Source organism: Dipteris shenzhenensis, chromosome 31, assembly GCF_047967505.1.
Source record: "Dipteris shenzhenensis isolate YYH24624 ecotype China chromosome 31, Dip_SZ_1.0, whole genome shotgun sequence".
In the NCBI taxonomy this organism is placed as follows: domain Eukaryota; kingdom Viridiplantae; phylum Streptophyta; class Polypodiopsida; order Gleicheniales; family Dipteridaceae; genus Dipteris; species Dipteris shenzhenensis.
The window spans coordinates 39,313,507-39,385,595 of NC_141626.1; the positions used below are offsets into that span (position 1 = coordinate 39,313,507).

At 46.0% G+C, this 72,089-nt stretch overlaps 1 protein-coding gene across 1 annotated transcript; it reads right to left on the bottom strand.

Moving 5' to 3' along the window:
• Positions 1-1,191: 1,191 nt before the first annotated feature.
• Positions 1,192-57,154, bottom strand: MAPR4 (membrane-associated progesterone binding protein 4). Its single transcript, XM_087369733.1, has 8 exons — positions 56,854-57,154; positions 56,692-56,768; positions 56,528-56,599; positions 15,148-15,185; positions 3,311-3,354; positions 3,134-3,180; positions 1,895-2,069; positions 1,192-1,741 (listed from the first exon to the last, which is right to left on the bottom strand). Exons 1-8 carry the CDS (start codon positions 57,076-57,078, stop codon positions 1,571-1,573), a joined length of 849 nt encoding a protein of 282 aa, XP_087225859.1. The 5' UTR covers positions 57,079-57,154; the 3' UTR covers positions 1,192-1,570.
• Between the last annotated feature and the right edge of the window lie 14,935 nt (positions 57,155-72,089).

The window sequence follows — 72,089 nt, forward strand, 5'->3', positions numbered from 1 at the left end:
ATATGATAGAAAATCCAAGGGGGGTGGTCTATAGTGCTACGACATCCCAAGTGTGTCAAATGAAAAAAAGAAAACAACCTTAGGTCCTCTCACGAATGAGATCAATCTCTCTTGCAATGTTGCGAAGGACCCAATAAATCTCTCCCATTGACTTCTAATGGTTAAAATAAGGTCCACCCAAATAGAACTCAGTATATTAGTTGAAGTGGATAGCTGGACGTTACCCCTTTAGATTTCAATTTCAAGTTCCATGTCAACTCTCAGATTTCCAACATTCAATCTTGGATTCTTCATCTCATTCCAAACGCCCATTCTTGAATCTTAAAACGCTAGTGGATCGAAATTCCAAGTGTGGCGCATCTTCCGATGCAATCTTCCACTCCAACACAGTTCACCTTCATAGTTTCCATTCTGATACAATTTCGTGTCTCCATGTGAATTCTTGCATAGTCTCGACATTCGGTAATCATTCAGCTTGCTCTCCCAACACAAACCTCGCGTATCGGCTTCCATCTTCAAGTCTGCCTCGAAATACATATGCAAACTTGTTTGCTTTAATCTCCAGACGCCTAGTTGACTCTCTCCTGTTTCCACATTAGCTTCAGTGTCGTAGAGCCTCATTGTTCTGAATAGACCACAGAGCCTGACATTTTAGGCAATCCAGCCTCTCTACTTCGACCAAATGTCATTTGTGCCTTGTTGCATTCCAGCTATCAACCTAGCCTTGAAGAGGTCAAATTTCCATGAACGTGTTGGAATCTTATACGATCAACTCTTTATTTGACAGATTACCTTTTACTTGGTAGTTTCGATGATGGCAAATATTAGTACTAAAATTTACCATGGTTAGTCAAATGTTTAATGTATATGTTCTGTTACCACTTTTTATTGGATTCCCAAAAAGCAAGTCCAATTTGATTCCAAATTTTTACGAAGATTTTACATGTGTTGCCTTTCAATAGATGCCACGATGGGGTCATTTGAGCATGCGGTTGAGCCTTTTAAGTTTTTTTAAATCCCCACAGTGTGAGAAGGTGAATTCTGTGATTGCTTTGTAAATACCCTCGCGTAAAACTTGATATAGGTACGTATGGAAACCTGGAAAAAATCTGGGAAACTACCAATTTTTCTGAAAGTTGCAAAGTAATCATGGGGCAAAAGGCCCCCTAATAACTGGTTCATATTTTCATGTATCTGTTGGCCCTAGCCAACTGTTTTCAACAGGTGGCCCACAAAATCTCAAGTCGTCATCTACTGCTCATGGCTACATGATTTTCACTAAGGAGAGCCTTCAAGATCAAAGCCTTCTGGCAATGTTCTCAGTGTTGATAAAAACAGGGATCCTACCCACCACAAGCATTGCAAGGAGTAAATTTTAGGAAATCGCTTAGAATCTGCTCGGTACAGGCCTGCTTCAAGAAATATCATGTAATTTTGGTATAAAATTGCTTACACAATTTGGCATACACACATAATAATTTACTTAAACTTTGCACATTGTGCAAGCCAACCCTATACTGTTTGGTTGAAGAAGTATAGACAAGGAATGTACAATTGTGATACTCTGTCATCATGATACTTTGCATGTCGAACGAAGAGGATCACACCCTTCATACACTTGAAGGCCAGACTTACCCAGCTCTTGGGTTGCAAAGCATGCACATCGCTTACTCTTCTTTCCAGTGAGTGGTAACTCTCCTACCTTTTCCACTAATCGTGGATAGCCAGAGTCACACCATACCTGAAATGATTATGCATGAGCTGATATCTTTCCTGCATTTAATAACATACATTCCAAAAGAAACAGGCTTCCTGTAAATTAATATTTGCATCGACATATTCCAACTTGGGCTTGCACATTCTCAAATAGAAATGTATGAAGGTATAACTTTACCTCCCCTCCATTTTGCTGGCTCCATCGTGAATTACAGACAGGATGCTGTTTTTCTTCTGCTTCCTGCTGCTTGAGGATCTTTTCCCCAAGCTTGGCCTTAGCTTCGGCCTTTCTCAGTTCCTTTGTTCCATTTCCATGGTTGTCATAGTATGTGCCTATTAGCTTGCCAGCATATCTAGAGAATTCATATGGACAATGAATCACAATGTGTATAAGGAAAGCAAACGTGCAAAAAAGAAAGAGCAGAAGATATCCTTAACACAAATCTTTCAGCTGGCAGATCGCAGAACATGAATTATACCTCCCACAATATGAAATGCTAGCAAAGAAGCAAGGTGGTCTGACTGGCCAAAGAGACAACTGGCTGGATGATCAAGTGAACAACAGATAATCACACACTACTTGACAAGAGTCCACTCACATTCCTGGCAAACATAAACCCCAAATTAAGACTTACACATGCTAAGCAACCCACTCCCACTGTAACTAGGAACAAGTATGACGAAGTCCCTGAAACCAAGCATGCAGCTCTGCAACAGCTTGCCTGACACTGTTTGAATGACTTTGCCAAAAAAATTAGTCCCTATGGATGTCAACAGAAGGCTTTCTCGAGGGCTTCTCTTCAGCTTTATCACTTCCTGCCATCAACAATTACAAATTGATACAATGTGTCCTCTCATGCTGCTACTGTCTTATCTATCAACTTTCCTGCAGCCTCTTCAGATACATTAGTGTCCTCTGAACCTGCTACTGTTTTATCTCTCAACATTCTTGCAGCCTCTTCGATTCTACCTGCCATGGTCTCAAGAGATTGATTTGGAACTACCTCTGGTCCTGCTGTGATGGCACAGCTAAGAAGAGAGCCAGTGTGCCAACAAACTATTGATTCTTGATTGGACAAATGCACAGAGAGAGAGAGAGAGAGAGAGAGAGAGAGAGAGAGAGAGAGAGCATGATGTCCTATCAGCCACTGAAAACCATATACAAGCACGAGTTACTTGCTGTAAGTCTAAACAACTGCTCTGCTTCAATGTATAATTCATGCCTTGAATATAAGTATACGTATAGACATAGTTTCTCTTGTTCTAGATCTTCCAGGATTTTTATTCACTGCTTGAAGCTCTCTCCACTACTTGCCCAACAGCAAAAGAGGCAGTTCATGTGGGCACGAGAGAGACAGACAGACACAGAGAGAGAGAGAGAGAGAGAGAGAGAGAGAGAGAGAGAGAGAGAGCTCACATATACGTCTTGTTATAAAAAGTTCTCCAATCTACGAGGCTCTTTATCTGCAGAAGAGCACAAGCAGGAGATTTTTTATGCACGGCAGAATTTTTTCTTTCAGAAAACAGACGACACAAAAAGGAGGACAGAAAGCTCTGCAAGCATAAAACCAGAAGATCTCAGAAGAAACTTCACCTCCAGTGTAGAAAGGCCAGTCACTGAATCTGTTAAGCCATCGCCTGAAGCAAACTTCACCTATGAGTATCAGAATTTACCTATGAAGGTACACATTTTTTGCATCTCAAAGTTGTCAAAATGTATCTATCCATGGAAGAACGCAATCATTTGCAAGCCATCCCTCCAAAGTCCGCACCAGTCAATCATACACTCCAGACTGGAAATGCTTCTCCAAAGTCCGCAGCACATCAATCATACACTTAAAGACTGGAAATGCCTTTCTTTTGGGTTTTTAAACAAAAATACAGCCCATCTTTCATTCACCAGATTACAAGTTCATTATTAATTAGGTCTATCTATGAAGGGAACACTAAATTTTTGTTTGGTTCCAAGTTGATGGGCATCCTCATCCACCTTTTCTTTATTTGTATTCAGGGCAAGGTATGCTTCAACCACTACATGTGCAATTATCACGTCCTCATATGAAAGAAAAAAACACAACACGTTTTAAAAGGAGGATTATAATGAACTTGTACAAGTAAGAGTGAAAACATTAAGTTCCATATACAGAGATGCACAAATCATAAGACTTGATGTACCAGAGAAATCCAACAAAAGCCTTAATGTTCCAGAGAAATCCAACAAAGGCAGATAACCAAGGTTTTGAATGCAACCACATTTCCACCAACAATAAGGCATAGCCATTGCAAAACATTAGATGATTGTATACTTTTGACAAAAACAGTTTATGTGCATACAGCGGTCATATTACTGTGAATATCTGTATGGGCATAAGCCTACATTGCCACATGTTGCTAAACAAATAATGTACTACTACATGTCTGATTCCTCTAGATATCCCTGACAGTATAGATTTCTTTGGGTAGACAAGCTATAAAGAACAAGAGGTATTTTTCCAAGCTCATCTAATATGGCATGCATCCTCCTCAATCTGAATTCCCCAATCCTAACAGCGTTTCAAAAAAGGAAGCATAGGATAAACTTGGCTAACTGAGCAACTCTGGCATCCGCAGTAGCCCCAACACCTAAAACGTGAGTGGCTTTGTTAGCTCTGCTATCATTACACTTGTGACTGATGCTCTAAAGCTCCTCGGAAGCAGCTTGAATACCAGCATGGTCATTTGATTCCCAAGGCATGCTTATTACATGATATGAGTCTTCAGATACAGGAATCTATAGAATGTTTATGAATAGGACAATGAAAGAAATGGGGCATGACCTAAAGCATATAGGCATTGGGAGGCGTGGGTATCATTGATCCGGAGATGCAGAGCAGAGCCCTTTTGGGCAAGTTGCTTGTGCGCGGCCTCACCCCTCGTGCAAAGCCTTGGAAGCTCCTCTTACAACCAGGGCTTCTCAGGAACACCCCATGCACTAGGGGGAGTGGCAGCACTCACACACATGGATCTTCTCAGAGGCCTCCCTTACGGGGAAGGGTTCCCCCATGATGAGAAGCCTCCATAGGGTCTGGCAAAGATTAGCACGGAGCCTAAGATCAGGGATCAAGATGGACGTATGCTCGGTCTGCGGACTCACATTGGATGGGCACAGTGGGACAATGCCCCGGCCTGCTCCTTTGGCAGATGGAGAAGATCAAGCAGAGGCGAGGCTTGGAGCCATAGCGCATATGTGAGGGGTAGGGCAGCGGGATGAGGGAGATTGACCTAGCCATCACTAAGTCTTGGTGGGAGGGACTCTGCATGTGGATGGACAGCATATGGTTGGGCTAGTTTTCTCGGACTGGGGTCCCTTAGGATGATGATTCAGAGGCCCCCCTTACGGGGAAGGGTTCCCCCATGATGAGGAGCCTCCATAGGGTCTGGCAAAGATTAGCATGGAGCCTAAGATCAAGGATCAAGATGGACGTATGCTCAGTCTGCGGACTCACATTGGATGCGCACAGTGGGACAATGCCCCGGCCTGGCTGCTCCTTTGGCAGATGGAGAAGATCAAGCAGAGGCGAGGCTTGGAGCCATAGCGCATATGCGAGGGGCAGGGCAGCGGGATGAGGGAGATTGACCTAGCCATCACTAAGTCCTGGTGGGAGGGACTCTGCATGTGGATAGACAGCATATGGTTGGGCCAGTTTTCTCGGACTGGGGTCCCCTTAGAATGATGATTCAGTGAGGCAGCAAGCAGCCTAGTTTCTTCTGGGTAGGGCCTAGAGGCCTACTTCAGGCACTCACTGAAAGAGACCCAAAGATGGATAGGAGTCTGGATGGGATTCATTGGCAGATGATCAGAGTTGTGGGACAATTGGGGAAGGAGTGGTGCATTGATCCTCCCAGCATCCCAGAGCAGGACGCCCCAGATGGCGCCTCTAGTTGTGGGAAGGTAGGCCCCTGAGGGAGGTACAGTGGGATCCGAGAGAGTGGTTTTGGCCTTCCAGGATTGGCCTCACCGAGCAGGTGGACGATGTGCCCTTCTTTTCCTATACCACTCAGATTGGTAAGAGGCTTTAAATGGACTCTTCGACATGGACCCCTTCGAGGGAGAGGCATTGGATGGCCCAAAGGGTGCGCCAGGAGGTCCGTTCCAGGTTTTGGACGCGCCTTGGTCCAGTTTGCGGCCAAGGAAGATCTCCTACTTCTGGCTGGCCGCCCACGGAGCCTTGCCCATAGGCTCGTGGTTGGAGCAGATGCAGGTGGAGAGGCAATGTCGCTGCTGCTCTGGTGGAGTTATGGAGACGATCTCTCACTGCGTTTGGAGCTGTCGTAGCGCAGTGAGGATCTGGATGGGAACCCTCAGGATTACGACCCACATGCAGAGTCTTCAAAGGGACTACACCTGGGTGGATGGTGGCCTAGTTGACTGAGGGAGGTCACGCGTTTCAGATTGATGAGGTCTCTCCAGCTTACTGGATACAAGGTCAAAGCATTCAGAGGATAGAGCCCATGAGGCGGTCCCTCCAAATAGCCCGGATCCTCATTCTATTCGCAGGTTTATTGCCTTTACTTTTGACCCCAGAAGGCCCAGGGGCATCCTTATTTTGCACTAGAGGAGGCATGGTATCCGAGGGCCTTTTATGCAGAACCAAAGGACATTACGAAGCCATATGTCCAAAAAATTTGCACTCAAAGCATGCCCCTACAAAAAGACCCCATTTCAAACTATATAAAGGCACTTCCCCATAGCCACAATATTAACTGTAACAGAATAAGAATCTGGAGTGGGCATATCCATATCCCACAGAATGCAGAATCTGTTAGAATTTCCATTCGATCTTGGTGGGCATACCACCTTTCCTAATCATGCTTGGGGTGATGAACCTGTCCCAAAGCTTCCGGTTTTTGTCCCAGGTCAGGTTTTGTATGCACCTGTCATAATCTTGGCTCAAAGAGCAGTAATAATATTATTTCCAAGACATATGCCTGATGCAGGAGATGTGGCACTATGATTGAAATCCCTACTTAAGGGATGTTTTGTTGAGGGCTGTTATAAGGCAGATACAGGATTCTCTGAGGCCATTTTCATGGATGCCCAATATATCCTCTCTTTTTGGGAATCAGTTGGTGCATGTCTATCCATGGATGTCTACCAAGGACTCTTAGTTGTCACAGATGCCCTGTATGGGTTGAGGTGGTAGACTTGCCTTTATTATTACAAGCATGCACTGCTTTACCTAGCTGAAGAAAGTGGTTTGTCCCCCACATGGGGAAATGTGAATCTCTTTTGTGTGTTGTGGGACACTGATAGACCCACTTCTCCACATGCCCGGGAGTCATTCTAGACACAAATGGGAGGTAGAGTCAATAGACACTTCTTCTTTACTCTTGACCCCAGACATAGTAGAAAGAGTGTTTCACAGCTCATGGACTCCGACGGGATTTTGCAGATAGGTCCAGATGCCGTCTTGCACATAGCATCAGATTTTTATGCCTCCCTTCTCACAGAAAATTCTGATACTAAGACTAGAGATGATTCTAGACATTATTTGGTAGACTATTCCCGTGTTGGTGAAACCGGATATGCGAGTCTCAATGGATGCACCCTTCAACAACACAGAGTTCAGGACTGCCCTTTTAGCCCTTCACAAGGGCAAGTACCCAGGTTCAAATGGACTTTCCCCCTCTTTCTTTATCGCTTTTTGAGATATGATTGGGAATCACATTACCTCAGCCTTGCAAGGCGTTTGGGACTCGGGTGAGATTCCTAGCTCACTTACGCTCGCTCACGGAGAGTCTCGTTCATTTCATCCCAAACTGAGGTTGCAGAAATTTAGTGTCCCAATGGAGGCCTATTACACTCCTGGGCACATGTTACAAGATTCTAGCCAAAGCAATAAGTCTGCGACTGCAGCCGTTACTTCCCAATTCATGGCACGCACACTGGCAGAAGCATCTTTGATAATATCTTCTCATTCTGGGAGGCTTTAAACTAGGCCATGCACAGTGGTCACAGGTTGGCTATTCTACTCCTGGACTTTGAGAAAGCCTATGACAGAGTAGATTGGGGCTTTCTGTAGGGCACCCATCTTCGTTTTGGCTTTTCGGATGCATGGATCAGAGGGGTTTCCTCCTTATACAGATATGCCCACAGCAAGGTGCTTATTGGTGGTGTGAGGGGAGAGAGCTTTGAGATCTCCAGATCAATCCGCCAAGGATGTCCCCTTGCTTCCTTTCTTTTTTATTTGTGGTTGAAGCTATGAGTATCTATATTAAATCTCAAGCTAATATTTTTGGACTAAGGCTACCTTTGAGACGGGAAGTTGAGCTTCTGGATAGTCGGTTGGCAAATGACACTGCTGTTTTTTTGGATGCCATGCCACAGACGCTCACTTCTTTCAGGACAACATTGGATTTTTTCTGCACTACTGCAAGGGTGCAAATTAATTTGCATAAATCCAATGGCTTTTGGATCAGTGCGAGGACATTCTGGTTTGGGGAAGTGATATTGGGTTTACTTGGACTGAGAGGGGTGTTTCTGTCACGTACTTGGGGAGCCAAGTTGGCTTGGGCATTTCTCCGACACAACAATTTGCTCCAGTGTTAGAGAGTATAGGAAGAAAGGTCCTATTTTGGGGCTCTGCAAAGCTTGACCTTGCCTCCAGAGTAGTCATGATCAACCAGGTCCTATTGGCCACGCCATGGTTTGTATGCTCTTGCTGGTGCCACTGAAGGGATTGCATCATGCAGCTTAAGAGGCCAATAAGAAATTTCATATGGAGTGGACTTGATGGCACAGAGGATGTTACAGCTAGAGTTGCTTAGGAGACTCTCATTCTCCCCACTTCAGAAGGGGATCTCAACATAATCGATCTAGATTTGCAGTGTAGGGCCTTGCTCTGCAAGATGGTTGTGCCTAGACGAAAACTTTAGGACTTTTTTATTCACAGCATACACTCATGCACACTGTCTTCGGGAGGAGACTGAATGGATAGTACCACGTAGATTTTTACTTCAGCCCGTCTCAGATCTCCCTCCTCGCCTCTCATGGTAGCTATCCTGAAAGCATGGGCCAGCTTTAGGAATACTCTTCAGAGGGTGCCCCTTCCTCTCCTAAAGAGATTGATAGGCAGCCACTCATGTGGAATGACAGCATTTTGGAGCCACTAGGTGCCCCCCATTACATGCAGTGGTCCAGTTAGGAGAGGGGACCTGCCTCCACTGTGGGTGCCTAGAAAGCTTTCAAAAACCTTCCAAAGGATAGGAAAGCTCAGATGATTAGTCATCTCAGAGGGAGTGAAGGCAGCATTCAGCAAATTGATGCAACCTTACCAATGGATTGGATGGAGACAGGTGACATGCCTATCACTTGCTCCACTTGGATGGCCGCATTCTCTAGCTAGGGCACTCAACTTCAAGTTATTGCAGTTCAAAATGCACAGGAGGATGCCTTAGTTTTTTATGTGCTTTCGGGAGGCAGGCTGTCCACATCTTGCTAGAGAGAGCATTTCAGCCAATCAAGATTGTAGGCTACATGGAGATTGGTTCATACTTCAGTGGTACCTGGATCCTTACCCTCTTCTAATTTCCCTAGGATCTTGGAGATTACGGCTTTATGGAGGTGTACCAATAAAATTCCTACAATGGGAGCCAGGAAAGTGGGAGTGGATTGATGAAGGGCACCGAGAGAGGAGCCTCCCCTTCTTTCGTTACGCAGTTCGTAATGCCAGGAGATTTCAGCTCAGTTGTAGAGATTTGGAGGACCTCCAAACAAATCTCTTTATTGGAATGCCTTTCATATTTCTGCTGATTTGCAGAACGTTTTTGCAAGAGACTCTGGAAATCCCACAGGAAAAGAAAGATCATTCTCTTTTTCTAGCTTTCTATTCATGGTGGGATTGCAGTGAACTTGGGGAGATTCACGTTCGGGGCTGATCCTATTTGCCCCCATTGCCATGCTGCTGTGGAGACTATTCATCATCGTTTATGGGATTGCAAATAGGAACGAGTTATATGGAAGGGGGTTGCCCTTCCCCCTTCTTCATGACTTGGGATCCAATTGCTTGGCTTTCCCTTTCGGGCCTCAGGTCTTCTTTGAGAGGCATGACTCATCATGGGCTATAGCTGTCAGACGACACTTGATTGAGGCATGTTCTCTGGAAGATGTTTCTACCTCACCCTTCAAGGTTGTGCATACCTCAATGGACTCTTATTGGGAGATACAGGCGAGTATATCGGCGTGGCACATATAGAGATCCAGGTGCACAGAGGCCTTGGATGGATCCCAGGTTCACCCCTCTCAAACCATGGCTAGTAGATGGAGAGGCACTATGCACACACCGATGGCCATTTGAACAAGCATGCAAGGATCTTCTCGAGAAGCTTCCACTACGAGGGCTGCTTTCCTCAGGGAATGGAGGGACTCTCCTTTATTCTTTGAGTCTTCCACTAGGTTAAGATGGCATTTTCAGACTCAACCTTGGTTATTTTGTACCTCTTTTTGAGGATTTTTTTCATGCACAACAGCTTGCTCCGCTCATACTTAACGGAAGTCTATCTTTTCCCCCAAAAAAAAAAATCATGCGACTCACAAAAAGACTATAGTGCATTTAAGTGCCTCTGGAGGACCGCTACTGAGGACGATAGGAGTACCACATCAACTGCACATAGTAAGATCTAAATCAAAGTGCCAGCAAGAGAGCAACCAGCCCCTCCTAGTGTCTGCATAACTATCTCAAGCTCATCGATGTAGAGGCTGAACAAGGTTGGTGATAGAGGACACCCTTGTTTGACCCCAATAGTACACAAAATCTCGTATGTCCATCCAGACCTTGTCCGAGCTCTGTCTGAGACTCTCTCATAAAGTGCCATGACAGCCCAAATAATCTCATGGTCATAACCCAAATCCTGCAAGCGCTTGATGAGCCGGGCTCTCCAAGCTGTATCAAAGGCTTTGTGAAAATCCACAAAGCAACAATAAACCCTATGTTTCCGTGCCCTCATCTCCTCAATAACACATCAAGTGTAAGAATGTGATCCATGGTCCCATGATCATGTCGGACTCCGGCCGTCCATATGCTCTAAGCCCCACATCTCTACAAATCGACTGACCTCAGAATCAAGCACTGATGCATAAATCTTAGACATGACATGCCCGATCATAATGGTCATGTAGTCCCCCTGGCTCATAGAATCCCTTGCCTTGAGGATGGGTGAGATAGTAGTAATAGTAAAGATGCGTGGGAAGCCAAGGCAAACAGCTTCATTAAAGAGCTTTGCTAGGATCGGTTAATCCCATACGCAATAAATTCACTGCATAGACCCTCATGATCTTTCACTTGGCCATTATGAAGCTCCATCACAGCATCCTTAACACCCCCCTTAGTGAAGAGTGTACAAGAAGTGGGACAAGGTGTATGTGAGAGGTCAGGAGCTGGTAGATTTGGGATGTCGTATAGTGTGCGTGCATAATCATACCAGCCCTTAGTATCAGTAAGAGGTGAAGCTTAGTGTAGGTGAGAGGTGAAGGGGACCACCACTCTAGAATTCTCCGCCAAAAGTCCTTGGAGGTTTTACTAAACAAGGTGTTCAGTTGCTCCTCCTTGTTTCAACGGATAAAAAAATGTTTCTTCCTACATACCAATCGACAATACTCACGTATCGGTTCAGGTTCGTTCGGAAGGTTGTGTTTCGTTTCAAATTTGAGCTGGCAGCGTAGAGCCTTACACTCATCATCAAACCAATTGTTGCAGGAGACGGTCCCAAGTGGCAGCGGTGAGCGAGTGGAGCCAGTAGTGTAAGGGAAGGCGTGAAGGGCAGCCTTGTGAAGGGAGCGGGTGATCAAAGCAGCACGATCCTCTAGTAAGGGTAGGAAATGAATATATGTGAGAAGTGTATAAAGGCGTGCTGAGTACCTAGGCGAGAGACTATGATCGAAATGTATGTCATGATAAGTGTTGTGAGTGATCGGTGGAGTGAAAGATATTGCAAGGCGAGGCGTGGAGATACGGAAGAAGAGGTATGTGTGGTCGGCCCTAGGGGGAAGTGGTGTGACATAAAGTCAGTGATACAAGAGGCAAAGGCAAGGGATCCCATGATGTAATCGATGACGCTAGTCCATGTGGGAAGCAAGTAAAGCCACCCAACGAAGGCCATCTGTCAAGACCATTATAAATAATGAGATCATGCAACCTTCCTAAATCTAACAATGCCTGCCCATAAGATGTGATTGAGGCCCACCTATCAGCTGAGACTCACAGCATACATGCGTCCTCTAGATCAATGTCGAGTAGCATAATAGAATCATCTCTGAAGTTAAGGAGTGCTACCTAACGTGCCCCTGTCCTCGCGTTGAAGTTCTCAACCAGGAGAACTTCCCCACGGCTCGAGAAATCGATGATGTCCTGATAGAGAGGTGCGTATGGTGATTGATGACCCACACGGCCTAACTAGACCTAGGCGCCTTAAGACACGATTTGACCAAAAAAGAGCAAAGATTTCATGGATTCCTCCAGCAAATGATTGGTCGAGGTAGATGTTGTAGCTCAGGACGTTGTTGGCAAAGCTAGTGAAGTTTAGAGTTTAGGGCAATCCCCAAGTTTAAAGCTTTCGTGTATTTTGAGAGAACAAGGGGCGTCCTTTTATCCGCCGAGACTTGCCTTTTGGAAGATCCTTCAAGTAGAGCCGATCTCATGATTTTGCCACGATATTTGAGGCATTGGAATCTTATACAGGTCGTGACATAGTCTTTTATACCAAAGACACATCAGAGGCCAGAGCATTCTCTACCAATAGTTAGTGGTCCGCTCCGGTTGAAACACTTATTGATGTCCTCGAGTTTTAATTGTACCTGTGTTTATCTTTGTCTTTGTCAATGTCTTTTTCTCTCCCCTTTCCCCATTGCAACTACTGACCCCTAGTTGTTTGCTCTCGGATGAGGAGGGGTACCTAAGTGGGCCAAACCAAATGAGGGAGCCCCCCTAGCAGCCTGAGAGTAGATGGCTCGAGAGAGGAGCTGTGAGGGGGGCTGAGGTGGGCTGAGAGGCAAAGGGCTAGCAAGGCTAGGCAGGTTGAGGAGGGTTGGCGAGGCTAGACGGGGGTAGGATGAGGGGGTTGCAAGAGGGGTTGGAGGGTGGCAAGGGAGGCAACGCACTAGCGGGAGGGCCTGCAAGGGGGGGGGTTTGCAGAGCCTGGCGGCAGACGGAGGGCTGCTGCGGATAGCAGAGGAGCTACAGTGGCGGAGGGTGATGCATCGGCCAAAGGAGCTACATTAGGAGGAAGGAGGTAGCAGGCAGGGGAGCTGCAACGGGAGGGAGGAAGCAGCACGGGAGGGAGTAAGCAGTGGGCAAGGAGCGGGCACGTAGTGGGGGGGGGAAGAGAGAGAGAGAGAGAGAGAGAGAGAGAGAGAGAGAGAGAGGTCCACAATCGTGACATTGGAGCATATTCGACTTTGTATGATCTGATGATGATGATGAGAGTGATGATGTAGAGGACTATTATTCTGATATGACTATGTAGCATTTAGCTTTTTGCTTTTTGCATGGGTGTTGATGCTCAGTTAGTAGCTCCACCCTTTAAGCTTGCTTGTATCAGATTTCTCACAATCTCATAGACCCATCGGTCTTCCAAAGAATTAAATAAGTGCTCTCTCTCTCTCTCTCTCTCTCTCTCTCTCTCTCTCTATTCATGAGGAGCAGGACGAGGCGCAGGACCATGAGCACAGAGATAGCCCATCTTGCCAGAGAGCACCGATGGTTCCACCCCGAGGATGTACATATGACATGATCCGGCAGCACCGCAGGATGATCTTACACAGAGGCCGTACCCGTCGCTTTATTTCTAGACGACAGAGGATGATGGCAGATTTTCGGAGGAGATTGCTCCATGGAGACTTGGCACCGCCAGCAGCCCATTTGACACTTGCCCAGATCTTCACACTCATGGCAGGAGGCATGGTCGATGGCCATGACTTCCATCATTTCTTTGGATCACAGACCCCTTAGGGAAGACGATGTTCCTCATATTTCATATTTTACATTTTGTATCTAGGCAATTTTGGTACTCTATTTCATTTCATTTTGTATCTAGGATTTTTGTAGCCATTTTTGGCATCTTAGCGGTATTACGATGAGGCCACCTAGTTGGCGCATCGTTGATGATGTATTTTCCTTTCGGATGATTTTGTGTCCCATAGTCTATGTATGGCCTTCCGTGGGACCTTTAATAAAATTTCTTTCTTTCTTTCTTCTCTCTCTCTCTCTCTCTCTCTCTCTCTCTCTCTCTCTCTCTCTCTCCAGGTTAATGCCATCTTTCAGACAGTGACATTCCTCCATAGAGTTTGGACCCTACCCCAAGGGAGACTACCGAGGTTAGCACTTGAGTCCCCTCCTACTAGCAGAGAGTGGTTTTGATATGGCATGGTACGCACGGATATCCCCATGGTTTGGTAGTCACAGCATTCAAATGGACAGACTTCCCCCCTTTCAGTACAACCTCGACGCACAACCCGAGATGATCCCATGAGATGAGATCCACCGTATCATACGGTTGGACCTCCTCCAGCTCCATACATCTAGGGCTTGGGGGGAAAGGATCTCTCCACCAAGCTCTAGTTCTACCATGATCATTTCTTGAGGGTCTCAGAGCACAGTCTTGTCATCAAACCTCAGTATCTTGAGGATAGGAGAGTATCACATGCAGTTGGTCAGGTACGAGTCTCATCACATCAGCTACGGATTGAGACAGGGAGAGCTCCAGGCATTAGAGAGCAGAGGACTTGCAAACTATGCCAGATGGGGGAGATCGAGACGGCGGAGCATTTCCTATGTGTCTATCCGATCTACTATGAGATCCGAGGACGTTATCACTGCCTCTTTCAGGAGGGGCATGGCTTTGGTCCACTCACGCGGTTGAAACATTTTCACGATCAGTGACGTGTTGGGCTCTACCTGCTTGAGATGTGCCAACAGAGAGACACACTGATGCGACAGGCCAGAGAGCAAAATGGACTGATGCCACAGGTCACCATCGACAAATCGCAGAATTTTGTCACAGACTTCTATGCATCAGAGTCAGCTGCCAGTGTAGCTGAGGGAGAGGAGCTTGATGAGATGAGAGCATCATGGATCAGTAGCAGGACTCAAAAGACAATCCATGAAACGTCAGGGCCAGCAGTTACAAGACCAGCCCCCAACAAAAAACCAGGTTGTGATAAGATAAACAATGAAGACGTTATCTTTCTCAAAGATAAACCTAAGAGTTCCAAAAAAAAAAAAAAAAACCAGGTTGTGAGAAGATAAACAATGTAGACATTATCTTTCTCAAAGATATACCTAAGAGTTCAAAAAACTAAGAATGTACAACAAAAGGGAGAGGCAAAGAAGCATCTCACTATCCTCACCTAGATCCATAAACAACCAATGAGGAGGCCATGAAGGTCCTAAAGATTACCTGTAAAATTCCCAGAAACGAAGGCACGAGTTGCATCCCTGCAAAACAAGCAACCAACCAGAGGTAAGAATATGCATGAGATCTCTTATATGACCATCCATCTAAAACTCCACCCAAAAAAGAAAATGCCAAGAGTAATGATATTTAAGTGTGTGTGGAAAAGCCAAACTCCCTCGTGCATAATATGGATAATTCCGTCTGAGAACCCAGCCAAACACATCAAGGACCAACTATGTATACAAGACACCTTTGACTTAAAAAGGAAAACTTGCTGCAGTAGAGGAAACTTTTGAGGGCCAAGGTAATAATATACAAACAAAAGTTCCTAGTCATAAATGCAATACCTGCTGTTGTATGTGCACTACAAGTCTCGGTGGCAGGCATTTTATACAAGCTTGTCAGAGAATACAAGATCACACATCCCCTGCCATGCAAGGCCCCCAAGATCAGACAACTTAAAAAGCCCCAGTCCATCCCCCTTCTTCTCTACCTATGTTGTATATCAACCTCTGTTACAACACCTTCACAAGCGCAGGCACCAGACTCAAATACTGCGTGTTAGGTCTCTCCACCCAGCCACAGAAGTTCTTCCTAACCCCCACAAGGGTAGCGATATTGTCTTGTAGCTGTGAGAATTACTGTTGCAGAAGTTGTTGAGTGTGTTGGGAAGGATCAAGAGAAGTATTGGCTCCACCCATATCACCTATGGGCGAAGAAGCCGGACATGTTGTAGGTGCTAGTGGTGAAGACATAACTAAAGGTTTCGAAGCAAAGGCGCGTAAACATTGTGCTCTAATGTGTACCATCATGCAATGACAATCTGGTCTGCTCTCTCAAATTTATCATCTTGGAGTTTGTTGTCCACCCTTCGCATGAGATATACCTAGTTCTGATATGACAAGAGAAATCACTAACTTGCACTTATTAGACATTAGAACATTATTACAATGATGTACTAATTTAATGGTGCAATATGTGTTTGTATTTATGATGGATGGACACCGACCAATATTGCTATGGCTGTGAATCATCTGAGTAGATAGGGCCTGTCAAGCTGAAGCCACTGCTTCAGACGGCATCAAATTTGGACATGTAACACTTATTTCAGTAATAAAGATGCATACCCATGTGTCTAGGTCCTAGGAGCAATAGGAAGGATTAGAGTGCATTGAATGGTAGATGCATGGGTCATAGGCTAGGGATAGGTCTAAATGGGAAGATGGAACTTGAGTGATCTCAAGGGACATTAATGAAGGGGTATCCCTCTTCATTGGGACTCTCACGTAGCATTCTCTACCACCTTGCATTCATCCACCATCTCTCTCCCACCTTGCATATAGGTCAAAATCAGAAACAAGTACTCTCACAAGGGCGCTCTTCCCCCACTGGAGGGCCAATCGGCATTCAAATTCTGCATGCACTGCACACATTTGCATTCTTGAAAAGTCTAGTTCTTCACATTTGGTATCAGAGCGACACGATCCAGCACAAGGACAAGAAGAGAAAAAGCAAAAAAGGCCAATGAGAAGTGAGGAGAAGAGGTGCAAAGGCAGGCGGACTATGTACGGCTGTGACGGCGCAGGAAAGAGGTGTACCGGCGGCGAGAACGCCGTACACGTAGAAGGGAGCCGCACGTGCGGTAGCAAGGTACCAGATGCATCAATAACTTTTAAAAGCCACACGCAGCAAATCAGGAAAGTCATGTAGTCTACTGCACAAAGAATCTGAGATCCGAATCTCTAAAAAAGAGCCTTCGATTCAAGTGTTTCAACCCTAAATTCGAAGTCGTTCTCCAGCTTGAATTTGAAGGGTCTGAGGCAAGGGCTTTCTTTGGAAATTCTGCTCTTTGGATGGGGAACAAGGCATCCTAACGAGGTGACCCCCGATCTGAATGAACCCTTAAAAACCTTAAACAATGAAGAAAAGGGACCCCCCCTTCTCCCCAACAGAAAGTTGGATTGGAATGAGGTTTTAAGGGGGTGATCCACCCACACCCCCTATAACGGTGTCTAGAGCTCCGATCCACTGAAAATAACCAACGCATATTGAGTGTACCAGTTTACAGCATAAGAGCAAGGAAGAAGAGCTCATTTCAGGCTGTTTTTCAAAACAAACGAAGCGAGAGTCGGATAAGTACCACCAACCTTAGCTGTAGAAAATGTCCAAAAAAGTCACTCATTTCAGGCTGTTTTTCAAAACAAACGAAGCGAGAGTCGGATAAGTACCACCAACCTTAGTTGTAGAAAATGTCCAAAAAAGTCACGAAACCCCATTTCCTAACATTTCCAAAATTGGGGCATTTCCGAAACTTGGAAACGCCTAATCTACAAGTGCACTAGAAGAAAAGCCAACAAGGGCAGGTATTGACAAGAGATGATGGCAGGCTCTTGCATTATCATGGTGGGTGCATAGCGAAGGCTTCAGAAGTAACAAGAGAATCGGCGTAGACAATCTACATGGGTGACGACTAATTCGTCAATGCACTATACGAATCGCATCTTCAAAGATCATCTACTCCATTCCCTCCAAGAATCCAATTGCTTGACCATTGATTGGTCAATGCTCTCCAATAATTGCATTTCTAATAGATAGCCATCTCAATCCACCAACAATGGAATGGTGTGTGCTTTCTACAATTGCTTGGTGACCCTGCATGCATGCACGCTCACCTTGCTCTCACGTCTAGCTTATACGGTGCATGTTTTGTTTCATTGTTGGCTTCAGTATGTGAGCAGAAATATACTTTATTCAGCCTATCCCTGCCATTTCATATTAATTCAAATGACGTTTCAAAACTAGCATGTTTCTTGCATGGAAACATTTTGTGCAACTTTGCCACCAACTCTATAAAACTTGGCTTTTGCTGTAAAATAAAGCTCTATTCTGAAATTACAGCAAGTCATTTCCTCAGCAAAAGGAAAGAATGGAAGGGGAAGGGACATTAAATAATGAACTTGTCCTTTTCCCTCCACTACTAGAAGGAGATAGGAATAGGAATGACGAGCATAGATTAGATGAGACTTATACACAATACCCCACGAATAGAATTACCATCCTCTTTCCTACAAGAACCTCTTGATAGAGAGTTCTTCTTCGGAAATGAGAGGAGAAATGAGTCCACAAAAGAGAAGCGTTATGAGTTTACACCCTTAGCTCAACTCACACATGGATTATAATCCAAATGAGAGGAGAGGAGACATAGAAACATGATTGAGCAGTCCATAATGACAAAATTAGGGACTAAGAGAGTGCTGAATTATGAAGATAAAGATTTAAAAGTATATGCTCTCACATATACATCTCCTATGAAATACTTTCCTCATTTTTGTCCCTTGCTCAGTACCAACTATAGGTGCTTTACCAACAACAAGCATTGACTATGTTTGGGATAATTCTAGTGTAAGGCCTCCAATTGATTACGCTTGGGATATGTTATAACAATACTGCTAAGATCTCTAGTTGTCATGGTGACATATCGCCTGAAATTCAGTAGTGTACCCATTTAAACCGGTTCTCAAGATTTCATCTCATCTTAGATTAAAGCTTGATGACAAGACTGCTGCTGCTCCTGCTGCCCTCCTTCCTGCTCCCCTCCTTGCTGCCCGCTCCCTCCCCTCCTTGCTTCTCCTCCCTCCCCTCCCCTCTACCTTCTGCTCCCCCCGCCCGACTCCCCTCCCTCGCTGCTGCAGCCCCCCCTGCGCACTGCCTCCTCCCCCCCCGCGTGCAGCCTCTTCCCTCCCCTCCCTCCTACCTGTTGCTCCCTCCGCCTCCTCCCCCGACTCCCCTCCCTCGCTGCAGCCGCCCCCCCGCACTGCCTCCTTCCCCCCGCGCGCAGCCTCTCCGCTACCCTCCCTCCTACCTGCTGCTCCCCCCGCCTCCTCCCTCCCGTCCTTGCTTCTCCTCCCTCCCCTCCCCCCTACCCCCCCGCCTCCCCCCTGCCTCCCCTCCCTCGCTGCTGCAGCCCCCCCCCGCGCTGCTGCAGCCTCCCCTTGCGCGCTGCCTCCTCCCTCCCCTCCCTCCTACCTGTTGCCCCCCCCACCCTCCCCCCCCCCCACCACCTTCTCTCCTCCACTCCTCTCCTCTTTCCCCCCTCCTCTCCTCTCCCTCCTCCTTGCTGCCCCCCCTATCCCCTTGCTGATTCCTCCTCTGCTCATCCTCTCTCTCCCTCCTTCCTTTCACCCTCTCCCCTCATCTAAGGTACCCTATTCTCCATTAGGGGTCTCCTGGGCTTCAGGAAAGCGGACGGAGTTCTTCCTTGCATTTGAATCAGCCTTTTCCACCTCGATTGACGAATGGGTTCCCACTCAGTCAATCCGTTACCGCCCACACCGGCCGCGAGAACCATCACTTTCTCAAAAGACGAGCTATAGCAGTTGCAAAAGGATTTGGAGCATGAGTAATCCACGACTCTCTTCGCACGCATTCATGGCTCCCACCCCTCCAGGTCACAAGCTAGAGATTGGATGCTTGCCGCACTTCCCCAGGAGCTCGCCCCCCACCTTAAGGATGTTCGTTTGTTGGGACGAGGTTTCTTTCAGGTGTGCCTAGATTCCCCGGACGTCACGAGAGAGAGGTTCCCTGGTCTCCCCTCAGTTTATCACAAGCTTCTTTTAGTTATTGGAGAGAGGTTTGGTGTGGTAGCAGAGATCCCCCCTCTTCCTGGCGAGCCCTCTTCGGCTGCTGAGGCGGTCAAGATGGATGGGGTACCCAAGGTTAGGGTCATTGTCCAGGACCATAATATTTCAGATGACCACATCATGCTACAGCGACCCGATGGGTCCTTCTTCCGCCAGAGATTTGAGGTTGCAGGTCGGCAGGACCAGTGCAGGATTTGCAGATCCTCGGGGCACTTCGCCAAAGATTGCCCAAAGAAGAAAAAGAGGCCTAGAAAGCAACCAGCTCGTACTAGCTTACGACAAAGAGCAGGAGCACGACTTACCGCTCCACAGGCACCGCCTCAAACACGGGCTCCCCCCCCTCCAAGAGCTACTCGAGTCCCTCCTGCGCCCCGCACCACCTCTGGCCCACAGTGGATTCCGATCGCGGTTAGGCCCTCTACTTCAAATTACACATCCACCGCTTCGGAGGCTACCCTCTTGGAGCCTCGAGAGGAGACTAGTGTTCAGGAGCCTTGTTCGACTCCACCCCAGGATCAGGTTGTACCTTCCTCAGCAGCCCAGGTTGTTGGCACCTCATCCGCAGCACTTCTTGATCAAGACTTAGTACAGGTGCCTTCTTCTGTGGATAGAGGGAAGGGGGTCTTACATTCTATCCCTGCTTCGGTAGAAATCCTTTGCACCCCCTCCCCAGGACTGGCTCAGCGGAACTCCTTTTCTGCTCTAGAGAACTTCTCTGACCTCCTAGATGATGATTTTGTACCTTCCACTTTCGGAGAGCCAGTTATCGGCATCCCTCTTGAGAGATCTTTCTCTCTCTCATCTCTGGACTTTCCTCCCCTTGGACCTCGTGTGTATGGCAGGAGGTCAGCTCCAGTGGACAATTCTTTTTTTGCCACCAGGTCGGGTAAGGTATTCCAACCCGCTTCCTCCCGCCGATGAGGATAGCCAGTTGGAATATATAGGGATTGGGCGGCATCCCTCATTGCCGTCGCAGACAACTAATCAGGAATCAGCTCTATCCTTTACAGATCAGCCCACAGCCAGGTTTTGATTGGAGGGGTAAGGGGTGACAGGTTTCAGATTTCCAGATCAGTTCATCAAGGATGCCCTTTAGCCCCCTTCCTCTTTCTCTTTGTGGCAGAAGCTATGAGTATCTTCCTTAGATCTCAGGCTGAGATTTATGGGTTGAGATTGCCCTTTCAGACAGGAGCAGGAGCTTCTTGACTATGAGTTGGCTGATGACACTGCTATTTTTACTGAGGCCTCTTCACAGTCACTTGATTCTTTTCGGACAGCCTTGGATATTTTTTGCTCAGTTGCAGGGCACACATCAATTGGCATAAATCCTTTGGCTTTTGGATCACTGATGAGGACACTCCAGGCTGAGGAGTTGACATTGGCTTTTCTTGGATTCAGAGGGATGTTCCTGTCAGGTATTCAGGATTGGGCATCTCTCCAGCACAGCAGTTTGCCCCAGTATTAGAAAGTATAAGGAAAAAGCTCCTTTTTTGGAGCTCAGCCAAAATCGACCTTGCCTCTAGAGTTGTGGTAGTGAACCAGGTTCTCTTGGCCACCGCCTGGTTTGCATGTTCTTGTTGGTGCCGGTCTAGGGATTGCATCACTCAGCTCATTAGACCAATCAGGAAATTTCTATGGAGTGGACTTGATGGCACGGCAGATGTTGCAGCGAGGGTGGCCTAGGAGACCATTATTGTAAACTACTCGGTGCTTTCTATCAATTCAGACAACGGATTTTGCAGAGGCGTTTGAATGAGATGATTGCGAGTTGCCAAACACATATACTTGAACTTAAGAGTTTGCAATTAAGCTGGAATTAAGACTTATACAGCTTAAACACAAAGTGACATCATTGGAAAATGCAAGATGATTGAGGGGCCAAGACGGCCCCCCCCCCTTATCCAAGCTCACTTTATTCTTGAAAATGGAGATACAAAACCAAGGTGTGATGCACCTTCCAAACTGATGAACTCAGTGAAAACCTAGGACCTAGATACAAGACTCAAGAGCATATGTGCAAGGTAGACAACAAAAAGGAGGACTTTAAGCTCAGGTTTCAACTCTTGGCTTGCCCAATCCACAAGGAAGAAGCCTGCAACAATCACCACTTACATCCAACATTAGAGACAAGCACTAGTTTCTAGAAAGATAGTAGAAACAACATGAAATAGTGCTGTAAATGAGATAAACTTGACAATACAGGCTCCCTTCATGACTTGACAATGAGAACAACTTAGAAAAACAGCCTATAGGCTAGAGAGAGAAAGCTTTTATGGAGTGATAGCTGTAGAGAGAGAGTGCCGATGCTGATCCCAAGGGAGGGGATGTAAGAGAGGAGCTGCTGCTGTTCCAGAGGTGCACAGAAAGGCAGATTTCTGCAAGGGAAATGGGCTGGAGCAGTAGAGAGAGAAATTCTGCAGTAGAGAGAGAAAGACTGCAGCAGGAGAGAGAAAGGGGCTGTGGCTGCTCCAGGCTAGGAGAAGGAGAGAGGATACTGCTGCTGTTCCAGAAGAGCTGAGAGGGAGCGGATTCTGGAGAGAAGGGGCTGGAACTGTAGAGAGAGAATGTGCTGTTGTAGAGAGAGAAAGTGCTGCTGAGGTAAGAGAATGGCCTGGGGAGAAGCTGGCTGCACCCAAGGAGCTGGAGAGATTCTGCTGCATCATCCAAAAGGAGGGAGAAGAAAAGTGACGAATTTTTCATGTGAGGAATGAAGGGGAGAGGCCTTCTTTTATAGGCTCAGCCCCCCAGAGTGGAAGGTGGACACTTGTCCCAGATTTTTGGTGGGCTGCAGTCCCAAAGAGGACAGCCCACAACCTGCCCCAAATCTACCAGATTTGGAGCCAAACACTTGGCCTGCATGCCCTTCCACTTGCCATGCATGCTGCCACATGTGTGGGACAGGTGGACTGACCTGCCAGCTCAGATTCCATGTGGCAGTCTGCCACGTCACTCCCAAAAACCCTAAAATTTCAAAGTTGTCAGAATTCAATTATGATCGCACTCACGGGTTCCTAACAGCTTAGACTATCTATTGACGTACTCTAAGGTGATAATTGAGCCATACTGAGCTCATTTGTTTGTCGTCTTATCTTGTATCTCCATTACTCTTGGCATGCTGCCAGGCCCACACCCAAAGCTCAGGGAACATTCTCTTGAATGGTTCCTAGGTCGGTATGCAATCTGTGCATTTGATTGGTCCCATGTTTGGGTACTCAGGTGGTTTCCAGATGTTCCTCTCAAAGAGAGGCCATCACTCTTGTGGGTCACTAATGCCCATAACCCCAAGCAAGGGGGTCCACCCTCAAATGCTAGACCTAGTCCCCATTGTCCGTAACTGAACAGTAGGAAAACATTTCATTTCTTAATAATATATATACCTTTGTAAGACTAGAATAAGTCCAATCATACAAATTTAGAAATTTTGTTGTTCTAAAGATCAAAAATCTACAAAGAAAATAAAAGAGAAAATGAAAGAGAAGAAAAAAGAGGTAAACAAAAACTTTTATGAAAAGCAAAAGGAAGACATACTTAGCAAGCAAAGCAACACTTATGTCGTCATTAGTGCCCAAGCATAAGCAGCTATACTGGGTTTCTAAAGACCCGCGAAGTCTCTTGGGCAAACCCAGTGCTTACTAAAATATGTCATATAAACAAAAGAGAATGAAAACAAGAAATAAAGAAGAAACGAAGCAGGTGACTTAAGCAAAAATAAACAAGCAAGTCAAGAACAAAAACTTCCAAAAAACTAGAAACTTTGTCTCTCTCTCTCTCTCTCTCTCTCTTATTTAAAACATAAAAAGTTAAATGGCACTTTACACTTATGTCTCGTTTCTGCAAAGAGGCAAAAATACATTTCTAACTTAGAAAACACAAGTATACTCAAACAAACTCTCTTTTGAAACTAAAAGAAAAACGGGCTATTCAGCTCCCCGCTTTTTGTTTTCAGCTTATGTTCATTTAGAATCAGCTTATGTTCAATCATTCTAAACAAACCTAAGGCCGAAACACCATAGATAAAAGACTTCATATCTAAGAATGTGCGAACTTTTTTCATTATTTTCCTTGGATTATACCTCTTGTGTAATAGTAAAGTGATCAAATTACTACATTGAGTGATAAAAGACTCCTTAGTTGTACAAAGGCGGGAAAATCTATGGAATTGGGAAGAAATGACTCCATATTTTGCCAAATCAGAAATGTTTGAGTCAATGTGAGGCATTTTTATAATGTGTAAGCCACTATATTCAGGTTGTTCACGTTTATCGTATATATCAACCTCTAATCCTATGGTAGATTGAGAAAGTCTAAGATCTAAGAAAACACAAGAATCCCCTCTTGAAGTGCAGTTCAGTTCACAAGAGTCACGAGGATAGATTCCTTCTCCAAAAGCTCTAGCGTCTTTGTACATAAAGTCTTGAAAGTTAGGAACATCTGGTACAAATAAATCATCTATAAAACGCCTAACTTGACTAAGCTTATGTAAAATGATAGGGCAGGTATTGATAGAAATAAGACGTTGCATAAACTCAAATTCGTAAGTGAAAAGATAAAAGTTTGCTAAAAAGACGGCACAATTAGTGCCCATGGGGATTCCTATAACTTGTTGAAACAAAGAATCACCTATTGTGATGTAAAGATTATCTAAAAGAAAATCTATCCAAGAGCAAACATCTTCTACCTATGTCATGATCTTTATTTTTTAGCCACAAAAAGTCAAAGCATAAGGTTGTTTTCTCAACTTTTAGCACTTTGCATCTATCTTTGTCAAATCTCAGCTTGAAAACTTCAGCCACTAGCTTTTTTATTCTAAACTTCAGGTCTTCCAGCTCAATCTTTGTGTAAAGCGTCGTAAAATCATAGGTCTGAAGGAGAATAGGAGACTCTTTTTCCTGAATGCTTCGAGAGGAATTAAAAAATTTTACAACAGGAATCACTCGTACAGAGTCATTTAAAATCCAGCTTGAGTTCTAGGGGACATCTGCCTCTTTTAATAAGTCCCTCCAAAGTTCATGGACACTAGGCAACATGGCTTTGAAGCAATAGCTTAGCATACTATTGAAAAACAAAAAGAAATAGTACCAAGCATACTAGCTTAACATTTCATTTCTTAATAAGCATACTATTGAAAAACAAAAAGAAATAGTACCAAGCAAGTGGATACATGTTGAAGCAGGATGACATTCCCTCCGTCTTTCATTCGGTTGTCCGCAACTGAAATGCTTTCTCATAAGCATCCAGGATTTCAGGACACTCTTGAAATGTAGCTCTGTCCACCCATTGGGCATCGGTGGATGGGAGCCCTCTGAACTTCAAAAGGTACATTTTGCGAGTCATGCCTCGACGTCCCGTAGTGAAGTTATGCAAAATAATTTGCTCTCGGATCAACAAGATCTCAGTGTCCTCCACTTCAGGTGCATCATCCAGTGTGGGCTCTTGAGGTGGTTCCCCAATGAAGGGTTTCACCAAGCTTACGTGGAAGACATTGTGGATCTTCCAATACTCTGGAAGTCTCAATCGGACTGAGACATCATTTATTACCTGCAACACCTGAAAAGGACCATAATATCGAAAGGATAGCTTGAAGTAGATGCGCTTTTTGCCCACTTGGTTTTTAACCGGGCTTTCTCAGATTTCAATAAGACCCATTGGCCTTCTTTCACTGCAAACGCCCTCCGTCTTTTATTTGCAGCTGCTCTTTGTTTCTCCTGTGCCTTTTGAATGGCTGCTCGAACCGTGGCATAAGCAGAGTCATAATCCTCCACGAATTGATCAGCGGCAAAGATTTTCTCTTTTGTTTGCATGAGTAGAGTTGGTAAAGATCTACCATATACAATTTCGAAAGGAGCTTTTCCAGTGGAGGAATGAATTGTGTTGTTATAAGCAAACTCCACAAGAGGAAGGAATTTCTCCCAAAAGTTTTGCTGGTCATGCACATAAAATTTCAGCAAATCCAAGAGTGTACTATTCATAACTTCAGTTTGGCCATCCGTTTGAGGATGAAAAGCTCAGGAGAAACTTAGAAGAGTTCCAAGGTTCTCAAACAAAGCCTGCCAGAAGTTACTAGTGAACTTTGAGTCTCTATCTGATACTATAGACTTGGGCATGCCGTGGTGTCTAAAGATGTGTCTAATAAATAAATGGGCAGCTTCAAGTGCCTTGAGATTCTTTATGCAAGGAATGAAGTGGGCTTGCTTGCTAAATCAATATACAATCACCCAAATCATGTCATGATTTTGATTGGTCCTGGGAATTCCTGTAATGAAGTCCATGGTGATGTGTTCCCATGGTCTCTCAGGAATGGGTAGGGGCTGAAGTAAACCCTTGGGTTTTCCTCTCTCATACTTAGCTTTTTGACATGCGAGACAAGCTGAAATGTAGGCAGCAGTGTCCTTTTTCATGTTAGGCCAGTAGAAAAATCTATCCATGGCTGAAAAAGTGGCCACAATACCCCTCTGGTCAGCATAGGGTGGGTTATGGCTTTCCTCCATCACTTTAGATCTAAGCTGCTTTGTGATACATAGTTTGTTCTCCATGAATAAATAGCCATCCCTGATGTGGTAGGCATGATGGGTGCCTCCATCTTTCAAATGTGCCAATGGCTGAGCAAAATCAGCATCTCCCTCATAGAATTAATTGAGGGCTGTTAGCTCATCATGATAGGGAACTGAAATATGGTGAAGCCGTGGTCTACGAGAAAGGGCATCAGCCACTACATTCTCTTTTCCAGGAGTATATTGTATCTGAAAATGAAATGATTGCAGAAAGGTAGACCATTTCATATGTCTCTCTCTGATCAGAGGTTGAGTTAGAAAATATTTAAGACTTTCATGATCAGTTTTTACAAGAAAATCTATCCCTAAAAGATAATGTTTCCAAATTTTGAGAGCATGAATTACCGCTAAGAGTTCTTTTTCATAGATATCATAATGAAGTTCAGCATCTCTTAGCCGTCGGCTTTCAAAGGCCACAGCATGACCATCCTGGGTAAGAGAAGCCCCAAGGCAATCGCCACTGGCATCAGCTGCTACTAAGAATGGTTTCCTTAAGTCAGGAATGATAAGTACAGGAGATGTAGTCAAGGCATGCTTTAGAGCATTAAAAGAGTCCTTTTCTTTTTGGGTCCATCTGAACTTCAGATTTTTCTTAGTGAGATCATGTAGAGGAGCTGCAAGTTCAGCAAAATGCCAAATAAACCTTCGGTAATATGAGCATAGGCCTAGAAAAGACCTTACCTCATGGGCATTCTTCAAGTCAGGCCACTCTACAATTGTCTGTATCTTGGCTGGGTCCATACAGACACCTTCTCGTGAGATAATGTGACCAAGATAGTGAATCTCAGAAAGAAAGAACTCACTTTTCTTCTCATTGATGTGAAGAGCATTTTCAGCTAAGATTTGAAATACAATCTTTAGATGTTCCTTATGCTCTTCCTCATTCTTGCTGAAAATGAGGATGTCATCAAAGAAGACGGCAGTGAACTGTCTATAGTTCCTGAACAACCGTTCCATAAGCCAATTGAACGTGGCTGGGGCATTAGTAAGGCCAAATGGCATTACCATATATTCATACAGCCCAAATGTGGTTCGGAAGGCTGTTTTATGAATGTCCTCGGGTACAACTCGTACCTGATGGTAGCCACTCTTAAGATCTATGCGGCTGAAAATTTCAAATCCTACTAAATGATCAAAGATATCGTCTATACGAGGAATCGGGAAACGATTCTTAACCGTCTATTTATTTAAGGCTCTATAGTCTATGCACATCCTGAAGGTTTTATCCTTCTTTTGGACTAGTAAGACAGGAGAGCGAAAAGAAGAACTACTGGGTTGGATCAATCCCTTGTCCAAGAGTTCTTGGACTTGCTTGAAGATTTCATCTTGTTGAGATTCTATTTGGAGGTGAAGACCCTGGAACTATGTCAATTTTGTGATCCTCTAGTCTCTCAGGAGGGAGGTGACTAGGAAGTTCCTGAGAGAAGCAACTAGAGAATTCCTAAAGGAGATCTAATCTTTCTTTTGTGAGAGGATCTGACTTTTCTTCACTTGGTTGCTTATCACGTACAAAAACTAGAAAAGAACATAAGCAAATTGGGAAATCGTGCATGACTTACCATAGGAATGGTGTTTCCTGAAACTCCCGTTGTAATGCTCACATCTCTACCCTTATGTTGGAGGGTTAGAATATTCTTCACATAATCGATTTGGGGGTTGACTTGCTTATGCCGGGGCATGCCGAGAATTACATCTGATCCTTGAAGTGGTGCCACCATGAAGGGTAGATGATCCAAGTACCCTTGGATGTGTACCCGAAGCTTGCCGATGATGGGGTACACCTTCTCTTCTTGGTTCTTGAAGGCTGCAGTTGCCTCCAAGGCTTCTCCTTTATCCTCTAGGACTATCCCCAAGTTCTCTGCCATCTCATGAGAAATAAAGTTGTGAGTAGCTCCACTATCGAACAAAAACAAAGCGGATTGATCCTTTACCTGACCCCATGTTTTCAACAAACTATGGGTGTCGTTTACAGCTCCCTTTTCTGGAGGTGCTTCCACCTTGTTAACTACCAAAACTGGCTTTTTGAGGGCTGCTTCTTTGTTGCTACTGTTTTTGGCAGCTTGAGGGCATTCGTAGAAGTTGTGGCCTCATTCGCCACACTTGAAACACCGCCCTTCGGAGTAATACTCTTAAACTCTTTAGGCAGATAGTGCCTCATCAAGTTCTTCTTGAAGTGCTTCCAGGTGTGGGCTTGCTGTCTAGTGTTGACCATAGCTGCCCACCAGAGTGAAGCACGGTCTTGCATGTGCAGGACGGCAAACCGGATCTTCGCCTTGTCTTCGTACTCATCCCCCTCAAAGAAATACTCGAGGTCTCCGATCCAGGCCAGCAAGACCTCGGGCTTGTCCTCTCCCTTGTACTTGGTAAACTTGAAGAGCTTATCTCCAAGAGGTACCTTATGCTCTACATACCTTCGTCTCCGTGGACGTCTCGAAGGAGATGGACTCCGATGACGCCGTCTACCTCGAGGAGGGGAAGAAGAGGATGATCTTCCCTCCTTATTGGAGTTAGTGTTGTCCGCACGGCCTCGTCCTTGGGATTGGGGCCCTATGTCATGAGTTTTTGCTTGGCTGCTTTCCAGCACTTGAACCTGTTGAGCAATGTTTGCCAAGAGAGCACTCAACTCATGCAAGTTAGGAGGAGGGTCAGGTCCATTGGCTGTCATGATGACAAGATGACTCAATGAAGGAGAGACTCAACAAGAGAAATCACAGAGTATAGGACCACTGCCTAAGCTCTGATACCAATGTAAACTACTCGGTGCTTTCTATCAATTCAGACAACGGATTTTGCAGAGGCATTTGAATGAGATGATTGCGAGTTGCCAAACACATATACTTGAACTTAAGAGTTTGCAATTAAGCAGGAATTAAGACTTATACAGCTTAAACACAAAGTGACGTCATTGGAAAATGCAATATGATTGAGGGGCCAAGACGGGCCCCCCCCCTTATCCAGGCTCACTTTATTCTTGAAAATGGAGATACAAGACCAAGGTGCGATGCACCTTCCAAACTGATGAACTCAGTGAAAACCTAGGACCTAGATACAAGACTCAAGAGCATATGTGCAAGGTAGACAACAAAAAGGAGGACTTCAAGCTCAGGTTTCAACTCTTGGCTTGCCCAATCCATAAGGAAGAAGCCTGCAACAATCACCACTTACATCCAACATTAGAGACAAGCACTAGTTTCTAGAAAGATAGTAGAAACAACATGAAATAGTGCTGTCACTCCCAAAAACCCTAAAATTTCAAAGTTGTCAGAATTCAATTCTGATCGCACCCACGGGTTCCTAACAGCTTAGACTATCTATTGACGTACTCTAAGGTGATAATTGAGCCATACTGAGCTCATTTGTTTGTCGTCTTATCTTGTATCTCCATTACTCTTGGCATGTTGCCAAGCCCACACCCAAAGCTCAGGGAACATTCTCTTGAATGGTTCCTAGGTCGGTATGCAATCTGTGCATTTGATTGGTCCCATGTTTGGGTACTCAGGTGGGGTGTGGTTTCCAGATGTTCCTCTCAAAGAGAGGCCATCACTCTTGTGGGTCACTAATGCCCATAACCCCAAGCAAGGGGGTCCACCCTCAAATGCTAGACCTAGTCCCCATTGTCCGTAACTGAACAGTAGGAAAACATTTCATTTCTTGATAAGCATACTATTGAAAAACAAAAAGAAATAGTACCAAGCAAGTGGATACATGTTGAAGCAGGATGACAATTATTCTCCCTACATGGGAAGGGGGACTTAATATCATTGACCCGGACTTGCAGTGCAGGGCATTGCTTTGTAAGCTGGTGGTGAGAGGACTCATGCCTGGGCAGGAACCTTGGAAGGATTTCTTTTTTGGACGGATTCAGGCTTGCACACCTACCTTAGGAGATGATTGGGTGGACAGCCCTCGCTGGATTTTTTCTTCCGCCTCTCTCAGGTCTCCTGCCTCTCCTCTCATGACTGCCATCCTCAAAGCTTGGGGGGGCTTCAGGAACACTCTTCGAAGAGTTCCGCCCTCTACCCTTGAAGAGATTGATAGGCAGCCAATCATTTGGAACGATAGTATACTTGATGAGCATGGCAGACCTCTGGGCACTTCCCATTATATGCAGTGGTCTGGATGGGAGAGAGGCCCCGCCTACACAGTAGGCACTTGGAAGGCTTTTATTAGGCTACCTGAGGACCACAGACTACAGTCCGTGAGTCACCTCAGAGGGGTAGCACGCAGGATTCAGCAGATAGATGCAGCCATCCCGGTGGAATGGACAATTGAGGTGCCTATTACTTCCACCACTTGGATGGGAGCTTTTTTTAGGACAGCACTTCCTCTACACGTGTTGAGGTGCCTATTACTTCCACCACTTGGATGGGAGCTTTTTTTAGGACAGCAGTTCCTCTACAGGTGATCGCTCTTCGAGGTTTCGGGGAAGATGCTTTGGTCTTTGACGTTGGGGATGAAGGTATACTCTCTAGATCCACGGATGATATTCTTCTAGAGGTTGCCTTTCAGCCTGTCAAGATTGCTAGTTTTGTGGACCACGGAGCGGGCTTGTAGTGGTACTTAGACCCCGACCCTCTGCTCTTGGCCCTGGGATCCTGGAGGTTGTGGTTATATGGAGGTGCACCTATCAAGGTGCTTGCAGTGGGACCCAGGAGAGTGGGAATGGATAGATCATGGGCACCAAGAGAGGAGGATTCCCTTCTTTCATTTCACGGTTGGTAATGCCAAGAGATTTCAGCTTCGTAGAGGTTGGATTCCCTCCAGAGCCCCCCATTGGGATAGCTTCTTCATCACCGCAGATTTGCGTAGGAATTTCTGGAGGCGGCTTTGGAAATCCCTCAGAAATAGAAAGATCACTCTTTTCTTTTGGCTTTCTATTCATGGAGGGATTGCAGTGAACCTATGGAGATCACGATTTGGGGCTGATCCCACTTGCCCTCGTTGTCATTCTGCAGAGGAATCAGTGCGACATTGCCTTTGGGACTGCAATCAAGCGAGAATTGTTTGGAAAGGAGTTGCTCGGATACTCATCATTTTTCAAACTTCCCCTTTCTTCATGACTTGGGGCTCGGTCGCATGGTTATCCCTTACTGGGCCCCAGGTGTTTTATGAAGGTGAGCCTTCTTCTTGGGCACTCTCGATCCGTCGACAGAAGATAGAGCCCTGCTCTCTTCAGGATGTACCACATACTCCTTTCAGAGCTTCACATGTTTCAGTGGACACCTCTTGGGAGATTTCGGCTAGCATTTCCTCTTGGCACATTTGGAAAGCCAGATGCACAGAGGCCTTGGATGACACCCAGATACACCCATCACAGGTGTTCACTGGTATTTGGAGTGACACAGTTCACACTTTGATAGCCATATGGGCTAGCATGCAGGGCCCTTCACGGGCAGCCTCTTCTAGGAGGACTGTATTTCTTCGAGTTTGGAGGGGTTCTCCCTTTTTCTCGGAGGTTGCTACCGGATTGAGATGGCACTATCAGCCCCAATCCTTTCTTTTTGGCTCTTGAGCTTTTCATGCATTGCATGGTGTATCCCATATTCCCGTATGGAGCTTGCTCTAACGGTTTTCTTTAATACTTAATAGAAGTCTCTTTTATGCCCCAAAAAAAAAAAAAAAACGGTTCTCAAGCCCATGACATCGCCTCTTCCTCTTGGAGATCCTCAATCTTTGTCTGACCGTGTCAGGGGCCTTTCAGTTGGGCCTTCAAGCTGCTTTATCTATGCTCAGAGTTCTTTAGTTCGACCTTGAGCCCTGACTTAAAGGCCCTTTCCTCCTTCCTCTTCAACAACTCTGCTGCTATCTCGTTTTCTTCCTCCTGGATTAACTTGGATTTGAACCTTGGCTTCTACTTCACCATCAAACCTCACCATCTTCTCTTCTTGCTGGACCCGCAAGGCCTCCAGCTACTTTGAGGCCGCTGTAATCTGATCCTATAACGGGACTGGGTAGATGCTATGGCCTTCTCCAATCCTTGGCCTTTCTCAACAGCCGCTTCAAGCTGCTGCTTCAGCTTGCTGCTCTCCTCCTTCAGGTCCTTCTGAATCTTTGTTGTTTGAGCTACCTTTTTTTGAAATGGAATGTCTCTATTGATGGCCTGCTCATGAGATAGGCATTCAACTTTTCTACCTTATTAGTTTGGAGCTCTCTCTCTCAGGGGCATATTCTCCTCGCCAAACTCTTGGAGTCCCTCCTCTTTTCAGCTTATTCATCAGTTAATAGCTACTACCACATTTTTTAAAGTAATTGATTCTTTATACTTGAAACTCATACAAGTCGTAGAGCTGCTCATGTTGTGTTGATCCAAAATGGATGAGCAGTTGTTTTTGAAAGCAAGAAAATAGACCCAGCTCAGAAAAATTACTCGACATATGAGAGAGAAACTTTATGCTGTTATCCATGCTTTAAAAACACAGAGGCACGATTTGTACGTGCTAAGTTTGAGATTCTATTTGATCTATATAGTATCAAGTGGTGAAGTAATCAGCTCGAGTTGAAGGGTCAAAAGGGCTGATTGGCTGAATTGATGTAGGAGTTGATATCCAGTTGAGATATCTTAAAGGGAAGTATAATGTGGTAGCTGATGCATTGAGTCAGATGCCCATGGTAAATGGAGTGAGTTTTGCTCCATTTCATAATGGATTCCTCGAAATGTGAAGGGTTAAAGTAAATGTCATCACCTTTACTCGACTAGTCAAAGGGGTCCAATGGAGGTTTCACCTTATGAAAATCACCCTAAAGTTTCAATATTGATAGTTGGCATTGGTGTACAAGCTCAAATGCTGGTGAAAATAGTAACACTTTTCAGGATGAACTAATTGGAGATGATTATATACCTTACGTCAGAGCATAGGGACACCAGCACCGACAGCATAGTATATGTCGTGTAGCTTAATCAATCGCTTTCATCGCATTGATGCTCTCAGGGAAAAAATTTTAACTTGTACACCTTTCCTTCCTTTTTATTATGATTGTCGATGATTAATATAAAGCAATCCCATTTCCTTCCAAGCTTATTGTTTATTCATATGAGACTGACTCTATACAAGCAAATACAACATATTTCTGATACCTTTCGGCGAAATGGTGATAAGCTCACTTGACTCCATAATGTGTCCTGCCTTTGATAACATTGAATACGCTCCTGCATCATGAGGTGATGATTCGAGAAGCGATTCAAGGGACTAGATTAGAAACTCGTGAAAATGCACAACCGTGATTTAGCGTGCAAGAAGTTCACAATTACCCTAGAATTGCGAGCAGTATAGGTAGGTCTTCCTCCGTCGCATTATATTTGGAAAGTTGTTCTTTGGTCCACAATCTCTGCGAGTCATAACCAAAAATCATCCCCTCAAAATTTTACACCCAAATCAATAGATACGACAATTTCATGGCAGAGGCGTACAAGGCGAATGACGGGTTCTGAAGCAAAGTACAGAACAATGCTGCAAAGAAGACAGCGATTGCGAGGCCCACACACGCAAGTGCAGGGTTGACCTCCTCGTCGGATGAAACGCTTTGTACAGATGTCTCTTCAGCTGGATAAATGGGAGACGCCTTGGAGGAACGTAAAATTGATCGGGAACGAAGTATTGAAGATAGTGTTCGCTTTTTTGTTGTTCACGACCGTAGTGTTCTTTTGGGTACTCTTTCAAGTATAGGAGAATGAGCCGGTGGGAGGCCTTTCCTTGGAGGAAAGTGCCCGACCAATGGCGAGCAACCGTTGACCGTGAGCCATTATATGAGCACTTTCCGACCAGAAAACAACCGACGAGTGAATTTCTGTTGTATATTTTTTTAAAAAAAACTTAAAATCTTGGTAGAGAAGTTTTTAATTTGAGATTGCTAGGCCATTTCAATGATATTTTAATGAAAAACCTCCAAAATCTTGAAAATAAACTTTTACATTTTGAAGTTCAAGGTTTTTGGATTGGTACCCAAAAATAAACATTGCTTATCCCTGGTTATGACCTTATGTTCTTGTACTCCACACCTCCTTAGGGTCTTAGCACAAGGATAGGAATGGGAAAAGGTCATACCATCCATAATCGAATGCATTTCTATCATCCCACCATGTCTTAATTGTCAAAAGAACTAGGTAAGAGTTAGGTGGGAGACGCGACACAAGGCATCATTTCATGTTTAAGAGATGGGGACAAGGACACATGTTGTCATTCCATGGTTTTCAATCCCTAAAAAAGGGGATCCCCATCACTATGGATCAATCCTAATTTAAAATTCCTTTATTTTTCAATGGAGAAATTCATTTGATTTCTTAGGTAAACAAGGTGAATGATATATATATATCATTCATTAGGCCTGCCTGTGAGATAGCATAAAATTGGAGGGAGAGGAAATGGGCTAAAATCCCATAACTATCATCCTGAAGAGGGCAGTGGTAAACGTAGATCTCATAGTACATAGGACACCTGAAGATGAAATGCTCCTCTGTCTCAACCTCCTGTATGTCACATAGTGTGCATATGCGCCACTCCCTGGGTAGTCGCTCTGCTCTGCCGCTCTGTCACATAGAAGAAGAAAAAGAAGAAGAAGAAGAAGAAGAGAGAGAGAGAGAGAGAGAGAGAGAGAGAGAGAGAGGGGGGGGGGCGGGGGGGGAGGGAGGGGGGGCCACTTACCAAGAGATAAAGAAAGAAACAAACAAAATTTATTAGAGTCTTCGAAAGACCGATGGGTCTATGAGACTGAAAGAAAACCTGATACAAATCACAGTAAGGGTGGAGCTACTAAACAAGCATCATCACCCATGCTGAGTCCTAAGTCTGATCATACATAATCAAATACATATGGGGTGTGACAATGAAAGAAAAAAGACTAGAGCGGAGCGGAATCCTCCGTATGTCATGTCGCCCTGGCTAGTGCATAGCCGGTGATGGGACACTGGTGTCCGTCAAGGGATGCCGTGCATCTCGGTCTCCTGGAGGAGGCTCAACATAAAACCAAAGCCACTGTGACTCCCGTGGGACGTGTCCCGGGTCTAAACAATGACGGAAAGTCCCCCCAGAGTAGTCTGTGTGTCCCCTTGATGCCTCGTGTGTCGTGCTGCGATCATCGGATCGGGGTCTCTGTCACATCTGCGGCTAGAGACTGGACGATCAACATCACTCGATGAAAAGAACTCTATGATCCTGCTCTGAGAGATGTCTGATGGTGTGACCAAGCCCCGTCGCCTGAGTAAGTACTCTCTGTGTCAGACCCCCTCGTGAATGAAGGCCCGAGGCATCTCTGATCTAGGTAGGCGAGGAATCTGGAAAGGAGCCCGAAGCTGTCTCTGAAGAGACAATGGTAGCAACCTCGGGTCTCGTAGTACACTGGCACCTGAAAATAAAATGCTCCTCCGACTCAACCTCCTGACAGTCGCACAATGTGCATATGCGATGCTCCCTAGGGATCCCCTCTGCTCTGCCACTCTCTATGCGGAGGCGGTGTGATATTGTCCGATGAAGATCCGTAGTGAGTGAGGCATATGAAGCTCAGTGTACCCCAGTGGTGTGATAAATCCCTCCTCCGAAATACAAAGACAGTGATCTCTGTAGAAGCTCAGCTTCACTGGAAGCTCCCTCGGCTCCAACTAGGTCCTAAAGGTGTGTAGCTGTAGGAGATCCTCTCGAATGACCTGGTTGGTGTGTGGCCTGATCGGGATGGTGGGTGGGAGTACCGAGGGGCATCCAAACTGTACTGAAAAGAAGGTATCCTATCGATGTGAAACCCTAGTCTCACAAACCATCTGTGAGTCCGTGCATACCACCATCGCTCGTCTCCCTCTGTTGCCAACCTCATGGAGGAATCGAGAGCCAACCATGGCAACCTCTGTCTCCCTGATGTGCAGTCCCCATATGATCTAACCCGATGTAGATATGTGATGGTCTAGAAGGCTGCATCTAGCTGAAGTGGAGAAGCACCTGAATGATATGATGTGGTACAGATGTTTCTCCCGGATCATCCATGAGAGCATAAGGATCTGCATGCGCTCCACCCGTGTCCACTCTATCTGTCCACTCTATCTCTGACATGTCAGGTCCCCAACAAGGGCTGCCATACATACCGACTGGTCGGACCAAGGAGTCGAAGAGAAGAGCCTTGGTCCAAGGGTCCTAGAAGTGGAAGTGAAAGCACTGTCTCTCTATCCGAGCCAGTGAGGCGTATCCCTGCTCAGTCTGGCTTGCATCGTTGGTTTCATCGTGAAGATCGGGCCGGAGAAGATGACCCCCAAGTAAGTGTATGAGGATACGATCTCAACTGGTAACCCACGAAGTGAACGGCTTCCGGTGCATGTTTACTCGAGAGGTGTTAAAGATCATGACCTTGGTCTTGCCAAGGTTGACCTCCAAATCATGGGATAAACAAAAAGCCTCCAAATCATGAGAGAGAGAGAGAGGGGGGGGGGGGGGGGGGGGGGGGGGGAGGAGAAAGAAAGGAGAGAGAAAAGGAGAAGAGAAAGGGGAGAGGGGAGAGAGAAGAAGAGAGAGAGAGAGAGGGGGGGGGCAAGCCAAAGAGGACGAAGTCATTAAATGCATACATTAAAGCCTCTTACAAGGAGCATACTTGGACCAATCACCTTTAAAAATATATATATATCTAAAAAATACCCATTTTACCTTTGGAAAGCGAACAACCTTACCTATACCCTTCCAAAGGCAGGCCAAAAAGGTGAAGTAGCCCAATTAGCTAAGTTTAAAGGGATAGCTTCAAAATTTCATGAGAAAGGAAACTTGAATTCAAGGCATCCTTTACCCACTCATAGGGTCTGCGTGAAGATGTTGTACAAGACACATAATAAAAGGCTTTTCAATTTTTATCCTCATACATAAGAGGGGAGGGCCGCACTCCTCTCATAAATAGAAGGACTTCCTCATTAGTCGCTCTCCTGTTTACCCTATGGGTCCATCAAGGACTGTCCCTCTAGAAATCTCCGCCAAAAGTCCTTATACTACACGTAGTTCCTTCTTGTTCTGGTGAACGAAATCTAGTTTCTTTCTACGTACCAATCGACGATACTAGCACAGCATCTCTGGTTCATTTGTAAGATTGTTTTTATTTTCGAATCTGACCTGGCGGTGTAAAGCCTTACAAGACACCACAAGGTGCTTTACAATGTGGACACTAGTTCTACACAGTGGAGTGAAACCAAAGTGGGTATATACAAGTGAAAGGATAAGGGGATATTCCCATATGCACACCATAGTTGCAATTTACATTCTCAACACCCCCTCTTAAATCGCACTTACAAGATGAGGATGGAGTGCAAAATAAAAGTCTACTCTAGGCCAAAAGGCAAGATGGAGCTATGCCAAAAAAAAATAAGCTCTCTTGGATCCAAGACTTACTAATTAATAGATTACTATGTGCTATAGATGGCCAAGCCAAAGAAAAATATGTCACAAGTCAATATGGATTGTGACATTGATCTATAGAAGTAGGATGCTAGCTGTTTGGGATAGCTGGAAAGAAGCACCCTAGAAGATTTTATGGCAAATAATGGTGTCACCAAATCAAGATAACTAGTAGCATATGTCACCACAATGTAAATATCCTAAGTCAAAGTACAGTTGACCATTTATATGATCATAATTAAAGAGTTTTCATATGTGTTAATTATGGTCAAAAAGTTCTTTTAATGGTCAAAGAATTGACTACAGTCAAAGATACTTGACTCTGGTTAAGTAAGCCTGACTTCGATCGCGGAGACTTGGTTTATTACCAAGAGGGTTAACTACGGTTAACCAAAGAACCACAGAACTGACTACAGTCAGAGAGTGTTGACTGCGGTCAACAAGACTTGGCATGCGCCAAGAGGGTTAACTACGGATAACCGAGATGTGCCAACTTCAGTTGGGGAGACTTGACTATAATTAAGGCGCCTCGACCCTTGGTCAAAGCCTCTTAATTATAATCAAGAGCATTGACTTCAGTCAACTAGAGAATAAATATATATTTTTATATTTGTTATGTATGCACATGTGTTCAGTGGGGACGCCCACCGTGACTAGAATTAGTCCATAGTGTGTTATTTGCATGCAAAGCGCTAACAATTAATGGGTAGGATGAAGAACTTCAGCTTCTGCGAGCTTCCCTCCCCCCATCGCTAGCTACCTCCACTCCCTAGCCCCCCCCCCGCGACCACCCCCCGCCCCCGGTCTCTCCACCCTCGCCGTACGCTCGCCATCCCCCTCACCCGCCGCCTCGCTCGCCTCACCCGCCATCCCGCTCACCCGCCACCCATCCCTCCGCCTCACTCGTCGCCTCCCATCCCCCGCCCCCTGCCTCTCCGCCCTCGCCCCCCCGCCCGCCCTCGCTCACCCGCCCCCCTCGCTCACCCGACCCGCCCCTCGCTCACCCGCCTCGCTCACTCCACCCGACCCCCTCGCTCCCCGCCTCCATTCCGCTCCCCCCCGTCCCCCGCGCCCTCACCCGCCTCTCCGCCACTCCGCCTTCCACCCCCCCTCGCCTCCATTCCGCTCCCCCCGCTTCCTTCCGCTCCACTGCCTCCACTCCGCTCCCCCGCCCTCCGATTTTTTTTTTTTTCTTTCGCCTCCACTCCGCTCCCCCGCCCTCCGATTCACCCCTCCGCCCCCGCCACATCACCCCCGCCCCCCCCCCCTCCCGCGCCACCCGCCTGCCCCGTACCCTTCACCCCGCCTCGCCCGACCCCCCCCCGTTCACCCACCTCGCTTCGCCCGCCCCTCTGCTTCACTTCCCCACCCCGCCTCCACCCTCCGCCTCCGCCACCATCCCTTCCATACCCAGGCGCCATCCTCCCGCTTCGTCTCCCCTTTTGGGGTGGCAGCCTGTTCTTCATCGGAAGCTTGCAGTTAGTCTTGGCGGTATGGCGGCCCCCTGCCCGGATCCGGAGGCCTAGTCGGACCCTCCCTCTCCAGATGCCTACCGCGTTATCCTGACAGAGCAACAATCATCCCGTGTGCAGAAGGTTGCCACTGACTTTGCCCGTACCTCTGTTTACGGTAGAGTCATTGGACACTCTCCCTCCAGAGCAGCCATCAGGGACTGGCTCCAGTCCACTCTCCTGCTAGAGGATGGCCATATTGAGGAGGTGGCCCTTATGGGAAGGGGCATCTTCTGGCTCAAACTCTCCAATGAGAAAGCTGCGAGCAACCTGATTGCCGGTTCCCCCACATCGGTGGATGGAAAGATTATCATGATAGTCCCGTGGTACCGTGGATTCAGCGCAGCAGATTTTGATGTTCGGTTCCGTATACCTCGCCACCCAGTGACACTAGTTTTTCCAGGGCTTGCTGCTGAGCTGCGGCCGATTGTCAGGGACTTGGGCTCCCATTTTGGATGGGTTATGCACGACACCTTCGCCGATGCGGTGACCACGGCATGAGCCCCCCGTGTCCGAGTGGCTGTGGCAGACCCTGCGACCCTCCCTGCAGTGATCGAGATTGTGACAGATGCCGGCAGCATCACCCAGAGCATGATAGTCACCGGACAGCCAGGTCAGTGCCTGAGGTGCCATGGCTTTGGGCACTTGGCGGCTGCGTGCCCACGCTTCACCAGTTCATCTCGACCCCCCCCGCCCCCGCCTCCTCCGCCCCCGCCCCCCCTGGACAGTCACGTCAGGAGGAGCCGAGGCAGGCGGAGCCCGGTCCAAAGTTAGTGGGTGGCTGGACCGAGGTTAGAAGGAAAAGAGGAAGGAACAAGAAGATCTCGGATAAAGGCAAGGAGGCAGAGGTTACCCTTCCGGCAGCAGCACCCCAGAGACCTGACAGGCAGCCGCCCCAGGGACCTGGGAGAGCTTCTTCGTCGACGACAAGCCGCCCTTCATAGCCTCAGATCCCCCCCTCTCCCGCTCCCCCGCCCCTTTCCACTCAGTCCCAGTCCCCTCCCCAGTTTCCCCTCCCTTCGCTCGGCCCGCAGCCTCAGCCTCCGTCTCTTCCTCCTCAGTCTCCTTCTCCTCCCTCTCAGCCCCAGCTCCAGAGGAGTCCCCATCCCCCCCCTCCCTCCGCCCCCCTCGACTCCTCTACAGTGTTAGCTGCACCCTCGGCTTCCCAGTCGAGGGCAGCCCCCGCTCCGCCTCCTCCACCTGCTCCGCCAGTCGCCTCCGTGGAGCTCGAGTCGCCTGCCCCTCAGCCTCCTCCCCCTCCCCCCCCCGCTGGCAGGACACCCGGAGTCTACACCACCACCGGAGCAGGCTTCCATGGCCGCTAGCCCCTCAGTGGCAGACTCTGATGGGTCTCAGCTTCAGGAGAGAGCGCTTCCTCGAGACTTTTACAGATCAGGCCCCTGGGACTACTTGGACGTGGCCGACCTTGGGACCTTCCCGGCTTATCTCGACATCAGCATCTTCTTGCTCCGCAAAGGGGCGGATGGGAAGATTGTCGCCTTGGCCCCTAGGGATGGCCCTAGCTTCGCCTTCACGTTCCTCAGCGATGGCACCGAGACCTGGACAGACGACTCGGTTTGGGAGGCGCTCAGAGAGCAGACACACGCCCAGGTCTGTTCCTGGATAGGCCCGTCCGGTGGGCAGCTTCTCGAGACTCAGTGGTCCGAGGGCGATGTGCGCTTGCGGTGGCGCTGCGCCGCCAAACGCTTCCGACTGATTGTGATCCTCAGACCTACCCCGTCATGGCCTCTCCCCCAGGATGTCAGAGCTTGGTCCCATCAGAAACTCCGCACCTTCTATGGGATGACCACTTCAGAGATCTCGAGCTGGCTCGAGAAAGCATTTGTTCATGGCACCAAAGGCCTCTCGCCTTTGTTGAAGGTGTTGAAGGACGGGCAAGACGATCCCGTCTCCCCCTCCAAACCTTCTCATAAGCGGCAGCGCCTCCATTCCGACATGCCTGATTCTTCATCGACTTCGACCGCGAGCAGACAGTTGTTCGCAGCCCCCCATCCCTCGCCATGAGCCTACACCTCGTATCCTGGAATGTGAACGGGTTTCACTCTTCTGGCACCCGTGGTCCCAGGAAGCTCATTTTGCGGCAGGAACTTCAGCCTGCAGTGATTGGTCGTTTGGATGTACTTCTGCTCCAGGAGCACAAGCTCTCTGCGGCTCATTCCCGTAGCTGCGGGAAGGTTCTCCCTGGACGTTCCTACACTTACTGGGAGCCCTCGATCGGCGCACAGGGGAGGAGTGGGGGTGTCTGTACCTCCGTGTGCGAGCAGTTAGCCCAGGGAGTTTTCGGTCATGGCACGTTGATCCCAGGCCGAGCCCTTTGGGTAGGCCTAGATTTGGAGGGATCCAAAATTGGAATACTCAACATCTACGCTCCTATAGACCTCCGATGCAGAGCCACTTTCTGGAGGACACTTACAGGGATTCTTCCAGTCATGGATTCCTGGATTGTTGGAGGTGACTTCAACAATCTGGAGTCATTGGAGGACCAGCAGGGCAGAGGTCCGGAGTTTACAGGTATGGCTCAGGCAGAGCAGTCAGCTTGGGACTCCTTCATCTTCGCGACAGGAGGTAGGGACAGCTGGAGAGACCCGTCCTTCCGGCGTTGGCACGGGAGCCTGGACTTCTCTTGGGGCTTCCGCAGGGAAGGAGGCAGACTCCTGGAGAGGCTTGATAGATTTTATGTCAGTGATTGGGCCATCAGCAGAGGCGGTCAGGCGGGTATAGTTCCAGGGACGACACTTTCCGACCATGCGCCGGTACTCCTCTCATTAGATTCGGCAGCCCAGACCCTCCCCCCTCGGTCATGCAGGATTCCCGATTCTATTTTCTCGAGGGAGGACGTGCGTAGCAGTATTTGCAGTCTTTGGGACAGAGATTGGGGGGAGTGCACGGATTTGGTGGACTCAGTTGCGCAGGCTCTGCAGGAGTCCAGCCAGATCTGCCAGCTAGCAGCCCTACAGGTTCGTCAGGAGTGGTGGAGTAGAGAGAGAGCTCTTCGGAGGGACCTCGCATCCATTCAGCGACTCCAGCAGGCTTCCCCGGGCTCGGAGGAGCTTCGGATCCAGGCCCTTCGAGCCAGAGCCCTCCTGGAGGAGACACTCCAGCGCCGCTCAGAGTTTTCCTATCACGCCTCTCTCTCCTTCTGGGCCCGGAAGGGTGATCGGATGAGCAGAGAGTTCTTCAGGACGCATGGCCAGAGAGTTGCAGGTGATCAGCTTCGGAGTCTCAGGACAGCGGATGGTCACATCGTTACGGATTCGGGGGAGGTCCTGGGGTTGGCCACTGACTTCTACAGGACCCTCTTCCAGCAGGAGCCGCTTGCCCCTCGTGCTAGTCGTGCCCGTGAGGAGGTGTGGAGGCACATTCCATCCCTGGTCCAGCCTAGCATGCAGGCGATGTTGTTGGCGCCGTTTACCTCGGATGAGATGCTGGAGGCCTTGATGGCTATCGACGGACAGAAATGCCCAGGAGAGGATGGGCTTCCCCGAGCTTTCTTCATTTCCTTCTGGGACCAGATCCATCAGCCCCTCCTCGCAGCTCTGCAGGGGATTTTCAGCAGCGGTTTGATGCCAGAGAGCCTCTCTTCGGGACTGATTTGCCTCATCCCGAAGGGAGGAGATAGACAGGAGATCCGCCAGTGGCGTCCGATCACTCTCCTTACTACCGCCTACAAAATCCTCGCTAAGATGATCAGTGCCAGAGTACGGCCTCTACTCCCAGACCTCATTCATGACACTCAGACAGGCTTTGTCCAGGATCGCAGTATCTTGGATAATGTCTTCACCTTTTCAGAGGCGGCGGAGTGGGCTCAGCACAGTGGATCACACCTTGCCATTCTACTTCTCGACTTTGAGAAGGCCTACGATCGCGTGGACTGGGCCTTTTTGGAGGGGACTCTGGAGCGGCTAGGTTTCCCCGCAGGATGGATTCAGGGTATCTCAGCTTTGTACAGGACAGCGTCTAGCAGGGTCATCATTGGAGGCAGGATGGGTGAGCGCTTTAGCCTGGAGAGATCAGTGCGTCAGGGTTGCCCCCTTGCTCCTTACCTGTTTCTTTTCTTCGCCGAGGCCATGACTTACTACCTTCGGGCGAGGTCTACCGGGATCCGGGGGGTTCGCCTTCCACTTCGGGAGGACACGGAGCTTCTGGACTCGGAGTACGCAGATGATACAGCCCTTTATGTCCAGGATGATGAGAGGATGCTAGAGAGGGTGCGGATGGCCTTGGAGGTCTTCTGCTCGGCCGCTGGTGCGAAAATCAACTGGAACAAGTCAGTTGGTTTTCTCACAGACCCTGGGGCGTGTTCTCAGTGGGGGCGATTTCTGGGTTTCAGATGGATTCCACGAGGACAGACAGCTAGATACCTTGGCTTCCAGGTTGGCCTAGACATCACGCCAGCTCAGCAGTTTCTCCCGGTGCTAGACTCCATCCGACGGAAGCTGGCTTTCTGGAGTACTGCTAAGCTGTCTCTTGCAGGTCGTGCCCTGGTAGTTAACCAGGTCCTTCTAGCCACGGCTTGGTATGTGGCTTCATGCTGGTGCTTCTCGAGATCCAGTGTGGCACAGCTCAGGAGGTTGGTTCGGAACTTCCTTTGGTCTGGGGGGGATGGTCTTAGAGATACCAGAGCCAGGGTTGCTTGGCAGACAGTCATTCTTCCGCAGGCTGAGGGTGGCCTGGGGGTTATCGATCCAGAGCTTCAGAGTCAGGCCTTGTTAAGCAAGCTTGTCATCCGCGGTTTGACCCCGGGGGGGCAGACGTGGAAGATGTTACTTCAGCAGGGAATAGGCTCTTGTGTCCCGCGCCGAGGTGGAGAGTGGCCACCGTCCCTCAGGTGGATCTTCACTTCTGCCCCGCTCACTCAGCCCCGTTCTCCACTCGTTCGTAGCCTCCTCATGGTTTGGAGGCGGCTTTGTCTCAGTCTCATACAGTCCCAGCCCAGCTGTCAGGAGGAGATCGATCGCCAGCCGCTCGTCTGGAATGGGCAGGTCAGAGACGCCGAGGGCCTTCAGTTGGGGGAGAGATCACATATCAGGTGGGACGGCTGGATGAGGGGGCCAGCCCGGTCCCTTCGGGTTTGGAGGGATACGTACAGACATCTGGAGATGACCGATCTTGCAGTCGCAGCTGGAGGTGCACGTGGAGTCCAGGCGAGACGCACGGAGATTGACGGAGCGATCCCAGCCGCTTGGTTGGCTCCACCTGAGCCTCAGGTCCTCATGCCTGGAGACACCCGTTGGCTGGGACAGTTCACCCCCCGTGGCATCCCACTGGTGGTCGCAGGACGTTTGGATGACTCCTCTATCGCCTTCTTCGCGGTTTCAGGGGATGGACGACTCAGGAGAGAGGATGCGCTCATCGACCCCCTACTCCCGTGGCAGAGGGTTAGGGTCGTAGGCCTTCTAGGGAAGGTCTGGCGTACCGACCCTAGTATCGAGCAGGACCAGTTGCAGCTTTGGCGTCTTTGGCTATGGGAGGGGCGGGCCTTGTCAGAGCTTGAGTGGGACCCAGGAGAGTGGTGGTGGCCAGAGATTGTGACAGGACAGGGGCCGACTTCCTTCTTCGCTTACAGCACGACTCTGGGCAGGCGAGTTCTCGGGAGGATGCAGAGCCGCCCCCCCACCCAGCGACCTAGCTGGTACGCACAGGGTATTTCCAGGTTCTTTTTGCAGGCATTCTGGAAGGCCTTGTGGGAGAGCTGGCGGCCACGGAAGATCTCATACTTCCTGTGGCTTCTTGCCCACAAAGGTCTTCCAGTGGGGAGCTGGTTGAGGCAGATAGGCCAGGACGGTTGCTGTCAGATTTGCCATGCGGACGAGGAGTCACCAAAACACTGCCTGTGGAGCTGCACGCGCGCCCAGGAAGTGTGGAGGTGGACCTTCGGGCTTCTTACCCGCGCAGCACCAGAGCTAGGAGTGATCACTTGGGGCGCGTTCTGTTGGTGCAGCACCGCACCTGGTCTTCATCACTTGTTCGAGGCATGCCAGCAGGACCCCACCTTCCTTATCACACAGGGGACGTGGGGGCCGCTCGAGGGTATCCCACAGCACCTAGCAGAGGCTGATACAGGAGTTCGGGAGAGGCAGCCAGTCTGGGAGATTATCAGCAGCATTACAGGATGGCACATCTGGACCTCGCGCTGCGCGCAGATCCTCGGTGGCACTTCCTTATCGACTGCCCAGATCATGGCGGAGATTTGGAGTGAGATTATTCATACCCTCAGAGGCCAGTGGGACCAGATTCAGGGAGACTCCCGGGCTGGTCAGGAGAAGCGGAGACGCTTCCTCCAGGCTTGGGACACACAGAGCCTCTTCTTCGAGCAGACTACGCAGGGCCTTCGGTGGCACTACTCACCACCCCGATGGCTGTTCATTCACACTCAGCATATCCCTCCGTGAGAGTATGATTTATTATGCTACCTTTTAGGGCTGCGTCCGGTTTGTGAACGCAGCCCGTCAGCTATAAGCTGACCTCTTGTATTTTGTTCTCGAAGTAATATAATTAGCACTGTTTTTTCGGAAAAATTAATGGGTACCATGGTGGTGCCCTTTAATTAATTGTTGCGAGTACTAGGAAGAGTTATTTTCCTAAGCGCAATGGAGCCTAACAAGAGTCTAGGAGGCGGTTCGCGTGACCAAGTGCTTCAAAGACTCCAGAGTTGCCCTTAGTGGCATGTAATTAGGAAAGTAATGTAGAAATTGACAAGTGGCTTGTTGCCAAGAAGGGGAGCCTGAGAGCTCATGTAATTTGAATTCATGTTTGGATTTTGTATGACCAGCTTCCACGCTGAACTCATGTACTGCATTTTCTCTCTAACGAATAAAAACCTTTGGGGGGGTCCAGACCGATGATTGTCCTGGGCCCTAGTGTATCTGTTGAGAGAGGGAGAGAAAATGAGTGTCTTTGCTGTCTTTTACGAAGTGGGATTTCATTGGTATCAGAGCCTGTTTTCAAGGCTTCTTCAAGCTTTGACGATCGGGCAAATAGAGCGTGAAGAGCGCAAGCGATTGAGGTTACGCAGAGCTAGGCACTAAACTAGAATTAGTCCACAGTGTGTTATTTGCATGCAAAGCACTAACAATTAATGGGTACCATGGTGGTGCGCTTGAATTAATTGTTGCAAGTACTAGGAAGAGGTATTTTCCTAAGCGCAATGGAGCCTAACAAGAGTCTAGGAGGTGGTTGGCGTGACCAAGTGCTTCGAAGACTCCAGAGTTGCCCTTAGTGGCATGTAATTAGGAAAGTAATGTAGAAATTGACAAGTGGCTTGTTGCCAAGAAGGGGAGCTTGAGAGCTCATGTAATTTGAATTCACATTTGGATTTTGTATGAACAGCTTCCAAACTGAACTCATGTACTGCATTTTCTCTCTAATGAATAAAAACCTTCGGGGGTCTCCAGCCCGACGATTGTCCTGGGCCCTAGTGTATCTATTGAGAAAGAAAGAAGAAAGAAAGTGTATTATTGTCCACTAAAGACCAAAATGGGCCCATGGGACATCAAGAACTCTGCATCATGGTTGTAAGACACGTTAAGACACGACACGTTAGACACGCTTCAGACACGAGTGTCGAAAGTGTCTTAAAGATAAGACACGTAAGACACGCCATTGTGGTTATAATAATAAAGATTTAATTAATATATGTATAAGTATACAAATGTACAACTTACTAGCATAGCTAGCTGCTAGATTCTAGAAGTACAATAAGCTACACTTAAATAATGCAAGAAGAAACAATGCACTTGTACAATGTAGTTAAGAGTCAAGACTTATCACTCAAGTCTTAAAAGTTAAAGTTAAGACTCACGGCTGAAGAGCTCGCAAGTTTTGAGTACTTAAAGGTTTAAACTAATAATTGAATCTTGTCACATGTGACATGAATGAAAACTGCATCTCGATACATATAATTGAAAGGAAGCTTTTGACTCTCAAGACTCAAATCTCTGAAGATTCATCCTAATCTGAATCTATGAGGTCACTGCCACCGCTAGATCCAAAGTCACCATCAATGATAGCATGGCTAAGTCAAACTCAATGTGTGTTGTTACTCCCCACCCACCAAAAAAAAAAAAAAAAACACGAGTGTCTTAAGGTGTCTTAAGGTAAGACACGTGTCTTAAGTGTCTTAAGTGTCTTATCATAAGACACGAGTGTCTTAACAACCATGCTCTGCATACAAGATAGCACAAAATCAACGTGCCACAAAGAAGAGGCATCGTCGAATATCATCTAAGTGCTACGCAATACAATGCAAGTGAAAGTACATAATGTCAAATCTGAGCCTAAATACAAAGTAAACTAGATGCAAGGAAACCGCCCCTGGGTGCAAAATGGGGGGATGAGTACAATATGCCAATGCAAAGATACAAGTCCAGGTGTCACGGAGTCTGAGAACCAAAATAATACTGGAAATCCTGTCCATCGACTCTGCCTCCTGCTATGAGAATACAAATCTGAGCAAAGGTGAGGTGAGCGGCTGGTGGGGCGAGATCTCCATGAGTAAGTCTCCTCCGAAAAGCTGCCATCATCCTGGATCGTCTGGAGATGAAGCGGCGAGTACGTCCCCTATGTAACAAGATCCTGCGGCGTCTACAACCCATCTCATATGTACATCCACAGGGTGGAGGCTTGTGTCCTGTGTGAGCTCTAACCTCCTCGTGCTCCTCCTAGTCTCTGTCCTCTGGTATAGCGTGTGCCTGAGCTCTATCAAGCTGGGCTCTATCACGCTCCGGTCTGTGCTGATGGTCTCTGAGGTAGTCTCGTCGAAGCATAGTGGCCTCCCTTACATAAAGAGCTAGGCAATGCTGATCCTCGTAGTCCATCACTCGTGAGAGAGATCCAAAGCCATCCGCGAAGAGACAGTGGAATCTACCTCTGAGCTCATAATATAGCGGGCATCTGCAAATGAAGTGATCCTCTGACTCCACCTCTCCCATGGTGCAACAAGGGCAGATCCTGGTCTTTCGGCCTGGTCGTCGTCCATCCTCCATGCGTCGCATCCAACCAGTCTCTATCTCGAGCTGATGCGAAGAGACTCTAAGCTGGCCAAGGGCAATCCTCAGTGAGTGGGACATGTGGATACCTGTATAGCCTGGTGGAATGACAAATCCATCCTCTGAGATCCGAAGGAAGTGGTCACGATATGTGGCCATCTTCGTCGGAAGCTGCGTGGGATAAATCCAAGTGCGATACGTATGAAGCTGCAGCAAGTCTGCTCTCGTGACCTGGCTAAGCTCGTGGCGAGTCAACTCGAGATGAGGGGCATCTATGCTGTATCGGAAGGGAGGCAGTCTATCCATGTCTAGTCCAAGAGATGTGAGTCACCTAGTGAGTCTGAAGTACCAGCAGTATCGGGCCCCACATCGTGCCAACTCCATAGAAGATGCAAGTGCTAACCATGGCAACCGAGCTCTGCCTGCTGCTGAGTCTCCAAACTCCCTAACCCTGTGCAAATACATGACCGACTGAAACGCTGCATCCAATGCAAGGGGAGTAGCTCCAAACTCTGCTAGTATGATCTCATGCGGAACTGTAGCCTTGGCCCTAATGAGCCGAGAGAACATGATGATCTGTAACCTCTCTATTCGTCTCCGATCTGCAGCGCCGAGGTCTCCTGCCCAGAAAGGAGCTGCATACATCGCAGCTGGTCTCACCAATGTATCAAAAAGCAAGGATTTCGTATCGGGATGCTGAAAGTGGGACTGAAAACACTGACGCTCAAGATGAGCCAACGAAGCATACCCTTTACTAATCCTATCTCGTGCTACATATGTCATGGTGAAGACCGGTCCCCTGAAAACTGCCCCCAAATAAGTGTACTCTCTAACAAGCTCAATGGGCTGTCCGTCATAAGTGAAGCAAAACTCATCCGTGCTGTAAATACGATCAGAGGTGTTGAAAACCATAACCTTGGTCTTGCCAAGGTTTACGGTCAACCCCCTGTCCTGGCAAAACCTGTGGAGTGCCTCAATATGTGCCTGGAGGCCCTGAGCAGTAGAGGAAATGAGAACCACATCGTCCGCATACAGGAGGATAGGAATGGAGGATCCTGAGAGAGTAGAGCCCACACCGCCTGTCATCTGTACAAACATCTCTAGCTCATCAATATATAATCCAAAGAGAGTAGGAGAGAGCGGGCAACCCTGCTTCACCCCAATCGTGCTGCATACCTCCTCTGAGAGCCCCTCACGTGTCCGAACCCGACCAGTGACCCTCTCATACAAAGCCATGATAGCCCACTGTATCTCTCCACTGAAGCCCATCTGACGAATCCTCTGAAACAATCTGAATCGCGGAACTGTGTCAAATGCCTTCCTGAAGTCCACGAAGCAACAATAAAGCCGTTGCCTTCGTGACTTCGCCTCCTCTACCAGTGCCCTGAGTGTGAGGATGTGGTCAAGTGTCGAATGATCCCTGCGAAGATGAGAGAGGGAGAGAGGGAGAGAAGATGAGAGTGTCTTTGCTGTCTTTTACGAAGTGGGATTTCAGCATACATAAGATAGTTTGAAGAAGAAATATGTTATGTTGAGTAATGGGGGATAATAGAGAATTGCATAATCACTATTGACAAAGAGATCCAGGGATCACATCATATTAGGTAAAGGAGCAAGTAGAGCACTTGCAGATAAGAGACTCTACTCTACTAAAGGGGCCCAAAAACTAGAGAGGCATGATACCCTTGTTATACTAGAAGGCTAAGGGAAACCTTGGTAGCCTGAATAGCTTGCATGCTCAAGTGGCATGAGCTAAAGGTAATATACAACGGGAGTGGCTGAACATCTGTCGGCATCAAATGTACTTGAAAGTATCATAAGCTCATCAAAGAGCTGACTACTATAAGATGACCTAATAGCCTTGATTGCAAAAGAAAGTGCATGAGATATCCCAAAAGCATGTGAGATGCCGAATGTTGAAATGGCATAAAGAAACATTGTTTGGAGAAGCTAGTATACATGGAAGCTACTGTTGGAAAGGTCACCTTCCCATCTGTAAGTCCCCATATGAGGAGAGCATGGGGGAGGGAGACCTAGGGCAAGAGTTGCCACATGGGCATCTTTTTGGATGCCATGTGGGCAGCATACCCAGAGGAAAGCAGCACCTCACAGGAAAAAGGCAGAAGGGCTGCCATGTGGGCAGCAAACAGCAGCCTGGCAGAGGCGTGCGTGTACGGGCTGGAACAGGCCCCTAACAGAGGCGCACAGGAGGCGGGACAGAGGCGGCATGTGGCGCAGCAAAGGCGCACACGTGACGGTAGAACAGGGTGCCGGAAAGGGGCGCAGCAGAGGCGGGTGTACCAGCAGAAGGGTCAGCCATCTTGGAGGGGCTGGTTGGAGCCAGCCAACCAAGCCTTATATAGGCAGACAGAAGAGGCTGGGACCCTGCCTTGAAAGGAGGGCTAAAGCCCTTGAAGTGTGGGCCAAAAGCCCTGGAAAAGAGAGCCCCAAAAGGGGCATTTTGTGGCAGACAAGTCGGCCAGGGAGGGGCTGACTGAGTCGGCTATTTTGCCGCTCCCCTGGTCGGTTTTTACAGCAAGGCCTTGGACCTATAAAAGGAGGGGCCCTGGGCCTCATTCATCATCCAACCATCCAGCAAGAGCAGGAGCAGACAGGAGCAGCCAGAAGCCACTCCCTTGGGCCTCACACTAGGGGTGAAGGAGAGTGAAAGGTGTGCTGCAGACTGAGTTCCCTGAAGGCTGGACCTTGGCTGTCTTCTAGGGCAGCAAGGTGTTGTAATATGGACGGAAAGTACATACGCTCGAGGTGGAGCACGCGGGCTAGAATCTAGAGATAGCTGGCAGAGGACCACACCATTGGTGGGACTCTGGATCTATCTCTTTTGTATTGTGTCCATAACTTTTGGACGGAAATATATTATTTTTATGGTTTCTCTATTTGGTTGGTTCATTGTCTATTGATGAGTCTGCACATCTATTCTATGCACATAAGTTTAAGAAGTTTGTGATTCCATACCCCACACCACACTGCGTGAGCTCCTGGGCTATTCTATCAATCTTCCGCTGTGTACCCTCTGTTGGGTCATTTCTAACAGGAACCACAATACTACATTGAGGTTAGACTGTGTAAAAACCATAAATGCATGCTCAAACACTATTGTTCCCCAATTTTCTCTCTGGAAATTTTTGGAACTCCCAATTGCACTATGGTAGGATTGAACTGCTACTGAAATGTACTCATGCTAAGGGTTGGTCTAAAGGTGTGAGCTAAGGGATGAAATATAATCATGCTAAGGGCTCATATTCTGATCTAAATTTGTGCTAAGGGATGAAATATAATCATGCTAAGGGCTCATATTTTGATCTAAATTTGTGCTTGAAATTGAGTCCAAGAAGTGGAAATGCTTCAAAATTGAGGTGAGGGCATCATTGATGTATGCAATAATAAATTCTTCTACAAAACTTGATGTGCTATGGCGTAATACTTAGAAATTTGTTGCATATTGGAAGGTTTGAGTTTTATTTGTAAATATTCTAGATTAAAAAATGGAACAAGATCCTCAGCAATTCCACAACGCTCTGCATACGATGTTCCACCAACATCGTGCTACAGTTGAGACGTGAGTTGTTGCTCCCTATATGGTGCACCCTCTTCCCCCAACAATAGCTTTTCTTTCAATCCGCATCCCTTTGCCTTTGTTACCTACAGCCCCTCTACCCCTTTGGTAGCCTTTTTGGTGCCTTCTTCCTCTAGTCCTACCTTAGCTTGGTGTTTTCTCTGCATTGCTCTAATTCTCGGTTTCGAGCCGTTGTGTGGTAGTTCCCAAAGGTGCGACTATCAATTGGTAGCTATTGGAAGGTGCGGTTGCTTGTAGACCCTTTTTCGTAGCTCATGCAATCCTCAAACTGATTGCGAATAGCCAAAAGCTTGCATTGGTCTATTGGCATCCTATGTCCACCTTTTGGTGGATATGCAGTTCGGCTATGGGCTGGGCGTATTTCGTGACTAGTCAGTCCCCCCCTTGTTTTGATTGTTTCTAGAGATTTCAAGTGTTAAAGGTGAGGCAGCACATCCTTTGCCTTTCACCTTTCTAGAGATCAATTGCTTGCATTACTTGTAGGCTCTACTGTGACTACATGGGTGCCCTTGGAGCTACTTTTTGGTCACGACAGCTGCAGAGATCATTGCTTGAAGGCTGGGCAATGCACAATTCCTAGCAAGAGTTTGGCTCCATATCCCGGTTCTTGGTGGTGTTTTGGGTACTCAGTCTTTTTGGTTTTTCTTCATGTTCAGCCCAAGAAAGAATAGATCTTCCCCTTGGGTTAGTGGAGCTCCACTTGCAGGCTTGAGCTCTTTTTAGCCTCTCCTTGTAGCTATCCCTCTACTTGGAGAGCATCCTTAGCTGCCTTAGGCAGTTATTTTTTGCTCACAGTTTAGGGCTTGTGCCTACTTGCCCTAGCTAAGAGGCCCTTCCTTTCTTTCTTTTCCTTTTCTCCCCCCCCCCGCCCCCCCTTCCTCTCCTTTTGTGATGCAGCGTTCTTGCTTGTTTTCTCGAAGAAGAACCTAAACAGCTACCTTAGTCTGGCAAGAAGGGCTCAAATGGATCACCATTGATTCTCCAAGCCATCAAGGTTCTGCTTTCTATGGAAGACAAGCAACAGGTAAAGAAAGCAGCTCATTCTCTGTAGGATATAGTAGTGGTGGGCAAGATAGTGGGTCTCACACCCACAAGGAACCGAGTGCGCGATTGGATTTAGGCAAGCTTATTGTTAGAGATAGAGAGAGAGAGAGGGAGGGACACACACACACACACACACACACAAGCGAGTCAACTCCACCTCTCGTACTCGTATACTGTGTACCTCTATGAGTACAGCCCCCATTTGTCTGGTGGGTCAGCTAGTCCCCACCCAAGCTGAAACTAAAAAGGCTGGGGTATAAAAGTAGGAGGGTGGGACAGGATGATAGGCGGTGACTAGGCGAGCTGGGTGAGATACGAGGATGGCTAAGGCATGAATGAGATGAATTCAATAGGATGTGGGAGAGATCATTGAGGCATGGATGAGATGATCCCAGTAGGATACGGGTGAGATGGTTGACTGAGAGAGAGGGGCGAGAAAAAGGCCGAGTAGTGTGGGCCTATACGTCACCCCCGGTGTGGGTGACATAAGTGATGAATCGGATGGAGAATCTATGGCAGAAGAGGAAGGAGAGATCGATAACAGACAACCTGCCATGGGTGTAGCTGTAACTGTAACTGTAACTGTAACTATAGATGTAGTGGCTGAAGTAGATCCCGTCGATGTAGATGTAGCTGAGGCTGAAGTAGATCCCGTCGATGTGGAGATCTTGTGAATCGCCCTGCTATCCACTCCTAGTCCACTCCGGTTGAAGCGCTTATTGACATCCTCAAGTTTTAACTGTACCTGCAGAGGTTTGTCTTCTTTCTTGAGTTTATCTTTGTCTTTGTCTTTTTCTCTCTCTCCTTTCCCCATTGCGACTACTGACCCCTGGTTGTTTGCTCTGCAAATGAGGAGGGGTACCTAAGTGCGCCAAACCAAATGAGGGAGCCCCCCCATGGCGGCCTGGGAGTAGATGGCCCAAGAGAGGAGCTACGAGGGGTTGAGAGAGGGCTAAGGTGGAGAGGGCTGGCGAGGCTAGGCGGGTTGAGGGAGGGCTGGCGAGGCTAGAAGAGGGTAGGATTAGGGGGTTGCAAGAGGGGCTGCAGGGTGGCGATGGAGGCAGTGCGGTGGCAGGAGGCCCCGCAGGGCGAGGGGTTGTAGAGCCTGGCGGCAAACAGAGGGGCTGCAATAGATGGAGGGCTGCAGCAGGTGAAGGAACCGGGAGGGAGGAGCTGCAGCAGCGGCAGAGGGTGATAAAGTAGGCGGAGGAGCTGCAGCGGAAGGAAGGAGGTAGTGGGTGGGGGAGCCTGCAGCGGGAGAGGAGGCAACGGGAGGGAGGAAGCAACGGGCGGGGTAGCTGCCGAGCGGGCAAGCAATGTGAGAGAGAAAGAAAGAAAGAAAGAAAGTTTATTAACGTCTTCGGAAGAGCAATGGGTCTATGAGACTGTGAAAAACCTGGTACAAACGAGCTGTGGTAGTGGAGCTACTAAACGAGCATCCACACCAATGCAAAATGCAAAAAAGCAAAATGGTAGTACTAAGTCCTAAATACAACATAGTCATGTCAATGGTTGACTATAAATCAATCTCATCGTCATCATCAACATCATCAGCAGTAGCAGCAACAGCAGGACATCAAGGTGGATATGGCAATGGGGGCATGAAATCGGCAATAGTGTTGTCGGCCACTCAAAGGTGCAATCCTGGCACGTCTCCCGGTCGTAGCTCTACATCTAACCAGGGCTACTATGACCCCCGTCGGTCGGGCTCCCCGACTCTAAATAGGGAGGGGATGTCCCCAAGTGTGATATATGTGTCAACCCTCTGTCTGAGCTGTTGAGTGGATGGGTGAAGCGGGTGGTGTGGGGGAAAGCGTGAAGGGCAGCCTCGTGTAGTGAGCGGGTGACCAGGACAACACGATCCTCTAAAGGGGTATGAAGTCAATATAAGCGAGAAGTATATACAGACGGCCAGAGTAAGTAGGTGAGTAATCGCGGTCAAAGCGTATATCATGGTAAGTGGAGTAAGAACTCGATGGGGTGGAAGGTGCTATGTGACGTGGAGCGGAGATGCTAAAGAAAAGATAAGTGTGATCAGCCCCTAGAGGGAGAGGTGCTACAGTGAAGTCAGTGATGCGAGATGTGAAGGCGGGGGATCCCATGATGTAATCAACAACGCTCGAGCCTCCCCCATGTGGAAAGCACGTGAAACCACCTGAGGTAGGCCATCTGTCAAGACCATTATAGATAATAAGATCATGCATCCTACCGAGGTCTAATATGGCCTACCCATAGGATGTGAATGGACCTCGTCTGTCAGCCGAAACCTGTAGCATACTTGCCTCCTCAAGGTCAATGTTTGGCAGTAGAGTAGAATCATCCCTGAAGTCGAGGAGTGGTACCTGACGGGCGCCTGTCCTCGTGTTGAAGTCCCCCACTAGGAGGACTTCTCTGCTGCTAGAGTGGACTGATAAAGAGCAACAAATGGAGATGTCACATCCTCACCTCGTCTGTCAACCGAAACCCGTAGCATACCTACCTCCTCAAGGTCAATGTCTGGCAGTAGAGTGAAATCATCCCTGAAGTCGAGGAGTGGTACCTAACAGGCGCCTGTCCTCGCGTTGAAGTCCCCCACTAGGAGGACTTCTCTACCGCTAGAGAAGTCAACAATGGACTGATAAAGAGCAGCAAATGGAGATGTCGCATCCTCACCTCGGATATCTCTAACAAAGTGGGAGGTCTCAGGGGGGAAGTAGGAAACTGCAACAAACATATCCCGGCTGTCCATGTACCGAATCTGGATCCAAAGAAACCTGGAATGTGCATCTCTCTACTCTACTGAAATGGTCCCCAAAAGTGTGGATCTGAAAAGGACTACAACTCCACATGACCCTCAAACCCCCCTGTATCCCACGTCTCATCTCTATAGGCAGACGGTTATTGAGAAAGACCGAGGATTGGAGAAGGCCATAACATCTACCCAGTCCCATTATAGGATCAGATTACAGCGGCCCAAAGCAGTTAGAAGCCTTGCGAACCGAGTAAGAAGAGAAGATGGCGACTTTGATGGTAAAGTAGAAGCCAAGGTTCAAACCCAAGTTAATTGCCAAGAAAAAAGAAGTCTCAAAGATGAGATAGCAGCAGAGCTGTTGAAGGCATAACTGAAAGGCTCCTCACAGTCAGATAAAGATTGAGGATCTCCAAGAGGAAGTGGTGATGCCTTAGAAAGTAATATGGAGGTCAAAAACACTACATGGAAATATCTGCACATGCTATGGATTGTCATGGGCTTGAGAACCGATTTAAATGGTGCACATGCTATGGATTGTCATGGGCTTGAGAACCAGTTTAACTACTGAATTTCATACGATTTGTCACCGTGACAATTATATTGTTATAACATATCCCAAAAGTAATCAACTGGAGGCCTTACATCAAAGTGTAGGAACAAAGTATCCCAAACATAGTTAATTGGAGGTGATTTTACGTCAGAGCCTAGGGACAGCAGCACCTACAGCATAGTATATCAAAAACATGTTGCATTCGCTTGTATAGAGTCACTCTCATGTGAATAAACAATAAGCTTAGAAAGAAATGGGACTGTTTTATATTGATCATCGACAATCATAATAAAAAGGAAGGAAAAGTGAACAAGTTAAAAACTTTTTCCTTGCAAGCATCAATGCGATGAAAACGATTGATTAAGGGCTAAGGAAACTACACGACACTAATCGTACCTTCCAGCGAAATGGTGATAAGCTCCCCCGACTCCATAATGCGTTCTCCCTTTAGTAACGTCGAATACGCTCCTGCATCATGAGGTGATGATTCGAGAAGCGACAGATTTGAAACTCGCAAAAATGCACAACTGTGATTTAACGTGCAAGAACTTCACAATTACCCTAGAATTGCGAGTAATATAGGTAAGTCTTCCTCCGTCGCATTATATTTGGAAAGTTGTTCTTGGGTCCACAGTCTCTGCGAGCCATAACCAAAAATCATCCCCTCGAAATTTTAGATCCAAATCAATAGAGACGACGACAATTTCATGGCAGAGACGTACAGGGTGAATGACGGGTTCTGAAGCGAAGTACAGAACGATCGCTACAAAGGAGACAGCGATTGCGAGGCCCAGACACGCAGGTGCGGGGTTGAGCTCCTCGTCAGAGGAAGCGCTACGAACGGGTTGCGCAGATGTCTCTTGAGCTGGATGAATGGGAGACGCCTTCGAGGAGCGAAAAATTGAACGGGAACGAAGTATGGACGGTGCAGGTGATGATTCAGCCATAGCTCGCAGCTCGATTTGTCAAGTGATCAGAGTAGTGTTCTCTTTTTGTTGTTCATGTTCACGACCGTAGTTTCAACATGGGAGTTTATGAGGGCCCTTTCTCAAGCGAATCTCTCAAAATAGCGTCAAATCTTGGGTCTTTAATTTGAAATTTCTAGGCCATTTTAATAATATTTTAATGAAAAAACCTGCAAAATCTTGAAAAAAACTTCAACATTTTCAAGCTCAAAGTTTTTGTATTGGTACTTGAAAATGTTTTTGGTCAACATTGCTTTTTCCTAGTTTTATGGCCTTGTACTTCACACCTCCTTAGGGTCTTAACACACAGATAGGAAAGGGAAAAGGTCATCCCATCCATATTGAATGTATTTATATCATCCCACCATGTGCTAACTGTCAAAAGACCTAGTGAAGAGTCAGGTGAGAGACAACACAGGGCATCATTTCATGTGTTTAAGAGATGGGGACAAGGACACATGTTGTCAATCCTTACAAGAGGGGATCCCCATTGGTATATTAAATCCATCCTAGTCACATCCATGTGCTAAGGCCCTTAGTTATGGGTGTGTTTTATCAATTAGATCTCATTAATCGCTGTTATGTTTTGATCATTTACTTGTGCCATGGTTGTTCTTCTAAATATTATTGGAGGGACCTAATGGCTCTCAATTAACTGCTCCATCAGATTGTCTCATCTATACTAAGCAATCGCAATCTACCTATTCTCAAGGCCCATCCTGTCAGTAAATTATTCCATACATATAACTTGACCCTAAGGAGAAGAATAAATGAAGTCCGCTATGGCTCAATCCTAGTTTAAAAAGCCTTTATATTTCAATGGAGAAATTCATTTGATCTCTTAGGTGAAAAAGGTAAAGTTAAAAGGATAGCTTCAAAATTTCATGAGAAAGGGAACTTCAATACAAGGCATCCTTTATGCACTCATAGAATCCACTGGGGCTGCATGAAGATGCTGTAGAAGACACATAGTAAAAGGCTTTTCAATTATCCTCATAAATCAAATGGGAGAGCCCCACTCCCCTCATAAATAGAGGGACTTTCTCATTAATGGCTCTTCTCTTTACCCTATGGGTCCATCAACCTCCTTATAAATATTAGGGATAATGCTTTTGTTATAGAGTTGATGATGGCCCAAGATTGGTGCTTTTGGGAATTGAAAGGCAAATCCATGAATAAGGCATTGTTGACATGCACTCATAAGCTTGGTGTTGTAACTTTTTTGAGTCAAAGTACCATATCGAAGATCTAGACTTCATAGCTTGTTGCATGCAAGGAGCAATCTAAGTCAAGAGTGATCACAAAGCGCCTCGAGGACACAGCTAGATCCTTGGGACTCGGAGGTAAATAGAATAGGTTCAATATTTTTAAAGATGCTTGCAAGGCCCTTGCCCAATAAAAGGTCAGTTTAGAAGGATTGGGTGGGAGGTGTGAGTTCGAAATTGATTTTGCTATCGTAGAACATTAAAAGGGTGGAGGGATATCATCCTATCAAGCAGAAAAGGCTGAGAGAGAGAGAGAGAGAGAAATGCGGTCTTTTTTAAGTAATAACCTGCTAGGTTCAAAGTGGGTGTTTGTTTGCAGGAGATAGATAAATGATTGAGCTCGTGGAAGATCGTTCGACGTGTTTCTTAAGTGGAAGAGGAATTGCAGGATTAGCTATGTATAGCTTGGGATCTTATAGATTATGTGGAGTTTCAACAGGGGTTCTTAAACTAGTTTTCATGGACAAATAGAATAAAATGGTTGGAGTTTAGGGCAAGAAGGTCGACAAATTTTATGTGTATGAAGAAGGATGGTGGATGTGCCCACGATTGGAGGGTAAGTATTTATCTAATACAGTATTGTCGGATCATCTACTAGTTCTTTGGCGGTTCTGTTTGCCGATTGCCGATGGGAGCTCAAAGGATATTCATTTTCAATTAAATTTAAGATATTTCAAAAGCCTAGGATTTCAAGCCATTGTGAAGAATGCATGGCTAACTAGTAGGTGGGAGGCTTCTCGGATCCCAGTGAGCAGTGGGATTATGGAATTAGGAGGATGAAGGGGGGGGGGAGAGCATTACAAGGCCTAAATGGCATAAGATTTGGTGCCAGATTAGACAAAGAATTCTACAAGGGAGACCTTTCAGTGTTAGTATGCATTATGTAAAGCCTTATTGGGGTCATAAACACTTATGGACATGTTTTGATAGTATAATGTATTGATAATATAATGAGAATGAATAAATGAAGTTGGCTATGGCTCTAGTCCATATTTAAAAAGCCTTTATTTCTCAATGGAGAAATTTGCTTGATTTCTTAGGTGAAAAAGGTGAAGTTAACGGGATAGCTTCCAAATTTCATGAGAAATGGAACTTCGATTCAAGGCATCCTTTATGAACTCATAGGGTCTAATGGGGCTGCATGAAGATGTTGTAGAAGACAATGCCTTCAGTTTGCTCTATGACCACTTATGTGTAGCTCCCAAGATTTCCTTGTGTGCTAATACATAGTTTGGCTCATTTGCAAGCTATTACTCCCCCCCCCCTCGAAAAAGATAAATTCTATTAATGCTTGAAAAACCATACAACCAGCTTCCAAAAGGAGCTGTCGATGAAAAGAAATAGGTTTCCAGCTATAAGAACAAGCATCCATTTTCGAACCTAATGGCTCATCGCCTATAAAGATTTTGAAATAGGAGCTAGCAACCACGATGGTGGTCTATATACCCAGTAAATACCCCTCGCGAAAAGGGTGTAGAATACTCCTATCGGCCATATCTGGCCAAAGTGCTTCTGCCTCTCAACAGTCGCTCTCAAGCAGGCCAAATAATTTTTTCGACGGCTACCCTAGTAGTCATTCGGTAGGATATCATCTCCACCTTGCACGCCATTTGGGAGCCGAGTGCATATGTGCATTCGTGTGTGCACGTGTGCACGCATGTGTGCTAGATGCGTGCATGTGTAAGTCTTTGTATTTCACCCCCCAAAAAAAGTGTGTAAGCCTTTGTTAAATATACATCATTGATAACAAAGAATGTACTTTTTTACAATGCAAAATCCATTTATTGTGTATCCAAGAGATGCGAGGATTTAAAGCACGTTTTTGTAATAGGTATCCTTCTCATGAACTTCCTACAACAATTTTCACATTTAAAAAAATTGGAATGTAATGATTGCCTGCCTTGTGTGTGTGTGTGTGAGAGCATGCGACAAGCACCCAACAAAGCACATCGAACTATAAACTGATTACAGATCCAATAACAATTCATGGCTCAAGGTGTGTGTGTGTGTGTGTGTGTGTGTGTGTGTAGTAGAAGACATTAACAACACCCCTTTCATAGTGAAAAGAAGACAAATTTGCAGTGAAAAAAGAGAGATGTTTTAATAGAAATACTTTGCAATAAATATCCACAAAAAAGGATTTGACATCATTAAAAGAAGAACAATTTTTTCCAAAAGAGATAAAGCGAGTAGTGATGCTTTGAAAAGTCATTGGCAGCATCACATTTATTGAAGAGGGGAGTCTACATACCTACCACCATCCAACAAGACACGCATGGTGAGAACCAGCTAAACCTTAGTTGGGAAGACAGGTGTCATAAGCACCCCTCCCTAATTATCAGAGTCACAATAAAGATAAACGCTTAACCATTGACTTACCAAGCTAGTGTAAAAAAAATTTTAAGGCAAAAATTGTATGGTGTGATCAGTAAGGTTGTGTAGAATTATGTTAAGAGAATTAAGGGGGTGAAGAAGTAATCTGTATGCATAACCAAAGGACTAGGTTAAATGAAAAAATGATAGTTATGAACAAGAAGAAAATAGGGAGAGAGAAGAAATTTTTGGAGAGATTATTTAGAGGAGATAAAACTGAAGAGCAGGCTTATGGGGGACATGACAACTAAAAAAGTTGTTGCAATATAATGGAAAAGGTAGGGAGACAAGCTATCAAATAAATTAAAAATTAAGGTGCAAAGAGATGGCAAGAGGAAGAGAAGAGCAAGGTAAGGAGTTTTTTTGAGGGGTTTGAAGCAAAAATAGAGAGAGGGGGGGTGGAGGAGAGAAAAGAAATTAGTAAAGAGACAAGAAGGGGGAATTGGGAGTTAAAGGTATATAAAAGGAAGGGGACATGTAATTATAAAAAGGGAAATGAGAAGGGGGGTTTGATGTCAACAGGGAATAGTAAAAGCATGGAAAGAAAGAGAAAAGAACTCAGTAATAAAGAGAAAAGAAGGGGGAATTGGGAGTTTAAAGGAAGGAGAGGCCATTATATGTAATTATAAAAAGTAAAATGAGAAAAAGGGGGGAATTAGAAGTCGACGAGGATTTAAAGGAATAGAAGAAAGCATTTAGGGGATTAGGGGAAAGGATAGAGAGGTAAGGGGGGTTTTAATGACATAAGAAAATCGAAAAAGGGACGGGGGGGGTAAAACAAAACAAGAGGAAGTAAAAAAAGAAAGGGGGTGAAAAAGAACCTCAGAGTCCATGGTGGAAAAGCATTGTCGCACGTATTGGAGGTGGAAGGATGGAGCAAACAGAGAGGATGTGGCCGTGCTGGCAATGTCGTCGACAGACAGAGGAGAAGAGTAGGCGGCAAGGAGGTCAATAGGTAGAGAGATCTGGTTGGAGATTAAGGAGGGCATCGAAGCAGCAGGTCGTACGTAGAGCCCACGAAAGGTGGAGGCAGCACGAGCAAAGATGAGGTGTAGGCTGTGTGCAATAGCAATGTTCCAGGTACAGAGAGTAGGAGCAAACATGTAGCAAGGGGGGTTGCGCACGTACAGTAAGTGAGATGAGTGGAGAGTGATGTGAGGCTTTAAATAGATAGGAGCAATGGTCGGGTAGGGAGAGTCGGGGAGGTGAGAGGTCTAGGTGGTAGGGGGAGTGGAAGCACACAAAGCAAGGCATACTGCTGCAGGGAAGTGGGAGAGGCACAAAAAGCGAGATGATAGGCACGCAAAGCGAAGAGAGTGAAGGGAGGTAGAGCGCACGTGGTGGGAAATAAGGATAGGGGGGATAGTTAATTTTAGGATAGGGGGGATAGTTAATTTTAGGTAGAGCGCACGTGGCGGGAAATAAGGATAGGGGGGATAGTTAATTTTAGGTGTACTTAAAAATTTCCTATTACGCCTAGTTTAAGAGATATAGGATAAATAGGGCTAGTTTCTTTTAGGCTTAGTTAAAAGTTATGGGAAATTTTAGGGGAACATCGAAAAAAAGAAAAAGTATAGGGAAATTAGGAAAATAGGGAGATTTAGGAAATGGGAAAATAGGAAATAGAAAAAAGGAAAAATTTTTATTAGAGAAATAGGAACAATAGGAATTAAAAAAGGTTTTAGGAAAATAGGGGAAAATTAAAAGGGGGGTTAGGAATATAGGGGGTGTTTAGAAAAGTTTTTTTAAAAATAATTTAAAAATTTGAAGAAGATGATTAAAGTTTTTTTTTAAATTCTATAGGGAAATAAAAACAGGAAAAAGGTGATATAGGAGAATGGAAAAGTAGGAAGAATTAATAGAAAGGCTTTTTTTTTTTAAGATAGGAAATTAGGGAGATTAGGGAAAAGGAAAGAATAGGAAGGTATGAAAAATAGAAAAATAGGGTAATTAGAGACTAGAGAAGATAGGAAAATAAGGAATATAGGAAAATAGGGAAATTTTATAAAAAGGGAAATTAGGGAGTGTAAAAGAGAGAGAAAGGCTTGAGAGTGTAGATGTAGGGGAGGGGGGGGGGGAGTTCGGGAGGGTAGGGATGGAGGGGGAATTTTGGAAAAAGAAAAGGTAGGAAAATAGGGAGAGGGTACTAACGTTCACTAAAATGACTAGAAGCAATGATCTGATGCCCTCTCAATCTTCTATTCCTTATCACCTCTAATTACCTCCAATACTACTACGGCAATATAATTTCGCATCATGCATCTTATAGAATTTCGGTTACCATGGCTCGAATAGATATATTCCAGCCAAGTGTGAAAATACCCTTGGCATATAAATGCAAGCCATTTCCCATTCTCTTTGGTCCCTATATATAAAAAATTACCTATTACAATTGATCACCTTAATCATGTGTCAAGATATTCATATCCACATAAATTGGAAAATGTGGTACTACTTATCCAACATTGCCACTTAATAATGCATTAAATTGAGAAGAGCCCTAATAAGATTGAGGTACTATTTGATAATTAAAATGACAAGAAATAACGGGCTAATGCACATCCAATATACGCTTCCCTTAGCACCTCTATTTTCTTTTATTAAAAGAGTATTATTCCTTTGTAGTTCACTATTCATGTCCATGTCTATTACTCGTCTATTAGTCTCACTAGCTTGTGCATGATTTGGAACTTTCTTAGACTTGGATATGGCAAGGGAGAGCACAATAGTGCAAGGGCCATTGTAAATAGAATGCTGACTCATAAAAATATAAAGCAAGTGGTGCAAAGCTATAACGTGCTAGTGATAATTGTAAATACGTATAATAAGGTCAAATATGAAAGTATCCTTAGTAAATAAGTGCTAGCTAGCTCTTCTTACCTTTTGTATAAATGTGTCGACTATACCCCAATATATTTACTCTCCTTCGTCATATGTCATATCAATCACTTTACCATATTCCGGTAAGTAATCCATTACTTTTCATGCTCACTCTTATCCTATAGTAATATAACACATCGAGATAGACCTCCCCATATATAATGGGGGTGTATATTGACACATCCTACAATGGGAGGACCTGTGTGTGTGTGTGTGTGTGTGTGTGTGAGAGAGAGAGAGAGAGAGAGAGAGAGAGGGGGGGGGGAGGGGGGGGAGTGGGAGGGAGGGAGGGACAGGGACAAGGGGAGGGGGAGGGGGAGTGTGTGTGTGTGTGTGTGTGTGTGTGAGAGAGAGAGAGAGAGAGAGAGAGAGGGGGGGGGGGGGAGGGGAAGTGGGAGGGACAGGGACAGGGGGAGGGGGAGTGTGTGTGTGAGAGAGAGAGATGAGAGAGAGAGAGAGAGAGAGAGAGAGAGAGGACACCGCAAGGTGCTTTAAAATGTGGACACTAGTTCCACACAGTGGAGTGAAACTAAAGTGGGTATATACAAGTGAAAGTATAAGGGCATAAGGTTCCATATCCCATATACACACCATAGTTGCAATTTACATTGTCAGCACCCCCTCTTAAATCACGCTTACAAGATGAGGATGGAGTGTAAAATAAAAGTCTACTCTAGGCCAATGGTAAGATGGAAATATGCCACAAAGATATAAGTTCTCTTGGATCAAAGACTTGTTGATTAATATATTCCTATGTGCTATAGATGGCCAAGCCAAAGAAAAATGTGTCACAAGTCAGTATGGATTGTGACATTGATCTATAGAAGTAGGATGCTAGCTAATTGGGATAGCTGGAAAGAAGCACTCTAGAAGATTTATGGCAAATAATGGTGTCACCAGACCAAGATAACTAGTAGCATACATAAGATATTTTGAAGAAGAAATATGCTTTGTTGAATAATGGGGGATAATATATAATTGCATAGTCACTATTGGCAAAGAGATCCAGGGATCACATCATATTAGGGATGAAGGAGCAAGTAAGGCACTTGTAGATAAGAGACTCTATTAAAGGAGATCCAGGGATCACATCACAACAGGGATGAAGAAGCAAGTAGAGCACTTGCAGATTAGAGACTCTAAAACAGAGAGGCATGATACCCTTATAGATTTGCCTTGTACTAGAAGGCTAAGAGAACCTTGATAGCCTGAATAGCTTGCATCTCAAGTGACATGAGCTAAAGGTAATCTACAATGGGAGTGGATGAATACCTATTGGCATTAGATGTAATTGAATCTATCATAAGCTCATCAAAGAGCTCACTATAAGAAGGCCTAATAGCCTTGATTGAAAAATATCCCAAAAGCATGTGAGTTGCCGAATGTTGAAATGACATGAAGAAACATTGTTTGGATAAGTTGGTCTACTTGGAAGACACCACACTACTACATTGATGTTGGACTATGTAAAAATCATAAATGCATGCTCGAACACAATTGTTTCCAAATTTGCTATGTGGCAAAAATTGAAACTCTCAATTGCACTACGAAAGGATTGAACTGCTATTGAAACATACTCATGCTAAGGGTTGATCTAATGTTGTGCTAAGGGGTGAAATGTAATCATGCTAAGGGCTCATCTTCTGATCTAAATTTGTGCTTAAAATTGAGTCCTATGCTTCAAAATTGAGGTGAGGGCATCATTGATGTATGTGGGAATAAAGTCTTCTACAAAACTTGATGTGCTATGGCATAAAACATTGAAATTTGTTGCTAATGGGAAGGCTTGAGTTATTATTTGTGAATATTCTAGATTTAAAAATGGGAGCAAGATCCTCAACAATTCCACCATGCTCTACATACGATGTTCCACCAATATTGCACTACGATTGAGATGTGAGTTGCTGCTCCCTGCATGGTGCGCTCCCTTTCCCTTGCAATAGCTTTCCTTTCCCTCCAGCTCCCTTTGCCTTTGTTCCCTATAGCCCCTTTGCCCCTTTGGTAGTCTTTCTGGTGCCTTCTTCCTCTAATCCTACCTTAGATCGTTGTTTGTTTTAGGTTGCTTTGCTTCTCGGTTTTGAGGGGGCGTGTGGTAGTTTCCATTAGGTGCGACTATTAGTTCGTAGCTTTTGGAAGGTGTGGTTGCTCATGGACCCTTGTTCACAGCTCATGCAATCCTCCTACTGAACGTGAAAGCCAAAAGATTGCATTGGTCTGTTGGAATCTCGTGTCTACCTTTTGGTGTATGTGTAGTCTATAGCTTCTTTTTGGTTGTCTTCTTAGGCCCCGTTGGTGTAGAGCTCATTCCTTGAAGGCTAGGTATGCATAGTTCCTAGCAAGAGTTTGGCTCCATATCTTGGTTCTTGGTGGTGTTTTTGGGTGCTTCCAACCTCTTCTTGGTCCATGCAAATCAGCCTTTTTGTCAAGACTTCATCAGAGGTGTTCTTGGTTGGTTTGTCTTCATGTTCAACCCAAGAAAGAATAGGTCTTCCCCTTGGGCTAGTGGAGCTCTGCTTACGGGCTTGAGCTCTTTTTAGCCTCTCCTTGTAGCTATCCCTCTACTTGGAGAGCATCCTTAGCTGTCTTGGGCAGTTATTTTTTGCTCAAAAGTCTAGGGCTTATGTCTACTTGTTCTTAACTGTGAGCCCCTTCGTTTATTTCTTTTCCTTTTCTTTTTCCACCCCTCAAACAACATTCTATAACGATGTTTTGTTTGATCAGGTATAGTTGCTCCTCATGTGTTTTGTAGGTTAGTGGGCTATGGTGAGAATTGTCTACTTGTAAATGGTTGCCTATGTGTACAATGATGCTTAGTTTGGGCGGATATCACTTCTACCTTGCAATGTAGGTGTTTTTCTATTGGGTTTGGTGTTGTAGGTGCCTAGTGAAAGCTTTTTGTTTTACAATGCAACCATATTCTCATTCTCTTGAAGTGTACAACAATTGCCTTGTGAGTGTTGCACTTTAAACACGAAATAAGCTTACTACATCTTCTATACACATGCTAATGGTGCAAGAGCTTCTCTCCTTTATTGGTTGTGCTTCTTCCATCCACCTCTTCAATTGATTTTGCTTTCGTTACATCAACCATCAACAATATGGTGAAGCCTCGCCTTCAAAAGTTTGATCAAGACTACCATTATACCCCTGCCATCCACTCTAACTTGCTCAACAATATCCTCCACAGTTGAGTGCCAAAGCTAGGCACAAGGATGCACATTCCCATGATTACGTAGTCCCTTCCTCCTTGGCTTGCTACTCAGAACACTGCATAGTTGGCTGGTTTATCTCTATGTGTTGTGGATTTCTTGACTAGCATTGCTCTTCTCATTCTTTAATTAGCCTCAAATGTGGAAAAGGTGGAGTCTAGCTTCGCATGTGACTCCACTAGCTAGACTTAGGTTTCTTCTTTGATATCTACAAGCATATCCCTTGAAATTCTCTCTCCAACAAAAAAGATAACATAAAACTTTCAATTCATGACAGAACCTTTTCCCACATAATAACAAGAATTTCATGCCTTGCTCCATGATCATTCAGTCATCTTCTTGATTTTTTGGTTATCCCCAAGCTTTAGCAGTGCATCCACTTTTTTTTATGTTGCCTTTTGCACCTCTAGTTTCTCCATCTCTTCTACATTATTGCCTCCTTGCAAACTTGTCTTGAGGTTTGTTACATACTCTCCTTGTCTTGTCTTGAGGTCTCCTCTTGTATACTTACAAATCGATCCTTGTGTATGCATGCTCCCCAGTCTCTTGCTTTTTCAAGGACTCCTTGAGAACTAGTCCCAAGAATAGAACTAAAATGTTAAGCCAATTTGTGCACCGAGGTGTCCACATGACGCTGACATGTAGGAGGCCAAATTGAAGAAAGTATCCTACTAGGGAAAACAACCTAAAACCTAACCTATACTAAGCAACATATGGAAAATCATAAATGACAAAAACACACAACTTGCAACTCACCACTCTCATTATCACTCTCTCCTCTCTCATCACCTATACTCCCATCCAACCACGTGCAAGACATGGGAGTCATATGGGGTGCCTATCCTAACCTTACAAGCTCTAGCATCAAGTATGTATGGAATGGGGTAGATTGCATCTCCAAGAAGGGGGAAATCAAGGTATGCCACCCACGTGTCTCACCACACATGAAGAACCTCTAAGAACAAGAAGCCACCCATGCAGTTACTGCAAGATGCCTTCTACTCTAACCACACCCAAGGTAGCCTCACACACTACATGAAGATCCTTAACCAAGCTTGAGTGCATCCAAGCTACTACCAGCCTCTCATACTCACATGAACTCTTCATTCAAGAACATCAAGAAACAAGCACTGATGTCGACACATGGACACAAGCGTGGTTTCCAACTAGGGCTAGAGAGAATTAGTACTCTCATCACCTGGCTCTCAGTTATAGAAGAATAGGCAATCCTCTTTGCCGCTTGTCATACAATGAGAGGTCACATGGATTGCAACCATACATACTAGAGGTCAAATTGAATGGAATCCTCCTAAGCTATGGTCAAAATCATATGCTATGTGCAACCAAAACTATAATACAATGTAGTGCAAATGTGCACACAGACCCTAGATATAATCAAACATGATGGACAATGTGTTAACCTTGGAAATGGTGTTAACACTCAAACATTTGCTGCCTCAAAAGAGACAACCAAGCCACCAATGCCCAAATCATAAGAAGAGGGCGGGATCAAAAGTACTCAAAGTTCTAGCAATCCCATTTTGGAGATTATCTTTGCCTTTGTATGATCCCAAAGACAATGGTAAGTGGACTCCTTAGCAAAAAAGGGGCAAGGGCAAGTAGGGGCTAATCCAAACCTAGGCCCCAACAGGTTCAAAAGTGTTACCTCCATGAATAGAAATCCAAAAGAAAATGATTTTTGTATTCTAAAGGGACCACTAGAATCTTCTACAAGAATATTTTTGCAAGACTCTAGAAATTTAAAAATTCTCCAATGAGGAACTTTGTTGGGCTTCTAGCCCCTAAGATGGAGTTGAACCTCTTGGTGTTGCTTTAAACTATGTACCAAAAGAAAGGTAGAGTCTTGCATGGTTTTATGCATCAATCCACTTCCACGCCCTAGGTTCCCTTGCAAATACTTTATGGGGAGACCTTCATAAAGTGAAATCCTTCATGAACCCAAGAGAATGTGATCTTGGCTTGGGTCTAGGTACCAAACTAAAGTTGGCAAACACTACTCCACATGACCAAAACTTTGAACAAGCTCAAAAACAATGCCCACAAAGATATCCTCATCTCTAGACCTAGATAACCTATGCCTAGAGTGGACATTAAAGACCAAGGCATCCTTGTGTGTCCCTCTTTGAAGCCCAATGACCTAGAGTGGGACACCTAGCCTCATCAAATCCCTAATCCAAATAGAATGAGGGTAGAACCTGCCATCTATGAGAACCTAGTCCATGGGTAGGGCTACATTACTCTGTTCAATTCTCCTTTCACTTCCTCTAAGGTGACTTAAATACATAAGCTTATGGTCATCCAGAAGGTTTTTGAATTCCTTCCAAGAGTCCACAGAGGAAGCAGGTCATGTCTCCCATATGGACACTACATATAACCACAAGGACCAAGAGGTTGCCATGATTATCAAGTATGCTGTCATTTCACATGCCAAGCTGCCTATCAATCTCTCCTAAAGAAGGTGGAGGGACTCTCTGAAGATTAATCATGAAGCTGCCCCAAGCTTTTAACATGGAAGCCGTAAGAGGGAACAAAGGAACCCTAGCTATCCCAAGGTAAATATCCACATGGTACTATCCATCCAATCACCACCCAAATAGGTAGGTATACAAGCAATGAATGAAGAAGTATTTCGAAGGCTCCTATCATATTCCTTAACCACAACATGGCAATGCAAGGATCTGTACTCCAAACCTTAGATTGATAATATTGAGGCCCCTTCAAGTGGGGAGAAGCCACTCTCACTCTAGTGTTTGCAGAATTATCAAGCCCACTCCATAAGAGATTCCTTATCATCCTTTTGAGTTAGTTGATGCAATCCCTAGAGTAGCAGCAATAAGGACAAATAATCTGGGCTAAGCAATAAGGACAAATAATCTGGGCTATGGTGGTCAAGGCTAGTTGAACTCCAAAAGAGGAGTTTTCTATTGATACTCTCTTATAAAGGAGCAAATTCTTGTAAAGAGAGATGCCCATGCCGACTTGGCAGTCCTTACCTTACAAAGACACCCCTTTGAATCCAAGTGAAAATAAGAGCAGCCCTGTAATTTGGGATGTACTTATCTCTAATCCAAAATCCATTTGATTTATTCAAAATCAAATGGGAGCAGCCCCCTAATCTCTAATACAAAATCCATTCGATTTATTCCAATTCATAGAGGCATCTATTTGGAGAACAAAATAAATCTCTAGAAAGATGTGAGAGTTTGGGGAGTGGTATCCAAAAAAATAGTAGTGTCATTAGTAAGCTCATTGTCCAAGTTATCCTCATTCTATCTCAAGGGAATCCTCATCCCAATATGTCAACTTGGTATCTCAAAAAGATGCTCATGGATTCAGCCACAAATAAGCACAAGAAAGGGCCAAGAGAGCATCCCTGTCAACTTTATCTTGAAATTTATATTGTGTCTTCTCTGACCTATAATCAATACCCTAGCCATGATATGATCTATACAATGAAGTGAACCCTCTGGTCCAACCATCTAAAAAACCAAAGTGCAGAAGGGTGCCTCCAAGAAACCCCAATCTACTCTGTTAGAGTTTTTCTCAAAATCCAAGAGTAGAATGGAAAGCCCTAGCTATTCTACATGGCCCACTCCAAATCCTCCCAAAAGGACAAATTATTATAAAAATGATTTGGCCATGCACACCCCATCTACATATCATGAGTATGATATGGGAGAAAGGGTTGCAATCACAAATTGATAGCTTTTACAAATTGATATGGGAGAAAGGGTTGCAATCACAAACTCATAGATTTTACCAAGATCTTATAGAAAGTGTCCAAGATATTGATTGCCCTCCACTGGGCAATCAAATTTCTACACCCACTATTTGGAATAAGATGATGGGACTCTCTATAAGTGAATCAAACATAACACTAAAGTCCCAAATGCCCTACAAGGCTAAGTAACATCATTGCCAATCATGTCCCAAAAGTAGATGAAGAAGCAAGGTGTCAACCCATCTGAGCCTAGATACTTGCCATTGTGAAGGACAAAACATGTAGTCCTAAATACCATATTGGTAAAAGGTGCATCAAGTAAGACTCTCATATCTAGTTTCACCAATGCTAGAATAGACTACCAAACTCTGTGTCTAGCATCATCCTTGGCAAGCATGTCAAGATCTACAGAAAGAAGGGGGGCATTAAAAAATAGAGGCAATATGTAAGATAACTTTAGAATTAGACTATAAAACCCCATTGAAGTTAGGTAGCTAAGAAACACTTTCTCTGCCATGTCTCAAGCCAGGAGTAGAGATGAAGTGCATGTTAACTCTTTTTCCCATCTAAAAGGCTCCCATGAATGAAAGGTATACTCTACTCTTTGATCTAAAAGGACCTACTAATAAACCCAGGCTATAGCAAGGTGCTCTTGAAGCCAAGTATCTATAGACCACTTATGCTCTTCCCTTTGTGGGCCACTTATGGCCTTCCCTCTATAGGGATGCTAAGTGTTATCAAAGTCCAACCTCCCACCTAAAAATCTCATGTCCCCTTGTACTAGCAATAAAGTGATAAAAAAAACGAATACCAGAAAGGGATTCTAGGAAGGAGAAGGCACCTCGCCCTACATCTGAGAGACCCAAATTTGTAACAATGCCTTTGTCTACATACACACCATCTGTAATCCTAATATTGGCAAAGAAATATCTCTACCAAAAAGTGTTTTGAGGTTGAAACCCTTTTATAAATGCAAAATAGAGTCATCTCTATCTAGTTCTCAATAATGAACAAAAAATGTTTTGTTCCATGCATGGATGGGCATCTAATGTCTCCTATAGATAGGAGTAAGTGAGGAATAGAGTGTGAAAAGCATCATCTTTCCAAGCTTCTTTGCTGCAAGGCACTAAAATAGAAAATAAAAGCACCCCAAGTTGCTCTCTCAAGAAAGTGGATGCCCGTCCCCTTTTTTATCTGAATGCAAATAAAACCTGTTGTTGCAGTCATTTCAATAATCCATAAATCTACAATTGGGGCCCAATAAAGTAGTTTGTTCCACAAAAGGACACGTTGCCCTCTATTTTCCCCCCCAAAAAAGTAGATCATGTTGCCCTCTATTATAGGGGTCATAAAGGTTGAGGAGGCCAATCTTATGTCCACCAATCTGAAGTAAAATCTATTGTTCTATAAAGGGTGTGATGATGCCATTTCCAATCACAAGAGGGAGAAATTATCTGACATTGAAATGCAAGTTTCTCTCCTATGCCCAAGGACGAAGACCAAAAAGTGACATTGAGACCTAAC

What these genes read in the sequence shown, in the direction of transcription:
- MAPR4 (XM_087369733.1), bottom strand. Translation starts at nt 57,078, where the DNA reads ATGGCTGAATCATCACCTGCACCGTCCATACTTCGTTCCCGTTCAATT. An exon ending in TATCACCATTTCGCTGGAAG is followed by an intron (nt 15,186 to 56,527) that starts GTACGATTAGTG and finishes CTTGTTTTGCAG; the next exon opens with GGATGCAACTCGTGCCTTCG. An exon ending in CGTTTCTGGGAATTTTACAG is followed by an intron (nt 3,355 to 15,147) that starts GTAATCTTTAGG and finishes AGTTTGCTTCAG; the next exon opens with GCGATGGCTTAACAGATTCA.